Source organism: Dreissena polymorpha, chromosome 4 (genome assembly GCF_020536995.1).
Source record: "Dreissena polymorpha isolate Duluth1 chromosome 4, UMN_Dpol_1.0, whole genome shotgun sequence".
NCBI classification, from domain to species: Eukaryota; Metazoa; Mollusca; class Bivalvia; order Myida; family Dreissenidae; genus Dreissena; species Dreissena polymorpha.
In genome coordinates, this window is record NC_068358.1 from 123,112,042 (window position 1) to 123,170,557 (window position 58,516).

At 34.5% G+C, this 58,516-nt stretch overlaps 3 protein-coding genes across 5 annotated transcripts in view; 1 reads left to right on the plus strand and 2 right to left on the minus strand.

The window, feature by feature from the left end:
* Positions 1–1,119: 1,119 nt before the first annotated feature.
* Positions 1,120–18,019, minus strand: LOC127880235 (protein YIPF6-like). Of its 3 annotated transcripts, none has more exons than XM_052427545.1 (8): positions 17,879–18,019; positions 10,152–10,253; positions 9,569–9,647; positions 9,142–9,184; positions 7,528–7,653; positions 6,872–7,032; positions 6,037–6,090; positions 1,120–2,373 (listed from the first exon to the last, which is right to left on the minus strand). In XM_052427545.1, exons 1-7 carry the CDS (start codon positions 17,906–17,908, stop codon positions 6,053–6,055), a joined length of 579 nt encoding a protein of 192 aa, XP_052283505.1. In that variant the 5' UTR covers positions 17,909–18,019; the 3' UTR covers positions 1,120–2,373; positions 6,037–6,052. The 3 variants fall into 3 exon arrangements, with proteins under 3 accessions (XP_052283505.1, XP_052283503.1, XP_052283502.1); XM_052427543.1 differs by lacking the exon at positions 6,037–6,090 and adding an exon at positions 14,303–14,336 and having other exon boundaries at positions 17,879–17,939; XM_052427542.1 differs by lacking the exon at positions 6,037–6,090.
* Positions 18,005–27,367, plus strand: LOC127880232 (coiled-coil domain-containing protein 134-like). Its single transcript, XM_052427537.1, has 7 exons — positions 18,005–18,152; positions 20,173–20,400; positions 22,092–22,216; positions 23,655–23,739; positions 24,005–24,183; positions 24,994–25,074; positions 25,701–27,367. Exons 2-7 carry the CDS (start codon positions 20,211–20,213, stop codon positions 25,839–25,841), a joined length of 801 nt encoding a protein of 266 aa, XP_052283497.1. The 5' UTR covers positions 18,005–18,152; positions 20,173–20,210; the 3' UTR covers positions 25,842–27,367.
* A 28,860-nt stretch (positions 27,368–56,227) lies between these two features.
* The window catches only part of LOC127880219 (proton channel OtopLc-like), a 25,528-nt gene continuing 23,239 nt past the window's right edge, over positions 56,228–58,516 (minus strand). The window contains exon 9 of the mRNA XM_052427497.1: positions 56,228–58,516. This exon is cut by the window's right edge and continues 159 nt beyond it. Within this exon, the coding sequence (XP_052283457.1) occupies positions 57,948–58,516 (569 nt within the window). The 3' untranslated portion in view covers positions 56,228–57,947.

Genomic DNA, 58,516 nt, shown 5'->3' on the forward strand with positions numbered 1-58,516 from the left:
CGTCCACATAAAAGGTTTGGTGTTTGTGGAGCAAACATCCACAAAGTCTGAATCCATTTGATTGAAACTTAAATTATGTCATCAACAGGACGTGAAGATTTGCAAGACACTTCTGACACATAATATGTTTTTTCCAGTTATCACTTCATATCTAAGCATTAGAATTGTCTCTCTTATGATGGCCTTGCATGAGAATAGACAAGACATGGTTACTGTTGAGGTAACGGATTTAAATCAGAAAAGGATGATGTAATAAAATGGAAGCGGAGGCCCTGCCAGGCTATACAGTAGTGACCTTTTCACAAATTTTGGCATGTTTTGAAGTTTGTCATTAAATGCTTTAAATTTATAAATGTAAACCATGGCACTAAATATATCCAGTATGAATCAAGAATACAATTAAAGAAAAAAAAGTAATCCACAACTGGGTACCACTTACTGTTTGGGTAAAAGTCAAGGGCTGAACCACTCTGCCATCTGTGCCCATATACTATGAAGCATATTTTATACCCTTTATATATATACGCAATCCTTGTCACAGGACAAAATAGAAAAATAATAACAGAACTTCAAACTATTACATCGTTTCGGATTTGTAAGGCTTTATAATTTTCGGTTTTTAAATTGTCAAAAGATAATATGTGTATTTTAGAGCATGGTAAATTCTCAGTTTTACTGTTTCCTTGCAGATAGCACAACTACAACGAAACTTTGCAAATCTGAAACAATTTTGTCAATGTTCCAAAATCTGACAAGGTCCCTTAAATACCTTGTGTCTTCAATCTTGTGGTCAAAAATTCCCCACCCTAGGTAAACTTGTTAGTTTTTTATGTTTATGCAAAAAAAACTTTCATTTAATCTATTACTGTCTCAAACCTTAAGTCTGTGTTATACATAGTAAAACTCCCAGCTATAACACCCAACATCACTAAATGTACACATAGAAGGTTAGTTTTATATGTCTCAGTTGCATGGTCTTCAGGCCATCTGATAAAAAAACTGTTTACATTGAGCAATTTTCTGAAATTTGCAAATGAGAGGGCCTGATTGTTGTCATGACTTCAGAAGAGTTTTAAACACAACACATAACAAAATAGTTTTAGACAAATGCATGAACAATAATATTTCAGCTTTTATTTAATACATAAATAAAACATTTGAAGCAAACAATTAAGCATATTTTTTGTATTAGTCATTCTTGCAAAAAAGTAAGATTTCACTTGCAGAGAAGCATGATGATCTCAAATGGGGGTAGAGCTAAAATTGTGTTATCAAACAGTTACCTGATTTTACAATTAAAGTTGGCAGAGGAAAATTTTGTTATCAATCAATGCCATAATTACACTTTCTTGTGTCACGAAAATAAATGTGTTATTCATGTTATCATGAAAGTTGCTGAATAACATTATTGTACATCTCTGGTTCATCAATTCAAAATTATTAATCATAATGTTGGATACAGCTTCTTACAAATGAATCAGTAAACTAGTGTTAACCAAGTTTGTGTGAGATTAAAACATTCAATTTGAGTTTGGTAACAGTTCATTGTATGCATACAGGATTCCTATCATTATTTTGGTGCAGTTAATAAGGTATGCTAAATGCATCTAGTTTATGTCATAATGTGTTACTTACTCTTTAATGTGTTTTTCAAATTCTCTCACCACTGAGGAGTTTGTATTATCAATATCCAAATAAAGTAAAACAACTTACAAACGAGTTGGCAATGTTTATGGTTTCAAAATAACACCATGAAACACCAAATAAAGGATACTCTACAATCAATAACAGTCTTAAGTTTGCTTTTTGAAATGACTAGCCCGATGGGCTTGTAACCTAACAATGACAAGTCCAAACTTTAAGAAAAAAAAATAAAATTGGGAAACCATTCTAAAATAAGATTAAAGGAATAAAGAAATTTTGTCTTTTTTCTCCATTCCTGATATATGTCCGTCATTTTATCGCCCTAAGGGGACACCAATTGAGTTTTTTCTTCAAACTGGCGAGAGCGAATGTCTAAAACTGCAATTTAATCATGCATAGCATGATGTCTGCTCAACAAACGGTGAACTTAAAACGCATGTCATTCTTCATTAGTTGCAACAAAACACCACTTCAATATAATAAATAGAGTTAATAGAGGATCAACTGTTAAACTGTTGTATCTGTAAAACACTTCCAGTATCAGAAACAACAGTTTTTCTTGTAACCCTCGACTTGTAGAAATCAAAGTCTGATAAGCCCTTGTCCAAGGCTATGAGTGGGTATGTGAGATGATGAGCCAGCTGATGACAAAATAGAAGAGGAATATCGGGTACATGGCCAGCACCTTTCTGTTCGGGGGTTGGCTCTCTGCCAGGAACGCAGTGGATGCTGAAACAGGTAGGAGCAATGCTAGATTGAAATGAAAAATCTATGTTTTATGAAAACAGCAATACACTCAGACATTTTAATTAACACTATAACATGACTTAACATCTGCGAAATATTGAGATACTCTCCTTCAAGGATATGCAGATACACTTTAAGTTCAAACTGATCCTTGAATGTGGCATCCTAAAATATGCAACATAAAATGACCTGAATATTAGAAGCAGAGGAATGTCATTTACTTTAGTGAGATTTGTTATCCTCCAATAAACATATGGATGTAAGAAATGCTTGTTGACAATTAATATGACTAGAGGAATATTGTTTTCACTTTTGCTATGATTAACCAAAATGCACAGCTAAGAAATATGATGAAAAGAAACAAGTTGAATGCGTGTGCACAAAATGTCCTCCGGGATTAACAAATGCAGTCTGCATAACCAAAGATAAATGGTTAACTTTCTTTGAACAGAAAATATCCATACAATAAAACAGCAAAAAGTAGTTTCCTAAATTGCCCTCGAATTACAAAAAAAAATTTCTTATCACTAGAATGCTTTTAGCATAAGATTTTAGATTTTCATTGCTTAAATATTAAACACAAAAATTATGCTTAAAATATTTGTGGTCTGTGGGCCAAGATAAGCTTGTTCAGTCCATAGACTTAAAACTAACACATCAATAAAGCTTGTTTTCCCATTTTGATCCCTGCGTACATGCAGGATAGTTCAATTGAAATTTGGGAGTCTATTTAATATCTGAAAGTAATTACTTGCAACTGATACCTATTGTGTTCAACACTCAAATACAATAAACTTTATTTGCTACGAGAATATCTGCCTTCTGTCTCACGAGCAAAACTTCATACAACAATCTTGGCTGATACAACTTCTCAGAGTACCATACTAGTATCATATACAACTAGAGCTTTGTCACAGACTTGACGTATACCAGAGCTTTGTCACAGACTTGACGTATACCCCCACATCAGGGATCATATTTTCCCGCAACATCAATCGGTCTGGATTTAAATGGGGAAAGTGTCCGAAAATTTATATCCGAAATCATGACAAATTACGTTAACATATATACCATTGATTTTGCCATTCATGAAGGTGGTATAATAAATGTACAAGTTTAATTGCCTTTGCATATTTTTTTAAACGGAACATACGAGTTTTCTCAATTGGTTTTATGATTTTTTTTTCTCTTTTATTGTTGTTTCGTGTGCTGTTGTATCTGACTTTTTTCATCGTTGTCAATATTATTTATCTGTGTAAGTCTATACCGATGTTTTAAATCGTTGTCGACTCGATAATAGCTTACATACATGCACTGAACCTAACAAATGTCTGTGCGTAGGTTGGATAATGGCAACAAAAAAACCAAATAGTTGAGAAATAATTGGTGTACGTTTTAGTTTGTTGTCAAATAACCCACGGCCGATAGTTAAGATGCGTAGGGATTAAATCACGAGTGCGAAGCACGAGTAATTTGAAACCACGCATCTAAACTTCCGGTCGTGAGTTATTCAACAACAAACAATCAAGTACACGAATTATTTTGATTCTAACACGATTTTTACTAAAGATTTATACAATGTATATTAATTTTCGTGTGTACTATTTTATGTGATTTTCCGCCCATAAAAATAACTTTCGGCTGTTCTGTCAATCAGATCCGCAACTTTCATTTAGTTATTGCCAGTCAGTTCGCTGGTGGAAAATGTATCGGCATGTTTTGTTTAGTTACAGCGCGTGTTTTCAGTGTATAAGGTCCGCCCACAATAGTATGAATTATTGCAGAATATCCGATTTTCTTCTTTGTTTATATGAAAGTTTACTGTATCATGCATGAAATGCACACTTTCCACGAGGATTATGAACATTGAAGTTTTCATCTCCGAAGTAACTGTCAACGATTTTATCGTGACGAGTACACATTAGGGACCGATAAGTGTGCTAGGTATAAGCCAGTGAAATTATCGATTGATATTGACACGGGGTTATTCACGCATGACTAATACACAACCGCGTGAAATTTCGCTGCTTGGTGTCATACTCTGATACTAGTCGGCTGACACGCGATAATCGAAATACTAGTAATTAGGGTATGTTAGCATGTGCACTGTGTAATCGATTTCATGACATGGGAATTTTAGCACACAGAATCGGACCGACTGTTTGGGATTTTCGATCGGTCTTTCATGACCCCAATCGGTCTAGGACCGACAAAACCGAAAAAAATATGATCCCTGCCCCACATGCTGCATTGACAAAGAATATTTTGCATGCTGTCTTCACAAAACAAGAGAAGCAAATTTGTGGCGAATTTTAAGAATTATTATGCCATTATCATTTATGGCCATTTTGAACTCTTGAATTCTTTTGCATGACACGCCGTCCAATTTAAAATCTCACAATGAATGACATAGTTATGGATCAGACAAGCTTATTTATGGCCATTTTTGACTTGTGAACTCCAAGATTGACCTTGACCTTGGAGATATTGACGTAATTCTTTCGCATTACACAGCGTCTAATGATTGTGAAAAAATGTAAAGAGTAATTTTAAAATCTCACAATGAATGACATAGTTATGGCCCAGACAAAATCATTTATGGCCATTTTTGACCTTTGAACTCAAAGTGTGACCTTAACCTTGGAGATATCGACGTAATTCTTTTGCATTACACAGCGTCTAATGATGGTGAACAAATGAGCCAAATGATTTTAAAATCTCACAATGAACGACTCAGTTATGGCCCGGACAAACTCATTATGGCCATTTTTGACCTTTGAACTCAAAGTGTGACCTTGACTTTGGAGATATCAACATACTTTTTTCGCATGACACACCATCCAATGATATGTTATGGCCCGTACAAGCTCATGACTTTTGAACTCCCAGTGTGACCTTGACCTTGGAGATATCGACATACTTCTTTCGCATGACACACTGTCCTATGATTTTCGGGACAGGCAGACCGACCGGCAAAGTGACTCTTATATAGCCCCCATTACCAATGGTAATGGGGATATAATTATTATCAATTTATATTATGGGCTATTTATAACTCTCTTTGTAAGGAACACAAGCCTTCAATTAGGGGACTCAAAAGCTTTTCGAAAATCAAATAATGCAATAACTTTAACATGATGAATATAATAGGGGAATACAATATCTCAAGGTAATTTCATTTTTTTGGAAAATTGTGAATGAAAAGAAATCTGCAGAGAGAATGGAATGTAGCATCTATAAACAAGAATATCAGTGAAACTGATGGATGCTCCCCGATGATGCGCTTTTTCAATCTATGTGTTAATAACCACCTAAAAAGATCTTTTATAAGCCTCAGTGACCTTGACCCCAGTGACCTCAAACCTCATCAAAAGGTAGAGGCCCATGCAAGTTACCTACATGCCAAATATGAAAGAGATCGGTAAAGTATTGAAGGTGCTATGAGAAACTGTTACAAAAGCGTGACGGAAAATCTATTATTAGCCTCGGTGACCTTGAGCCCAGTGACCTCAAACCTCATCAAAAGGTAGAAGTCCACGCAAGGTTCCTACATGGCAAATATGTAAGAGATCGGTAAAGTATTGAAGGCCCTATGAGAAATTGTAAGAAAAGCGTGACGGAAAATCTTTTATTAGCCTTGGTGACCTTGAGCCCAGTGACTTCAAACCTCATCAAAAGGTAGCGGTCTATGGAAGGTACCTACATGCCAAATATGAAAGAGATCGGTAAAGTAACAAAAGCATGACGGAAAATCTATTATAGCTTAATAACTTTAACATGATGAAAATATATGGGGAATACAATATCTCAAGGTAAGTTCATTTTTTTGGAAAATTGTGAATGAAAAGAAATCTGCAGAGAGAATGGAATGTAGCATCTATAAACCAAAATATCAGTGAAACTGATGGATGCTTCCCGATGATGCGCTTTTTCAATCTATGTGTTTATAACCACCTAAAAAAAATCTTTTATAAGCCTCGGTGACCTTGACCCCAGTGACCTCAAACCTCATCAAATGGAGGTCCATGCAAGTTACCTACATGCCAAATATGAAAGAGATCGGTAAAGTATTGAAGGTGCTATGAGAAACTGTAACAAAAGTGTGACGGAAAAATATTTTATAAGCCTCAGTGACCTTGAGCCCAGTGACCTCAAACCTCATCAAAAGGTAGAGGTCCATGCAAGGTACCTACATGCCAAATATGAAAGAGATCGGTAAAGTATTGAAGGTGCTATGAGAAACTGTAACAAAAGTGTGACGGAAAAATCTATTATTAGCCTCGGTGAACATGACCCCAGTGACCTCAAACCTCATCAAAGGTAGAGGTCCATGCAAGGTACATACATGGCCAATATGTAAGAGATCGGTAAAGTATTGAAACTGCTATGAGAAACTGTAACAAAAGTGTGACGAAAGAAAATTTTCGGGGAGCATAAAAATCTCTGCTATAGCCCAGAAGGTTCCCAGCCCCCCACTCACCAAATGTTGACCAGCCGAAACCAACAACAACAGCAACAAATCTGATGATGAAGAGCACGGTGGTCTGCACCTTGGCGATGAGTATACAGCGGCAGATTATCAGAGCGATGGAGAGAGGACAGACACAGTAGCCCAGCACACACACACTCTGGAAAAATGAGCTGAAATTAACATCAGAAGAGAGGTTCAATACATGGCCAACACAAACATTTACCTGGACTGGTTGTTCAACAACAATATAAACCTCTACCAACTCAGCTCAGTCTAAAGATAAGTAATATAAACTCTTGTATTTAACATGGAGTTATTGTATAGTGAGACATTTTGCTCGCTTTTAAATCAAAACTTGCGATTCAATGTGTCCACAGTGCATTCATGCAAAAAGCAGCTTCAAACTAAACATTTTGTATTCCCATTAACAAAGGATAACTTAACCCTATTACATGTACATTAACAGTGATAAAAAGGTCACTGTTGAATAATGGTTATGTTGTTGGCAAAGCCATCTGAATGTCCAAGGTCCAATCCCTACCTTGGGAGTGTTCTTTAAATCTTCTCAAAACACACAAAGTTCAGGTTCTACCCTGGAAATATACACAAGAGTTTCAATCAATTGAGCTTACATCAATATGCTTTAAACTTAAATGGCCACTCACATGTTTCCTCCAAGAAGTTTTGTGTTAAGCGTCACAACCACGGCTCCTACCCAGTATATGACAAACACCTCCGCAAACTGGGGCCCTCCGTCGTGCATCCTGTCAAGGGTGTCTCCTTGCAACATCCTGACATTGTGAAGTCAATAGTAAGCATTATTTCTATGATTAAAAACAACTGTTCACATATTTTCAAGTATACTTTTTATAGAACTTACATAACATACACTTGAACATCAAAAGGCCAAACTTAGTTAGAACCTTCTTTGTAACTTATTAATCAAATTGCAAGTACATGTATCTCAATGACTAACTGAAGAATAATTTAATTTCTATGCACACTATATATTGCATGGTTAGAACACACTTCCCTAAAGTATCGTAAACTTACATTATGTTTTACACTAATTGACATTGCTGTAAAAAACTTTGCCATAATGTGTTTAATACATAGGCATATTTTGCCTTTTCCATGATCAGACATCTTGACATGACCACATACTTCCATAGAAAATTTGTAACACACAGATGTTGTTATGAACAAGGTTGCAAGGTGATATATCACAAACACAATTTGCCATGAACATGCCCGCTAAAGTATTTCAATTAAAGTATTGCCATAAACATGAAGTCCAAACTTGCATAATAAATATATAAACTGCCCTGAACAAATGTGCACTACCATGATCATGCTTAGATTGTCTTGTGCCAATACTAAGAGATAAAGCTACATGGTCATGAACAAGTGTGCACTACCATAATCATGCTTACATTGTCACATGCTAATACTAAGAGATAAAGATACATGGTCATGAACAAATGTGTCTTACCATGAACATGCTTACATTGTTGTGTGCCAATTTTAAGGGATAAACATACATACCATAAATGAATGTGCCTTACCATGAACATGTGTCAATGCTAAAGGATAAACTTACCAGTACATTGACCTGACCAAATGTGCACTACCATGATCATGCTTACATTGTAAAGCACAAATGCTAAGGGATAAACTTAAATTGCCATGAACACATGTGCCTTACCATGAACATGCATACATAGTCATGTGCAAATGCTAAGGGATAAACTTAAATTGCCATAAACAAATGTGCCTTACCATGATCATGTTTACATTGACATGTGCCGATACTAAGAGATTAACTAGCATTGCCATGAACAAATGCTTCTTACTATGAACATGCTTACATTGTCATGTGCCAATACTTAGAGATAAGCTTACATTGCCATGAACACATGTGCCTTACAGTAAACATGCTTACATTGTCACATGTCAATTCTAAGGGATAAACTTACATTGCCATGAACAAATGCTCCTTACCATGATCATGCTTACATTGTCATGTGCCAATATTAAGAGATAAACTTACATTGCCATGAACAAATGTGCCTTACAGTAAACATGCTTACATTGTCACTTGCCAATGCTAAGGGATAAACTTGCATTGCCATGAACAAATGTGCCTTACCATGAACATGCTTACAAGTTACATTGTCATGTGCCAATACTAAGAGATAAACTTACATTGCCATGAACAAATGTGCCTTACAGTAAACATGCTTACATTGTCATGTGCCAATGCTAAGGGATAAACTTACATTGCCATGAACACACATAGTATCAGTGGTCCCCAGAGATCCCCTGAAACATAAATAACATTAAAAGTCTTTCTCCATGTTACAAATACTAAATATCATTTATGCATTACATATTTAACAAAAACAAAAGCTTTGAGAAAATGCATTATATTTATATCAAAATTAATCAAAATATCAGCTTTGAAAAAAGACAGCAACATATTACTCTGAAGCACATATCATTGGAACAACATAGAAGTATGGTTTCAACTTTGAATATATAGTAAAGTAAAATGTGACATGAACAATTGCACAGTTTAAAGTGAACTTTGATTTAGAGAGGATCCAGTATAGAGGATTTCCCATGCACTTTTTAAATGTTTGTGTAAACAACTTGACCCCTGTAGCACAATAAAAGGAAAATAAGTTGAGCACAAATAATACTCACATTCCCTCAAAAGTGCTGTGCTAGCTTTGGGATACAGAACATGCCAAAATTTAACTCCAACTGCTTTCAAGTCACGCATCTTAAAAGAAACATTTCCAACATTTAACTTCTATGTCAACTTCCATGCCTTTTTAAAAGTGATTTGATCAAAACTGAAACAACAAATATCAATTTCATAGTTTACATTCCCTTTTTCCACTTCATGTGAAATTAGCAACTTCTGTGCAGCTATCATTAAATTTGTATTTCTTTTTTTTACTCAATGCTCAAAAAATGCATTCACTGGTAGGGTGTATAAACATTACTTTGATATGAAAGGAAATAGTCAAATATCTGAAATGCATTTTAAAACTTAAAAATTAGACATTCAGTTCTAAAAAATATTGATGTGATTTCACAGTTTGTGAGAAATTTGAAATTCTTTCCTGCTAAGATAAGATTGATATATAAATTATCAGTTTGAGGTGAGAATTAAGTTATTATGTTAAAATTGAAATTAACAACATGTGCTGATGGTTATCAAACCTCTTAAAACCATCAACCAGAAAAACAGTTATTTATTATCATTTCATTAATTATTTACGATAGTGTCTTTGACTGGCTCATCCAGAGTCGAGAACTCATCCTTGTTAGATGGTACACCTGGCACAGTGATCTCCCCTTCTAAAGAAATATCATTCAGCTCCTGAAAAAAATGCCAAGAACTCATCAATGTTTGAAATGTCATTGGACAGATTGTTAATCCTTGCACTAAAAATTAAGCAGTTCAACCATGCAAGCCTAAATTCTTTACTTGGGATCAAGGAAATGTGATCAGTCTGACTTTATGAAATGATAATACAAAACGGCAAGATTCAAAATTACCCTTACTCTTTTTAATATTAATGCCCTTATGAAATGATAATACAAAACGGCAAGATTCAAAATTACTCTTACTCTTTTTAATATTATTGCCCTTATTAAAGTCTGTTTTAAGTACAATTGATTCTAAACATTAAAAAACGTGTTAACTGCCAAGTGTGATCACATAAAAGGAATAATTTAGATGCTCTTTAAAAACTATCAATCATTATATTCTTCAGATCCTTTCCTGATCAGATATCTGATATTTCATGCATGGTAATTTTGGTAACTACATCAGTTATTAGTTTATCACTGACTTAAGATTTTTTTTATTTAAAGGTCTTGAGACCTGTCCCCCAACACAAATGATGCCACAACAACATATTCAAATTGATCAGTTTTAAATGGAATAAAAAGCAGAGCTAAATAAAAGTATGCTGATGCCCATTTGGATATAATCACTGGCTAACAGTAGGGCGGGATAACAAAAACATATTTGTCCATATTAATTAATTCCAAACATATTCAATGCTGCATATCTTGCCAATACTGTCCTCTTAATGCAATCATAATCTGACTAGAATTTTGTTAAATATTGTGAACACTACCCATGACTTGTGTCAACTGTCACTCGTGGATGACAAACAAAGGGCAGAGTACATAAGTTGTGCCATTCTGTTAGGTGTAATCAATCGATGCCTTTCCTCACAATCTTAGCTAACCAATAACAGCCAGTTTCTTCAGTCCATAAATAATGTCAAAATTGTTTTCAGGATCAATAATATTTTGCCTTTTTGGTTGTGTACACTTTTTTTTCTAAGTTCTTTTCTAGCAACCTGATTGCCTATTGTCATAAATTTAGACCATTCAGGAAACAGTTCATAAATTGCATCAGTCGCTGCTAAGCAAAATTGATGCGAAATTTTTTATGTATCAAACAATTTTGAGCAACTTGAGGAAAAATGATGTTTTCATTTAGTTGCAATCACAATCAAAAACCTTATTGCAGCCATTTTGTATCTTTACCCATTTAACTAAAAATAAACAGTCTACTATATGTCTTAAAAAGGTGAACTTAAACATGCATAAACAATAGCTCACATACAATTTTTTAACGTTATTTTACACGTTTTAAGTGCAGCAAATCCAACTTTTACAAACCAGTTGGGCCTATGATTTTCATATGAACTGAATTTGGAATGCATGCAGCATCTGGTGATTGCCTTGTTTAGCAGATCCTACACTCCTCCAGTGAACCTTAAAAGACTGCTCAAATTACTCCTGCCTTATTTTACTTTTGAAACCATGAAAAGAACATCTGGGAGTAAAAGTGCACATAGTGTGGTATGACTTCTAGACCCTTTTTATTAGGTTTCACATGTTTCACCTGGAATGTGTCCAACCACTTTTATAAAATTTAATGTATCTTACAGTACTACTAAGTTACCGAACTCGGCTAAGCTGATAGTAATAATTGGAGTTATAGCTGCCATTTCCACCATTCATTTATTTTTACTGAATGGCCTTATATGTTTGAGTAAAATTGAGTTGTAAATACAAGGATAACATAAAAAGTTTAAATTGCAACAAAGTGGGAGTTTAACTAGCAGAACCTAATTCAAACAAAGGCTGTTTGTAAAACATGCATGCCCCCCATTTGGGCTGTCCGTTGTAGTGGCAGCCATCGTGTGAATACGTTTTTTGTCACTGTGACCTTGACCTTTGACCTAGTGACCTGAAAATCAATAGGGGTCATCTGCGAGTCACGATCAATGTACCTATGAAGTGTCATGATCCTAGGCAAAAGCGTTTTTGAGTTATCATCCGAAAATCATTTTACTATTTCAGGTCACCATGACCTTGACCTTTGACCTTGTGACCTCAAAATCAATAGGGGTCATCTGCAAGTCATGATCAATCTACCTGTGAAGTTTCATGATCCTAGGCATATGCGTTCTAAGTTATTATCCGAAAACCATTTTACTATTTCGGGTCACCGTGACCTTGACCTTTGACCTAGTGACCTCAAAATCAATAGGGGTCATCTGCGAGTCATGATCAATCTACCCATGAAGTTTCATGATCCTAGGCGTATGCATTCTTGAGTTATCATCCGGAAACCATTTTACTATTTCGGGTCACCTTGACATTTGACCTAGTGACCTCAAAATCAATAGGGGTCATCTGCGAGTCATGATCAATGTACCTATGAAGTTTCATGATCCTAGGCCCAAGCGTTCTTGAGTTATCGTCTGACAACCACGTGGTGGACGGACCGACCGACAGACAGACCGACCGACAGACCGACATGAGCAAAGCAATATACCCCCTCTTCTTCGAAGGGGGGCATAAAAAGTGAAAAATGCATGCTCCAACCACTGAACTTATCTGACGGTCTAGTAACACTAGCGTGATGCTACAATCTGAGATAATCAGCATACAAAGTGCACATGGGAGTTTGAAAAGGAAAATGTGTGTAGATGGTTTTGGAACATATGCTTAATGCTTTCACCCTTAGAGACTGAATAACTGTCCTTCCCGCACTTTTTAAATTTACTAACCTCAGACAAAAAATCCTTTGAGATTAGCAGCGCAGAAGATAAGTTGGAAAAGAAGCATTGGAAGGTGGCTTGGGCAAACCCATGAAGCAATACAGAATTATGTTATATGCTTTGTCTTTTATTTTGCCTTTTATACTTAGCTTTAAAACTTAATTATATGCATGTATGCTATTGAGGATATGTACACTCACTCACATTATATCTAAGATGAGTCTGGGTATATATACTATGTATTCACTCATGTATGTGCTTTGTGATGTAGCTGCTGATCATTTCCTCGCAGATCTGATCTGAGGGAATAGCAGTTTTCTTAAATCCATTTTGTATCTGTCGCACCTTTGTGCCCATATTTCTCACTCAGTTTTACCCATTTGCTTTTGAGGCAGCTTTTAGACATTTATAAGTCAAGATCAGCAGGTACAACATATATTTTTTAATCATACAATGTATTTATGTTATTTGTTTTAAACCCACCTTTGATCTTTCATTTCAGTATATGATACTACGATGTTTTATAGTTATTTATTTATTTATTCTCATTGACTCTCGCATATGCTTGTTTAATTGTTACATGTTATGTTGTTATGATATGTCGGTAAATAGCTATAGACCAGTTGACGAGTGACATCACGCGCACCTGCAAATATTAGACTCCCACTGGTTGGCAAAAGATGGTTGACAAAATCATCGTTTTTATTGATAATCACGCACAATATCAAATATAATTTTGCTAATTATGTCTGAATAAAACATAAGCGTGCAAGGAAATGCATTTTTGGCACGATTATATTGTTGTTATTATTTGTTTTTACTATAAACGAACTCGGGAGTGGAACACAATTTACGAGCTCGGTATGGGGTTGCCATAAAAATCTCTACTTGGCACATCTTCGCGACCATTTTTTAGATAAAAAATTCTAAGATATTGAAATTATTTCAGAATAAATCAAAATGAATGAACAAACACAAATAAGGATGTAAACAAACAGCAAATAGATCGACTTTATGTATGCAACATATAGTAACTGATTTGAACATTTATGTCTGTAAAAACCTACCTTGTTACACATTAAATAAATTCTCTTGATAAATGTAATTGTTTTTATTTAATTATTCACACCAATTTTGACACTCTTTGTTTTAGCGTTTTTAACCCGGTGTTTTATTGCACCTTTGTTCATCATAAACCGATTATCTCGTTATGATCGGATACTGTCCAAACAATTACAAAGAACACATGGTATCATAAATCCAGGGACCTATTCTTGGGTCCCTGCATAAACCACATGTGGCATACAAGTGTCTGGTCATTAAACACAATTTATAATACCTCCATGTCATCTCTTGGCATATTGAGCGATCATCTAAGCAAAATTGTAAAGCCAAAATACGAAACAGTTGCTTAAATAAAATATTTTAACATATTTAAAACAAGGGCTGTTTGTAAAACATGCATGCCCCCCTATATGGGCTATAAGTTGTAGTAGCAGCCATTGTGTGAATACGTTTTTTGTCACTGTGAACAGTGGTGGTGGTGGTGGTGGTGGTGTAGTAGTAGTAGTAGTAGTAGTAGTAGTAGTAGTAGTAGTAGTAGTAATAGTAGTAGTAGTAGTAGTAGTAGTAGTAGTAGTAGTAGTAGTAGTAGTAGTAGTAGTAGTAGTAGTAGTAGTAGTAGTAGTAGTAGTAGTAGTAGTAGTAGTAGTAGTAGTAGTAGTAGTAGTAGTAGTAGTAGTAGTAGTAGTAGTAGTAGTTGTAGTAGTAGTAGTAGTAGTAGTAAAATAGTAGTAGTAGTGGCAGTAGTAGTAGAAGTAGTAATGGTGGTGGTGGTGGTGGTTGTGGTGGTGGTGGTGGTGGTGGTGGTGGTGGTGGTGGTGGTGGTGTAGAAGTAGTAGTAGTAGTAGTAGTAGTAGTAGTAGTAGTAGTAGTAGTAGTAGAAGTAGAAGTAGTAGTAGTAGTAGTAGTAGTAGTAGTAGTAGTAGTAGAAGTAGTAGCAGTAGCAGCAGCAGTAGCAGCATTACAATACCAATACTTAAGAATGATCAAATGGGAAAAGGTAACCTAGCACTCGCAGTAAATATGGGGCTCATTTACAGGTCAGATTTGGAATCTCTGCTGTAAAATGAGATTTTGAATGAATTAAAGGGAGGCAAATCTGTAATAAAAAGAACATGCATAAACCGTAGTTGTTTCCCTTGTTTGAACCATGCTAAATCCTTATAAATTTATAATGCCTATTTCCAGTAACTGTGACCTTCAACTGTGACCTTGACCTTTGACCTAGTGACCTCAAAATCAATAGGGATCATCTGCGAGTCATGATCAATGTACCTATGAAGTTTCATGATCCTAGCCCCAAGCGTTCTTGAGTTATCATCCGAAAACCACCTGGTGGACGGACTGACCGACCTACCGACCGACCGACCGACCGACATGAGCAAAGCAATATACCCCCTCTTCTTCGAAGGGGGGCATAAAAATGAAGACATTTGTCTGAAATGGATTAACAGGAACTAGTGTATATATATATATTAGCCCGTTTAAACATAATAATACAGTGTTTAATAACTATAAATTAAAAATATTGTGCAATTTCACTGCTACACAATTAACGTATTTAACGATCGCGTTCCGGCAAATGTAAACTCGGCTATTACGTGTTAAGATTGTACGTTACTGTAGTGTACAAAACAACATCAGGAAAACAAGCAAACAACAAAAGGGTAAAGAATACTTGCGTAAAAGAAATTAATATATAGATTTATTTATCATAAAATGCTAGATTGTTATCACTCCTTTTCACCAGTAAAGAGAGTGCACGCAAAGACAGTTCAATTTGCATAATATGCAGTTCTTGTTTTTCATATGTATGCTAAACTTTAATGATATTGTCATTCCATGGAAACGAAACAATAATTCATTCAATGGAAAATAAAATAACTACAATGGAATTGTAATGTTTTCCGCTTTAGTGGTTTCTTTTTATACATGTATAATTGATTAAATGCCCCTCTTACACTTTCGTTCTCTTATGAAAAATAACAATATCTACACCACTTATAATTATAATCAAATAAATTTATGTGTTATTATCTTTGAATATAATTTATCAAAATCTTACTATGACAAAGAATACGAAAGAATATTTTTTGTTTTGTTTTGTGGGATTGCCAGTTTTTAGTCTTCCAACCACGTTTACTCTAATGTTAATAACTAATTCGTATTTTTATACAGAGGAAATTATATTTATGAAAATACATTTATTGGTACTAAATATTATATGTTTGCACTATTATTTAAGAGTTTTAATGTTTATTTCGGATTTTTGTATCGTTTTATTGACTAAATAAAAGACATATATACATGTTTTACGTTACTGTAACGTGTAACAAGTGTTTTTGCCAACCAGTCAGTGCGCATGTGATGAAAATCCAGAATGTAAACAATAACATTCAACTGGTCAATACATAGCTAATGCAGTGCCCCAGATAAGCAGCGTATCTGCATCTTTCACCCTATTAAAATGTTTGAAAACACAAAGAAATACAATATCATGCGTATTGAAAACGCAACCAATTTGACTTTAATGCAAATTCGTCAAATTAAATGCGTACAATACAATAGCTTTGATCGAAAATGCTTGCTCATTTTCGGTATTTTCTCTTTATGATGCGAAAAAGATCTCTAAGAGAGGTTGAAAGACGTCCGCGCAAGTCGTGCCAAAATATCAGTCGATAAGTTTGACATTTACAAAGATGTCAGTTAACAACAGTTTTTTCTTTTATTTCAAAGTTTTTATTTATATATGGACTGTTTAAAGGATTAAATACTCTATGAAACATCAGTTTATTTAAGTTAATTATATAAGTTTACAGTTTTATTGAATCAATACAAGGGTGCAGCTTCAACTGAAGTAAAGCAGCGATGATTTTAAGGTTTGCATTTTTATAACTTATTTCACCCTATTTCAAGAATGAAATCACCCTTTTTTTCAAAATCAATGGGTGAAAACCCTATTTTCCAAATAATTATCTGGGGCACTGGCTAATGTTTATATTGCCATATATGCACCGACTTAAAATAAAAATTGAATTGAATTAGACTGTTGGTTCACAACCACTGACGCTTGAAATAAATACGATGCTGTCCGGTAATCTTGAGCAGTTAAGGCTAGAAATTCTTGAGAAATTGAAACGTTTGTGGGATAGATTGCACTTTACCGGTACGCAGTTGTTTACCACTATCGACAAAGCGGTGGTTTGGGGCGGTTGCCCCGATACTTAGGAAATATATAGGATAAAAAGGATTACTAGCTGTTGCGTTAGGTGTAAGGTGTCGCTTAGCAACGATAAAATTATACGCTTTTCAGATCTTTTTTTTTTGCGTACCGGTATAGTGCAATTGCCCCCGTTTGTGGCCTAGCTAAGGCGGCACAGCAAGCAGTGGCACGATGATTATTTATAGTCCTTTGATAATTTTTGCTATGACGGCTCTAGAACATCCTTTTTTAAAGCTGAGAGTTCAATTATTCCAACCCTCGGCAGTCGCACAATTAACGGAAAGGGTATTTAATACTATTACAATCTACACGATTTGGCAGATTTCTTCACTCATACGGAGGAGCCTTAATACACGTTTAGTTCTCATTACCCAATCTGTATTTATAATTTTATTTTTCGATGTTTTTTATGCATTGTATCATCCTCTGGGTAAAGGTGTTACTGTTAGAGTTGGGTTCTGTTCTCTAAGTTTAGTGGATTTTAACCGTTTACATGATTTATTTCCTAGAATATTTTTTCAGTCTAACTTATACTGAAAACAAACAAAACAAAAACAGTTACCAAAACGAAGTATAGATTTAAAATAAAGCCACATAATTGAACAGACTCAACATATTATCTTAACTTACTCCTTGTTCGTGAAACTCCACGTCAGACATGTTGTAAACAAGACGATCGCTGACAGCAAACGCTTTTCTTATCGCTGGAAATGAGCGTCTGATTGTTTGTTTACAAGATCAACACGTGTCGAAAATAATTATAATAATTAACACAACTTTATGTGATTTGCATTTATTGTTTAGAAGCGGCGTTGAATACATTAAAAGATCCGATACATGTAGTACAAAATAGATCTTCTATATGAACAAAATCCGTACGAAGGCAATACAGCCGCATAAAACGGTAGATGCGTTAGTTTGTAACACATTACGGAAATAGCTTATTTCGGATAGCTTATTTCGGATATTTGTTCGAGGGGAACATACAGGCGCCGCTTTATGATTGCATCCAATGTCTACTTTTGCTCTTTTTTTTTGGTCCGTGTGTGAAATTATGTTCTCTGATAATTATATCTAAGTACTCGACTGTAACCTGTCGTGTTGACCATCAAGCAGACAAATCGCTAGTATACACTACATATTTTTGCGATATTTCCGTGCACACTAGAAGTGTTTTGACATGTTTGCGGTACACTTATGGTTCAATTCTAAAACATTAGTTATTAAGTCCAATTTCTGTACCAGTCTTCACAACAGACACAGTCAGAACCGTTTTTCTAACAGGTGCATAGTATCATAGTATGCACAGCATTTTAGTATTTCATGTACATGTATTAAAATAATCTACATGACGTAAAAACATGTGGTCTGTATGGTCTGCAAATCTGGGCCGTACAGTCTTCAAAGTCTTCAAACCTGGGCTGTATGGTCTGCAAATCTGGGTTGTATGGTCTGCAAATCTGGGTCTATTAGTCTGGCCCATATGGTCCGTATACCAGAACAGCAGATGTTCGTGAAAGACTAAAAAAAAGTGTAACAAAAATAAATTTTGTGTTCATATTTTGCCAGCGATAATAAGAATGTTAACATATGGGATCCGAACAAATATTAAATTAGGCATTTTTAAAGCATTCACTGACGCTTAATTGGTCATTGTCGGATGGGTACTACTTACATGTACTCTGGGTTTGGTAAGTAAAGTAGAACTTTCTCAGGAAGTTTTACGCTAAATCAGTTAATGTCGGCTAATTTTTTTTAATTAATTATGTTACATTTATGTCAATTTTCTGTTAAGTGGCCACTTTGTTATCAAAACTCGTACTCAAAAAGCACTTTGATGAAGTTTTTTTTTTTAAAGATAAGTTTGTTTAAGATAAATAAAATAGTTTTATGGGATTCGGTAGCGCGTTTTACTGCATTGGATTTTGGACAGGAATACAACTCGGGGAGGCAGTCTAATATCGACCAGGTACGTTTAAGTATATTTACCGTACTGGGGTACATGTAAGTAGTACCCGAGCCGCCAATGACCAATCAAACTTTACTGACATACACAGGTACAAATTTTAACTTCAATTTGTGCGCATAAAATTTTTGAATTTGAATTATTTAGGTAAAATACTATAATAATAAGTTATTTTGAGACAGGTGCTGGAATCATGAAAATAACACCTTACAGAGATTTTAACTGTTAAATAGAGAAACAAACAGCACTCACAATACTGATTTTTTACTCACATTTTGCAAAAGTGCAAGTGCCAATTTTATAGTAGTGGTCTCAGAGCATTGGTCGACAGTATTCAGATATATTTTATTTATGGTAATATTGTTCCGGCAAATTAATCAATATATATATAAAGTTTCACTAAATCAGGTTCATACTTATCATTTATTAGACCACTATTCATCTGCTTCTATATATATTAGGCAGGTATACACTGGTATATCGCTGAGCAATCTTGTTTGTAGCATGGTTCCAAAACAATTTCAAGTCAAAAGCTTATAAAGCTGTAAATTCAACCATTGACTTTTGAAAAATAGGGGATTTCAGTTCAGAAATAGGGTGAAATAAGTGATAAAAATCCACACCTCGTAATAATTCCTGCTTTATCTCTGTCATAGTGTCACACTCATATTGATTTAATAAAACTGTTTACTGTCTTCATTAAAATATAAATGGCAATTACACAGGACCTATATTATAGGCGATACTATATCTGTTTTTATAGCCCTCTGCAATAAATGAGCTCAAAACTTATAACGCGGATCCGTTTATAACGCTGTTGCGTGGCTTGGACCCCGTCATCCGCGTTATATTGGAGTTACAGTGTATGAATGGAAGAAAATCCCTTTTTCCCCAAAATTATCTTGGGCTCTGAATTATCAGTGTCTGTGACTTATTTCTAGTTTTATTTGTTTTTCAGGTCACTGAAAATACGTGTTGAGCAGATTCGTGTTACCAATGGCATTTCGCTTAAATATTTTCCTTTCAATTAGTGTGGCAATTATTGTTGAACATTTTGTTGTGCACTGTGTTGACAAAATACAAGTTGAAGATGATAATGGTCCAGACATTCAAGAATCTAGCAGAAAAACAGAGGATGACCGCATTGAAGGAAAGATTCAAGGCAGCATTTCTGATTTCCAGAGATGTAAGTTTGACGTTGTAAGTGTATGCATTGTTTCAATTTCTGCTATGTTTTATGTCCCCAGTTTACTTTTGTATGCCCCCGGTAGGGTGGCATAAAGCAGTTGAACTGTCAGTTTGTGCGTTGGTCAGTCGGTGCGTCCGTCCGCAAACTTTAACATTGGCCATAACTTTTGCAATATTGAAGATAATTTCTATTTGATATCATTTGGCAGTAACAGATCATTTTCACAAGGAAAGTAATATTGTTTAAAGGGATTTAATAAAAAGAAATATTTTAATTCAAAGTGGCGCAGTAGGGGGCATTTTGTTTCTGACCAGCACGTCTCTTGTTTTTTGCTTGTGTTTGGCATAACTCAAAACTCAAAAGTAAAGATAGAGAACTGACACTTATTAAACATATTAATTAGCACGTGAACTTGTGTATATTTTGGTAAGGATGATTTTGTCATGACTGGAGGTATGGCCTATTTTTTAGCAAAATTTTTCATTTATTAATGTTTGTCGCACACAACTCAAAAAGTATGGCCGCTAGTGGTCTGAAACTTAAAAATGATCTGAACTAGCATTATAACTTGTGCACCCTTATGGCTTGGTTATTATGCCCCCCTTCGAAGAAGAGGGGGTATATTGTTTTGCACATGTCGGTCTGTCCACCAGATGGTTTCCGGATGATAACTCAAGAACGCTTAGGTCTAGGATCGTGAAACTTCATAATACATTGATCATGACTGGCAGATGACCCCTATTGATTTTCAGGTCACTAGGTCAAAGGTCAAGGTCACAGTGACTCGAAATAGTAAAATGGTTTTCGTATGATAACTCAAGAATGCTAACGCCTAGGAAACTTCGTAGGTACATTTATCATGACTGGCAGATGACCCCTATAGATTTTCAGGTCACGAAGTCAAAGGTCAAGGTCACAGTGACAAAAAAGGTATTCACACAATGGCTGCCGTTACAACCGACAGCCCATATGGGGGGCATGCATGTCTTACAAACAGCCCTTGTTATATTTTCTACTCAACCAGAGTTATGATTAAAAAAAATTATTTCTCCTATTTACAAGGTTGTTTCACATATTTCAAAAACAAAGGCTTTAAGTAATATAAAGTTATTATTAAATTTGTATGCCCCCTAAGGAGGGCATATAGTGATCGCATTGACAATAATCTGTCTATCTGTCCGTCCATCCGTGTGTCGGTCACACTTTGCGTCATAACTTCTATGTCGCTTCAGATGCATGTGTATATGGACAAGGCCTTTCCATATGCACGCAAATTTTGACCCCTTTGACCTTGACCTTGAACTTAGGGTCCGCGTATAGGTGTCGAAAAATGCGTTTAGGTTTTGAAAAATGCTTATAACTTCTATCCAAGCGTTTATCGGGGGCATATGTCATCCTATGGAGACAGCTCTTGTTTAAACTTTTTTTTTAATAAACAGTTACGATATTTAGCAATAAAAGCATTGTTAAAAAATTATCATCCATCTGTTACTTAATTTTTGTTGCCACCACCCAGTTACTTAGGAAATAAAACATGAATTATAAATGTATCTACTATTTCTAACACATATACTAATAATAATCCTGTTGAGGTATCTGTCGTATCTATTCTACTCTTTCTCTATTCTATTCATTGAAAAGCAAATCTGCTACAGCATCATATGAATACAATGTGTGTTATTTTTCAGACTTGAGGTTATTTGAACATAACCGTGCCATACAAGTTGATGCAGTTAAATCAATTCTCCAGTCAAAAATAAAGGTAGAAGCGAAGTATAAAGTTGTCGAGGCTATGTTAACAAAGGTGATACAGGTGAGGCTGTTTTGCTTGTATTTATGTTTATTTAAAGAACATATATAAATTATAACAAAATGTTAATTCTCATGAATATATTAAGATATTTTGATATACCTCATTCAAGAAGTTTTTTTATTTCATTGATTTTATAATAATGTAAAGAGTTGTAATTACATTTTTAGCAACTAATGCTCTATCATTATTTGTCACATACATTAAAAAACTGCATATCAACACCTTCAACCTGATTATGATCACTTAGCAAATAAACATGATTGAAAAAATCAATGGGTTGCAAAGAACTTCATACAATAACATTTTACACAGAAGTGCATTTTGGTCTCCATCTTTTTTCCCTTCTCTACTAAACACGTTTATTAAAAAAAAATCTTAAATCATTGTATTAAAAAGTACTGGCTTAAGTGTCTCATGATTATTTTGTACCAGAATTCCCAACATTCTCTTTTACATATACAATGTATATTTGCTATTTTGAATGATACATTTTGATATGCTGTCTCCATAATTATGAATATGGTAATCACTTTGTCCTTTAAATGGCTGTTATGAAACCTGTAGAAATTGTAACTTTTCCATGTATTGAAAAATTGAGCAAAATTGTTAACATATGTTGGAGTTTGTACTGCAAGAAAATGACACCTGTCTACCTCTAAGATCAAGGCAGTCCTTTGCAGTAAATGGTCAAAATGCAGCGCCATATTGTTCAAATAGGGCTTGTACCCACTTGACCATACATTGAAATTATTATTTTTTTAAGTGATAAAGTGAGCAATATTTTTCAATGTCAAAATGGAGTCTCTGCTCAGTAACTCAATAATTGATATACATATTTAACATACAGATCTATATGTATACGATATATGAAAACCTTAGGATGGCATTTTTGGGTGGATGTTGAATGACTTTATAGCCACTATATACATAAATTTGTATGCATTAAAAAAAATATAAAAAATTATGCAAATGTTATCATTCACAAGATTCATTGTGCACCATGCAAAAACCCCTATGGCTGCCATCAAGGTTAATGTCATATGTAGAGGTCAAAGGTCAAGCTTAATCTTTTTTGTTGATGAAATAAGATTTGTCCACTCTATAATGTCACCAGTATCAGCAAGCATTAAGAATTTTCAAATAACATGACTCAAATGTTCACCTGTATAAGATGTTTGTCATCCAAAAAACAGCATGGGGGTGTTGAAGGTCTTACTTGGAGATCACAAGTCAAAGTACAGTAATAGTCATTAATGCTCAATATATATGGGTCATTGCAGTTCTTTGAGGGTATTAATCATGTTCAGTGACAACTCTTGTTTCAATGGCACATTACTGATAGTATGTATGTGATTTAGTGAAAATTGCATTTATCCTTTTACTTGATCTGCTGGTAAACAAAATGTTTGTATATATTCATCTTACAACTTTCTCACAGATAATTGGTGAAGCGAAAAACAATTTGACAGGTTGGGGGTTTGTTCCTGGTGACGACTGGCCAACAGATGAAAATGTGAAAGAGTGTAAGATATGCATTTGATAATTTGATATTTTAATGAACACCATGTTGTGATACTGTCCCTTTTGCGATGCTTTAACTATGATTTGAAACTCAAATGTAAACCTACTCATTGACTTAATTATAGTGTACATTAGTATTTTCCCATTACTGTACTAATTATATATTGCAGTTGATTGTAGCTTCAAACCATTATAAGCAAGTGTCAATGATTGTTTTGCCATGAATTTACTTACCACTCTGTCATCATCATGGGTTTGTCACTGCAGCTGTTTCCAAAGTGCTTGAGAACACAGCCCTGTTTGCGGACATCTTACTGCACCTGCCCGACATGACCCACCAACTGTACGACACCAACAAGCAGTGGGAGTTCCTGATTGGCTGGGCCACATGGTTTGCCATGGAGTCTCGCGCGTTCACCGGACCCCATGAGAAACTGCTCAATCTGGTAACAGCTACTGACCTTAGGGGTTTAAAAATATCAGGGATAGATTTAATGTTTTTACCAGCATCTTTAGTGGAATGGCGAAGGAACATCGTAGTTGTATAAACTGAGCTGTATTTTAATAGTGATTCTTCAGCCATTTTCTTTAGTATAAATGAAGAAAAATGTAAAATTGATGGGGTAAATACTTAATAGAATACAATGATTTAATTAAAGATAAGTTTTCATTACAAATAAAATTTTCCAAGGCTTTTGGTTCTCTTTGTCTAACCCTGGTTAATTAAATGTATCTATATTCAATAGTACCAAACCTAGTATTCTCTATGTAAAAAGACATACAGTTGGCTCCATGCGATTTCCATATTACTCATCTGATTATATGAATAGATTTGAAACAGTGTTCACGTTTGTATTAGCGTTATAAATGTTAGACGTTTTCAGACATTACAACATAACTGGGCTCATTAAATATTATTTGTTAAATGTATTTGGTAGTATGATGTATGGGAGTGTAAGTATGGTAGTATGTTTCAAGGTAATGTATTGTAGGGAAATGTCTTGTATGGTATGTTAATGTTAGTCCGTTGGCCATATACGACAAAGGGAATATTTTAATTAAATTTGGTGTATTATACTTTGAGGATATTTAAAAAAGATCTTTTTTGTAACAATTAAAAATAAATTCTTAGATCATTTATTTATTATTTTATTCAGCACAGTAATGGTCAGATTTTACACAACACTATTTGAATTAACATACTTAGTAGTAAGACACACTGAGTTATGAGACATGTATTTGTTTATTACTTGCAGATGGCTCAAGAAATTGGTTTGATACCAAAGGAAGACAATTATTTCAATCCATACAAAGCAGTGGAAATGGAAAGATATCAGGTAATTCTTGTTTCAGTTATTCATTATTTATTGTTATGGCACAGCTTTGCATTACAGTCATTGCAGTGTTGTTAATCCCCTTCCAGTGTTTGACTGGAAAAGTTCATACTTTAAGAAAATGAAGAGGCTTATGCAAACCAAAGATAAAAAACATTAGATGAATGACATTATTTTTTAAAAATGCATGCTCAATACTACTTTGACATTGGATTTGATGACTAAATGCGACGTATACAGATACAGGTCCCTATGTGGGCAATGTTTTCATCTGAACATTAAGATCCCTTGTTGTCACTGTAAGATGGAACATTTTGTAAAAAGTTGTCAATGCACAGAAGAATTTAGAGTTATTGGTGTGTACCTTTATCATACAACATCCACAATTCATCTTCTTTTGTTTGACAATATGCAATTCGCAATGTTTATCAAAACTAAACGTTGATATTATATTTAATCTTTTAATATAAAACATAAATATTTATTTAAATTTAGGTATTTTGGAAATGAATTTTCCAACTCATTGAACATGAAAACCTGTATTTGCACCACACTATCTGCTATTAAATGTTGTGTATCAGGTCATGTTTATGTGTTTGTAAAATCCTTCATTTTGGTGTTTGTGGCAGGATGAGAGCACAATTGATGTAGCCATGGAAGAGAAATTGAAACACCTCAAGAAGACAAAGAAACTGAAAGAAAAGTCCAAAGAGGTGAAAGAAAAACGCAAAGGTCCAAGATTGTCAGGCACTTCTCACACTGAGTTGTGACAGTGTGAAAAACTATATTTTGTGTAGTTCTGAGAGAATCAAAATACTTGCAATTTAAGCTATAACGAACAGAATGCATGAGGAATTCCATATTTAGTGCCTGCTTACCAACTAAATGTGTGAGTAGGTAAACTGACCGCCATCATATGGCTATGAGAGTGTTGAAGACGATAAAATATCAAGAACATCCAAAACGCTCATTTTGATTTCATTGATGCATTTCAGATTAATTTAGATTAAACCATTTATAAAACTGAAACTTAACATAAACATAAACATAACAAACAATAATAGATGGGCAAAACAGTTTCTTAATTCTCAGTGATCCACACATTTCTAAAAAACATTCCCATAAATGTTTCTGACATAGCGCTGCAGGGGTTTTAGTTATGTCTGTGACATGGGTGTAGTTTTTAGCGTGCACATGGGGAGCTTTTGTGAAAACCTTTTGTCTGTTGTGGCTCATCAACATTTATCTTGATAACACTTTAGAGGCCACATTTATTGTCCAATTCATCAACTTGGTCAAAACATTAGTTCTAATGATATCTTGGATGAGTTCAAAAATGATTCGAGTCTGTTGAAAAACGTGGCCGCCAGGGGGGGGGGGGGGCAGGGCATTTTTCTTATACAGCTATAGTAAAACCTTGTTAACACTTTAAAAGTCACATTTTTAGTCCAATCTTCATGAAATTTAGTCAGAACATGTGTCCCAATTATATTATTGACTAGTTCAAAAATGGTATCCGTTGATTGAAAAACATGGCCACTAGGGGGTGGGTCAGTTTTCCAAATATGGCTATATTAAAACCTTTTTAATACTAGAAGTCACATTTATTGTCCAATCTTCATGAAACTTTGTCAGAACTTTTGTTTTTAATAATTATTGGATGAGTTAGTAAGTGGTTCCGGTTCGTTGAAAAACATGGCTGCCTGGGGGGGGGGGCAATTTTTCTTATATGGCTATAATAAAACCTTGTTAACACTATATAAGTCACATTCTTAGTGAAATGATAGTCAGAATACTCGTTCTCATGACTTCATGGTCTAGTTAGAAAATTGGTCTGGTTTGATGAAAAACATGGCCGATCGGGGGCTGGGCAGTTTTCCTTTTATGAATATAGGGAAAACATGTTGACACTATATTAGCCACATTTATTGGACAATCTTCATGAAATTTGGTGAGAAGATTTTTCCCAATTAAGTCTTGGCATAGATTGAAACGGGGTCATGTAAGTTCAAAAACAAGGTCACTAGGTCAAATTAAATAAAACATGTTCATACTCTTGAAGTCACTGTTTGGTCCAATCGTCATGGATCTATTTGCACTTTTTCAAAATACAAATGTAGTCTAGTTCCTTTGGGTCTCAGGTGAGTGCACTAGATCCCATGGCCCTCTTGGTATATGACCTTTCTAAGCCTATGAGCAATTGCACTTGTACAGTTCTCTTTTGTTATGTTTTGTACAAAGATGCTATTGATAAAAATGTATATAACTATATGATTAAATTACAATATTCATTTTATATTGACTGCATGTTTTATGTCCTCCTTTGAATTGTGCTGCATATATAGCATTACATTTTGTTATATCAGAAAGATATCAATGCAGCGGTATGATAAAAGTAAATCTGGGATACATCTTGGTTGCTGTTATACTGAATATGGTATCATTGAAATCACCAGAATTCTCAGAATATTTCAATAAAAACAATTTACTGGATCATGTCTGGTCATGAAAAAGACACAAGAGTGAATAGTTAAGTCCATTTTTATGCCCCCGGTAGGGTGGCATATAGCAGTTGAACTGTCAGTCCGTCTGTCTGTCTGTCTGTCTGTCTGTCTGTCTGTCTGTCTGTCTGTCTGTCTGTCTGTCTGTCTGTCTGTCTGTCCGAAAACTTTAACATTGGCCATAACTTTTGCAATATTGAAGATAGCAATTTGATATTTTGCATGCATGTGCATCTCATAAAGCTGCACATTTTGAGTTGTGAAAGGTCAAGGTCATCCTTCAAGGTCAAAATTCAAGAAGTACAATCCAAAGGAAGTAATAAGCTTTAAAAGGGAGATAATTTATAAACCTGCCATATGATATAGGACCTGTAAATAAACTCTGATACACACACACACGGGCATTGTGTTTCTGAAAAACACATTTCTTGTTTTTAGCTCAAAAAAATACATTATGTTCAAATGGAAAGAACACATTGGTCCATTTTAACCAAGAAATTACAATACTTGAGAATCAATGATAAGATCTCATGTTTTCATGATATATTGTTATGTTTGCCAGAAGCCTGATATTGAATGGGTTTACAGCAGATTTACAGCATTTTTTAGAACAATTTAGATCTACTAATTATATTGTGTATTCTCAATGGTAAATGACTTTACAAGTATTACAAGAGAGATATTGTCACAACATAACAATTGTTATAATCAAAGCGCTGAAGGCACTGAAGTTGTTCCCTATTGCATAAGACACAACTCATTTTCAAAATTAATCGCAAGTTTGAAATCAACACAACCCATTCAAATTTATAAAGAGTGTGTCTTAACACACGGGTGGAGGTGTGTGTGCATGTTTTATCATCCTATTTATTTTATAGAAATAACCTAGACAAGATAACAACAACATGGCCCTTTTTGACGTTCAGTAAGCATAGTAAGTATGATAAAAATGGTAATGAGAACTGAACATAAAGACAATTTGCAATTACCATCATATTAAATGAATATTGTTTTAAATATCAAATACCTATCTTACTAATAATATAATTTCATTATGGAAATTTCCTGTGAACAACTTTTGACAACATATACAAATTCAAAATATACAATAACATAGTTGATGAAAATAAATAAAAAATAAATCTGCATGCAATACTTAGTACTCGGCAATTAGGTAGCCATAAAGACAGCCCTGTTAACCCATACTTTGTTGTTGATGCTTTACTTGTAACCCTAACAGTTCACACAATGTCAACAACTCTGACCTAAACATGGGTATATAGCAGTAATGCGCTTTTTCAGCACAGCTGTTTTACCCTGCTTTTCACCTTAAATGACTTTTACATAACTAGCAGATACGCATGAATATATTCAAATATTTCAAAGGTTGATTTGAGATAAAACCTTTGGCTACATAACTGTGTCTGTGCTCAGCGCAAAGGATATATCACTATTCAGTGTAAGGAAATTGGGAGACACAAATTGTGTCCCAGTTACAATTACGCTTTAAAATCCATCTCGCATAATTTCAGGGTCAGTACGCGTTCACTAAATCGTCCGGGGGAATATATAATCCACACTATCAATAAACTCAGTTTTGCTTTCAAGGTGAGAAAACAAACAAATAGTAATTTGTCCTGATTAGAGAAAAATCTTTAATTTATTTAACCACAAATGTTTGCCGTACTCGGTCAGAACGTCTGGAAATGGTTCCTGAATGCCTTGGTAGGCTGCCCTAATTTACAAGTTTGCTATTTTGAATACAATTTTGTATCGAAAAGCATTGTGCTTAAATGTGCCATTTGCAATTAGCGATAAGCTTTTAATGACCCTCTTCATGCGAAAATGGGTCTTATTCCATATGCGCCCATCATATGTATTGCCCACTCATGTGTGCCTGCGCATCTCTTAGTCTGGTCAGGAGAAACATAATGAGACCATAACACATTAGATAATTGTATAGCGAACAGCATCGCCCCTGACCACACTGTGCAAATGCACAGGTTGGGCTTAAGATACGCTTGTAGAATCGCATAAGAACCATTTTCGCATTACGCGGCATTGAAAGTGTGATTTAAAGATTTCGAAAGAAAACTTCGTGTATATCAAATATTAACATGCAATATATTTCGATGGTGAAGAAATACACCCATAATAAGGCATGTGAGGACACATATGATGTGCGCTCCCGTAGTAAAAAAAAAATTCTACTTACACTAATAAGTGGTATTCCTGAAGTATAATTTTACCAGTTTTTTCGAAGAAAAAAACTGGTTATTAGATTGGCAAATGTCGGCGGGTGTGCGGGCGGGCTGGCTGGTTGGCGGGCGGAACAAGCTTGTCCGGGTTTTAACTCTGTCGTTCATTGTCAGATTTTAAAATCATTTGGCATATTTGTTCACCATCATTAGACGGTGTGTCGCGCGAAAGAATTACGTCGATATCTCCAAGGTCAAGGTCACAATTTGAGTTTGAAGGTAAAAAATGGCCATAAATGAGCTTGTCCTGGCCATAACTTTGTCGTTCATTGTCAGATTTAAAAATCATTTGGCACAATTGTTCATAATTATTGGACGGTGTGTCGCACGAAAGAATTACGTCAATATCTCCAAGGTCAAGGTTGCCACAACTAAAAATAGATTGATTTTGAAACAAATATGTAACTATGAACAATCAGTAACAATGCACATTTTGATTTTGAGTTGTCCCTCTTTATTAGACTTTTTTTATGCCCCCCTTCGAAGAAGAGGGGGTAAATTTGTTTTGCACATGTCGGTCAGTCTGTCCGTTGGTCCATCCGCCAGATGGTGTCCGGATGATGACTCAAGAACGCTTAGGCCTAGGATCATGAAACTTCATAGGTACATTGATCATGACTGGCAGATGACCCCTATTGATTTTCAGGTCACTAGGTTAAAGGACAAGGTCACAGTGACTCAAAACAGTAAAAGGGTTTCCGAATAATAACTCAAGAATGCTTACACCTAGGATCATGAAACTTTATAGGAACATTGATCATGACTGGCAGATGACCCCTATAGATTTTCAGGTCACTAGGCCAAAGGTCAAGGTCACAGTGACTCAAAACAGTAAAATGGTTTCCGGATAATAACTCGAGAATGCTTACGTCTAGGATCATGAAACTTCATAGGAACTTTGATCATGATTGGCAGATGACCCCTATTGATTTTCAGGTCACTAGGTCAAAGGTCAAGGTCACAGTGACTCGAAACAGTAAAATGGTTTCCGGATGATAACTTAAGAATAATTAGGCCTATGATCATGAAACTTCATAGGTACATTGATCATGACTGGCAAATGACCCCTATTGATTTTCAGGTCACTAGGTCAAAGGTCAAGGTCACAGTGACAAAAAAAGTATTCACACAATGGATTCCACTACAACTGACAGCCCATATGGGGGGCATGCATGTTTTACAAACTGCCTTTGTTTTCTAATTAAAATCAATGTCAATTTTACACAAGGGGGTTAACAATACACAGTTTGACTTGTCTCCCTTTATCAGACTTTTTTTCAACTGAAAACCTGGTTTTGTGACAGTTTTGTCCCTTGTTATCTACTTACACTCATGTGTGGTTTGACAATGATAATTTGATAACACACATTTTATGCGGTGAATATGTGACTAACAAGTTAACCAACACAATAGTTAAACTTTTTGTTTTCAATTTAATTATTTAGAAACGTAAACTGCAAACTTTATTTCAAAGTCGACTACCTTTTATAAAGATATTACTTGTTATTTTTAGTTGTTTTTTTTATAATCGGTTTTAGCGATTATAAAGCATTTTTGTTGTTCTCTATAAAATACCTGTAGTAATTGGTGAACTCATGTTCAACGTTTTATTAATTGGGAACTGTGGATGTAAACAAACTTTTCCTTCTACTATTGCGTTGTAAGCACCCGTGAATATAAAAGATCGCCACTATCTGTTGAGAACAAAAGACTGTTTCCCAAAAACAGCAATAGAAGCACGCACTATGCACGAGATTACACAACATCCCACTATACGTGTTTATCAGCATCTTAATAGCCTCAGATGCGTTCGTAGCATAGTTAAAGCAGATCGACTTGCAACGCGTAGTACTAACCTTAGTTGTTCGCAAGCGAACAACTAAATTTGTTTTTCATGTAAAAAGATTTGAACAAGTCTTAATTTATTTCTTTAATTTACTGTCGACCTCTAATTGTGAACTTGGCTTTCAATTTAGGACTTTGGTTATATAGTGCAACACTCAGTATGCTTCTAACGTGCTGTAAAAGAAATTCTTCAAAATCCTCTAATTACTCGTTTGTATGTTTCGACCTCGATTAGCGACGTTGACCTTAGACCAAGCAACCTGGATCTTGAAAGTGACAGTTCGTCTGATCATGCAAATCGCTTTTGCAATGTTATTGGAATATCCACCCATGCTGGACTAAGTAATGATCCTGACAGAGTGTCGCAAACAAATTTACTAAATTATTATTATTATGATGATTTCTTATTGACAAGAGGGCCACGATGACCTGAAGTGAACACCCGAGTGTAAGGTACACAGACTGTCGAAGATTGGAACTAGATTTTAATCCGACTATCTAGATTCAAACATAGATTTTATTTTCATTAAGATTGACTCGTGAGTGGTAACACATTTTTATTTGTAAGATTTTACTCGGCCAACTAGTTTTGTATACAAATGAAACAAAATAAACTCGGCTTATGTAATGTCCATTGCAATATATGACAAATTTTCATCGAGATTGAGTCATCAGTGTAATTTGTTTTTTCTACGATTTGATCTGTTGACCTAGTCTTTGGATGTACAGGACCCAGATTCAAAGTCGGCATTGATATTGACTCCGACGTTGACCACGTTTCATGAAGATTGAGTCTTTAATGTGGTTTCTGAATTAGAAAGAAGATTGATATAGTATTTGACCTGGTGACCTAGTTTTGCGCGCATTTCCTCGGAATCGAACTTGGCCTAGATATTCACACAGTCAATATTATAAACAAGTTTCACCAAGATTGACCAAGATTAATTCATGCATGTTTCTTTTAGAGTGGTAACAAGGTTTTCCTGCGATTTCATCTAATGACCTAGTTTTTTACGCACGTTGAGTCATCCATGTGGCCTCTAGAATGATAGTCGTTTTTCTAAGATTTGTCCTGGTAGCCTTGTTTAAGGAAGTACAGTATGGCGTACAGTTTGGGTCGAAAGTCAACAAGACCAACTAAGTAAAAAGAGTTCGTGAGGAGACAGACAAAAATTGATATACTACAAAAGGCAAAATTATTCAAAGGGTCTGGAATTTATGTAAATGAAGACCTTACGAAATTAAATGCAGAGGTGTTGGCATCCGTGCGACTAAAGCAGCCTGACACCGTTGAAAAGTCGTGGTCGTTCGAAGGGAAAATATTTGCGTTGTTTAAAGGAAATCAAAATGCAACGCAAATTAAACACTCAGAGTTCAAAAACTGGTTGGAAAAGCCTTGGCCAAAAAAAAAACTGTACTCCGACTGTGTTGAAAACCCCGATGGTCAAAGATCCAGGGTACCATCAAACCGTAAATAATTTGTAGAAACTGTGCATCTTGTTTATTTTTATTTTTTTCTCTATCACATGCGTGTATCAACCGATTAAACAATGTGTATATATGTCCATGTAAGAAGTATGCTCCCATGATATCTTTCAGAAATTATTACTAATTAATTGCGTGTAAATTAACAGATGTATTTAGCAAATAATATATCATATACAATAATTTACAATAAAAAATCATAATATACAATAATATACAATAACGTTAAATATTGTAAAATAAACATTAAACAAATGGAGTATACTCCTACGATGTCTTTCAGAAATTAGTACCAATCTATCGGGTAAAACTTAGCATGTAATTTAAATAATATACAATAATGTTTAAATATAATATCGATACATAACATACTGTGTCTTTCATTCCAAGTATAGCTACCTATCATGCTACGCACGTGCTTAAGAGCTTTCCTCTGCTAACACAGTTACGCCCCTTTCTAACAAAAAAATCATGAATACATGCAAATAAAGTTTCACTTAAAGGCCTTAATATTTAACGTTTATGACATCTTTGTTGGCAAAATACTATTCACTTACAGAGATTTGTTTTATCTTGATGTTGACTTATGTTTTGATCTTCGTATACCAGGCTCTGAGTTGTTGTTTTTTAATTCGGATCAGTGGGAATATTACCTGTCTATTTTACTTTTCTCTTGTCAAAGTAGTCAAAACAAAACTTTACCTCAGTCATTTAAATAAGAATTATAGTATAGAAATAATATTATAGTTAAAGATGCTGAACCAACATGAACTGATTATCCATATTACTTCTGATATTCCTCGTAACTAATTAAAAATAAAAAGTGAGTTTTTATGTTAAGAATGTTCAAATAATTCCCAAAATATGTTCATAGTTGTAGATTATATTGTCACAGAAAATTAAACAAAATAATGTATAAAATAAACTTGATATGTGTTTTTATAAATTGCCTGTTTTTTTTTACATATCATACTGAGTGTTCTTGACAACACTTTGATATCCTAATATTGTCATTTATGCATATGATATTGTTTTTTGTGTGCTTACTCTCTGTATGTATATATGCTTGTGTTCAAGTTGTTTGTATATAATAAACCTGATGTGTGTTTTTATAAATTTCCTGTTTTGACATATCATGCCGAGTGTTCTTGACAACACTTTGATATCCTAGTAATGTCCTGTATGCATGTGCCTGTTGTTTTATGTGTGCTAACTCTCTTTTGTGTATATGCTTGTGTTCATGTGTTTTTCATGTCCCCCACTATAGTAGTGGGGGGACATATTGTTTTTGCCCAGTCTGTTGGTTGGTCTGTTGGTTGGTTGGTTGATCTGTTGGTTGGTTTGCGCCAACTTTAACATTTTGCAATAACTTTTGCTATATTGAAGATAGCAACTTCGTATTTGGCATGCATGTGTATCTTATGAAGCTGCACTTTTTGAGTGGTGAAAGGTCAAGGCTAAGGTCATCCTTCATGGTCAGAGGTCAAATATATGTGGCCCAAAACGCTTATTTTATGAATACTTATACAATATTGAAGAGAGCAACTTGATATTTGGCATGCATGTGTATCTCATGGAGCTGCACATTTCGAGTGGTGAAAGGTCAAGGCCAAGGTCATCCTTCAAGGTCAGAAGTCAAATTTATGTGGCCCAAATTGCTTATTTTATGAAAACTTCTGCAATATTGAAGCTAGCAATTTTATATTTGAAATGCGTGTGTATCTCAAGGAGCTGCACATTTTGAGTGGTGAAGGGTCAAGGTCAAGGCCATCCTTTAAGGTCAAACGTCATATAGGGAGACATTGCGTTTCACAAACACATCTTGTTTTTTTCTGAAATTGAATATGCAAACGAATTTGACATTATGATCTTAATTGATATCCTTACAAAATCCTTTATGCACATGATGTATTTTTTGTGCAAACTTTATGTTTATTTATATGCATGCGTTTGTGTGTCTGTTTGCTGAAACTGAGTATACAAACAAATTTAATGATCTTATTTTCATTGATTTCCTTACAGAAACCTTTATGCACAATTGTGTTTTGTTTATTTCAAACTCTCTGTTTATGTATACACACTTGCTCATGTAATTATTTGCTCTAAATGAATATGCAAACAAAGTTGATGATCAGATTTTCATCAAAGCAGTTACTGTTTGAAGTCAGGATTATATCATTTGTTACTCATGTAATTAGAAAATAAGTTTCCCATAATGAAAGTGCTATTTTAAGGTCTTTATGTGTATGTGTGTGTGTAAAATAACAATATTTATTAATATAAAACTGTTTATTGTAAATCCTTATTTCAATACCAAGTCATTCAGTGTCCCCTTTGAAAAATAATGTATGCACTTAGATACCTTCACACACAAAAAGATTTCATTTAAGGGTTTACTGTGATAAATACTAAAGTTTGAAGGTATTGGAAGTGGTAAAGCTAAGATCATCTCTTATATTTTCATTTAACACTATTCAACTTCTGTCATCATTTTTCTATACAATTGCTTCATTTTCGTTTTTCACATGAAGCTTTTTTAAAGTGTTCTATGAAAGTGAGATGCTATATTAAATTTCACTGTATGATTCAACATTATTGGCCAGAGTATTCAATCCTTTTTCTAAAGTATACTAGCTACACATTTAGTAAAGAAACGTCTTTTCTTGTGAAATTATTGATTTCCCCTGAAAGTTTATATTAATAAAATTTACATCAAACACCAGAAATAATAAATGGCTTATAAAATTCATATAGGAAATAAAAGTAGCATGGTTGTCACACTTAGGCTTTGTCAGGAGAATGTATATCATTATGTTTCTCACAAAAACTAATTCAGGCATTTATAAAAATAAATTTATGCAAAATAATCAATAGTATCTACATTGTTTACTTGCAATTTAACGCTTTCAGTATAAGACCTTAATCCACATGTAAACAACCATCTCTATAGAAAGCAAAAACCTATTTTATTATAAAATTTATGCTTATGATTATGTTTATCCTATGTTTGCCTGATTTTAATTGTTTCTCTAAAAACTATTTACCAGCTTCTTGATAAAAACTGCTGTTGAATATGACTATAATCCTTGATGTCGTATATGTCATTGTCCAATGCATATAACCAACTTGTGTTTAACCAGATTCATTTATCATATTATAAAAATATATTGTTACAACATATGAGTATTACTATGTAATTGTTGTGTGCTTATGATTATGTTTATCCTATGTTTGCCTGATTTTAATTGTTTCTCTAAAAACTATTTACCAGCTTCTTGATAAAAACTGCTGTTGAATATGACTATAATCCTTGATGTCGTATATGTCATTGTCCAATGCATATAACCAACTTTTGTTTAACCAGATTCATTTATCATATTATAAAAATATATTGTTACAACATATGAGTATTACTATGTAATTGTTGTGTGCACATGACATGTAAAACGACCTCGCTTATAAACTCTTAAATATTATTCAAGTACCCTTTAAAAAATAAAATAATTCAAATGTTAACTGATTAACTTTTAACATCTACTTCTAAATATTTTAAGAAATTATACAATAGCTAAGCAATAAAACATTAATATTCGGATATGAAATGTCCTATGTTAACTTTACACTGAATCGCATATGTTCTGTTTTTATTCTTTATTATTAATTATATCTATTTCATTTTTGTGTATTTACAGTGTACGGAAGTGCGCTTTTTGTGTCTCTATTTGAGACTAGTTGTTTATTGTTTTTTTCTCTCTCACTTTTGTCATTATTTTTCATACTTCTTCATTTCTATGGAACATTTATCTTCATGTTTCCATATTTTTTGTTTTCTTTTTCTGCTTGTATGTATGTACATCTTATGTCTTATAATGGAAAGCAACTGGACATATTTAAAAATAGAAACTAACTGGACAATCACACACAAACCAATCACACACAAACTATCATTTAGATCACCCTCCACCTCTTTAAATGATTAAAATATGTACTTTGAATGTAAAAGGGCTTAATAACACAAATAAACGAATAAAAATATTGAAATGGTTAGACGAAAAAAAATATAGTGTATGCCTACTACAAGAATGTCACTTGACACATACTCTAGCACAAACCTTAAAAGATGAATGGGACGGAGACATCTATCTCAGTGGACAACATAATAATAAACAAGGCATTGCCGTTCTAATTAAAAACAATATAGGGATCACAGTCGAATCTTTTAACGAAATAATAATTGGCAGACTAGCAAGTATAGATATCAAAATACATGAAACACAATTAACATTAATCAACATCTATGGTCCTAACATAGATGATTCCACATTTTACGAAACATTACAATCCTTTATAATTAATAACCAAGATAAAAACATTATAATCGGTGGTGATTTCAATACTGTCCTGAACCCATTAATAGATAAAAAGAAAGGAAACCTTTATACCCATCCTAAAAATAGAATCATTTTAAATAACATAATAGAAAACTACAATATGATAGACATCTGGCGCACAGTATATCCAAATGAAAGCAAATTCACCTGGCACTCAAACACAAAACCAACAATATTTTGTAGATTAGACTATTTTTTAATTTCTGAGTCTATTTGCAACATTATTGACACATGTAACATAAAACCAGGATTTATGACTGACCACTCTCTAGTTGAACTTAAACTGCACAATATACAACCTGAAAGAGGCCCAGGATACTTTAAAATTAACAACAGCATCTTATTAGATACACAATATCAAACACAAATAAAACAGGAAATATTGAATACAGTTCAAAATAATAAAGATGCAAACCCAAACACCTTATGGGAAGTAATTAAAGGAAATATACGTAATACAACAATTAGATACACATCATTTAAACAAAAAGAAACACATAAACTTGAAACTGAAACCATCAAAACCATTGAAACACTTGAAAAACAATTGCATCAAACAAACACAAATGATACCACCGACATTGAAAATGAAATAACTTTAAAAAAACAAATATTAGATGGAATCTATCATACACAACTCAATGGAATACTACTAAGAGCGCGTGCACAGCATGTTGAACACAATGAAAAAAACACAAAATACTTCGCAAACATTGAAAAGCGTAGAAGTGAACAAAAAACTGTACACAAATTAGTAGTCAATGGCAAAGATATAACAAACAGAACTGAAATACTAGAAGAACAGCGTTTATTTTTCGAAACCCTCTATAAACGAAAAAATGTTGAAAATAACACCCTTTTTAAAAATACACAACACGCTTTAAATCAAGAAGAAAAACTATTGTGTGACGGATTACTAAATGAATATGAATGTGGATTAGCACTAAGAGAAATGCAAAATAACAAAAGTCCAGGTTCTGATGGTATCACCATTGAGTTTTATAAAATATTTTGGAATGATATCAAAACACATTTAATTAATTCACTAAACTATTCATATAATAATGAAAACTTAACTACGCTTCAAAAACAAGGTATAATATCACTCATTCCAAAACCTGGAAAAAACTTAGAATCCTTATCGAACTGGCGCCCAATTAGTTTACTAAACAATGATTATAAAATTGCAACTAAAAGTATAGCAAACAGAGTTAAAAAAATATTACCATCAATCATTTCAAAATCTCAATCTGGTTTCATAAAAGGACGTTACATTGGTGAAAACGTTCGTCTTATCCAAGAATGCATAAACTATTTCAACAATTCAAATAATCCTGGTCTAATATTCTTTGCAGACTTTGAAAAGGCATTCGATTCGCTTGATCACTCATTTATGTTCTCTTGCTTAGAAAATATGAACTTTGGTGAAAGTCTCATTCAATGGGTCAAACTATTCTATACCGATATTAACAGTATAATCATTAACAATGGCTTCTTTTCAAACAGTTTTAACATCGAACGAGGGGTTCGACAAGGATGTCCACTCTCATCATCGCTATTTATTATTTGCATCGAGTATCTATCACATCACATTCAATCAAATAAAAACATAAAAGGCATATCACTAGAACCTGACGAAGAAATCAAACAGTCCCTATTTGCTGACGATGCAACTTATTTTTTAAACGACAATTACGATTCTTTCCATAACCTAATAGAGTCGCTAACCCTTTACGGAATGACATCAGGTCTTAAACTAAACAAAAGTAAATGTACTGTGCTACGAGTAGGTAAATTAAAACAAAGTAATGTCCAATATAAAAAAGAATGAAATTTAATTGGACATCCGATGAAGCCACAACGTTAGGAATTACTTTCACAAATAATGAAAAGGATACAGTTCTTAAAAATATACTTCCTAAATTACAGAATTTTAAAAACTGCTTAAAATCATGGCATCACCGTAAACTTACACTAATCGGAAAAAACACAGTATTAAAAACGTTTGCACTTCCTAAATTAATTTATGTATTAGCAGTTCTCCCAAATCCACCAAATGAGGTTATTAACGATATAAAATCAGCAATATTTAATTTCATATGGGACGGTAAGCCTGACAAAATAAAACGAACTCAGTTAATTCAATCCGTAGAAAATGGAGGTATCCAATTAACGAACATTGACTCATTCTTGAAGGCAATCAAATGCAGCTGGGTCAAAAGATACCTAGATAATACCAATACGAGTAAATGGAAATTATTCTACCAGAAAATCCTAAAAAAATATGGTGACTCCTTACTCTTTGAATGTAACATCAGCAATACTATCTTACATGAAATTGCAAACGAAAACATATTTCTGTCTGATGTTCTATCAGCATGGAGTGATGTCACTCATAACCTAGAAACCAAAACCAGCAGTAAAACTATTTTATGGAACAATAAAGACATAACTTCAAACAATAAGACGTTTTTCTATAAATATTGGTTTGAACGAAGCATTAAATATGTCGACCAATTATATGACTTCAGAATTAAGGATTTTTACTCATTTGATGATATATGCTACATATACGGAATACCTTCAAATAATTTCCTGAAGTATTACACACTAATCAAAAGCATACCCATACATATTAAATCTGAAATCAATACAAATAATACACCATGTACCCAAACACAATTCGTAGAAAACATACTTGGAAGAAAAAACAAAAATAAAATATTTTACACACTACAAATTAAAAACCCTACAGAAAACTCCAAAACCCAAAATAAATGGCAAGTCCTTTTCGGAGAACATGAACTTAATTGGAAACACATATTTACCATGCCATATAAAGCAACTGTTGAAAGCACACTGAGAAATTTTCAATATAAATACATCCATAGAATTATAGCTACAAATAAATATCTCTTTAAATGCAAATTATCTAATTCAAATCTGTGTGACTTCTGCAGTGAAAACATCGAAACTATAGAACATCTTTTTTGGGAGTGCAAACACATCCAGCCTATTTGGAATCAATTAGCAATTTTTCTTGAACAACAGCAACTAAACGTTAAACTATCTTTCTTAAATGTAAGTTTCGGAATTACCTCATTGAAATCAATAGACTGTAATAATATTGTTAATTTTATTCTTATAATGATGAAATATTTTATCTTTATTATGAAGTACAAAAAACAAGTACCAAATTTTAATTGTTTTGTCCATAGTCTTAAACTAAAAATCCAGATTGAGAAAGAAATAGCCCTCAGTAATGACAGATTACAAATCTTTGAACAAAAATGGAATCGGATTAAATTCTTATAATGTTTGTCCACTTATATACATTTCACTCTTATGTTAGTTTATCTTTCTGAAATATATATATATATATATATAGATATTTCAATCTTATAAGATCATTGTGAATGTACAACAAAACACACAAGTCCAGTATGCTTTCTTCCGACTCTATACAACTCATCATTTTTCATAACTATTCTTCTGTTGTTCTTTCCTTTTCTCTTTGAAAAAAATATATACATATTAGCATATCTTGTATAACATGTCTGAATTTATTGCTTTGTACAATCACTATACTATGTTGTATGATCATATACATGTACACATTGTATGTATAATATTGAATAAAAAAAAAAAAACTAAGTAAAAAGAAAAATGTACTTTGATGTACAATATGTACGTCGAAGTATTTTTTTATACTTAGACGTACAAAATTGTACTTCGATGTACAGTTTTTACCGACCCTCGAGTGTTAGCCAATCAGAAGACGCCTTACATCTGTTGCTTTTAGAGATATTTGACATTGAACACTATTATTAATTTATACCAAATTATGCGACTACCGACCGCTAACTCATAGAAATTGTTTGTATTTATTGACCTGGCGTGGCGGAATTAACATCTGACTTATGGCAAATAATGGTTATCACAAAATACGACCAAACGTGGGAGGTTATTATACATTTTTAATCCCGTAATCGTTTGGTAACTGTTTGGTTACCGTCGGGACCTTCCTACACAGTAGTGTGCTGGACCGTGATACTCCGCCCCGCATAGTCAAATACTCACAATATGCTTGATAATTTTAATTTTAAAACAGGTAACCTTGAATCCTCTTCAAATTGGTAAATTATCTATTTCATTGAATTAGATGCTTGAAACTTCTTTTTTTTCAATTTTGATATTTTTAGTCATTTTGTCCTCAAATAAAAAAGAGATTTTAAACATTGTTTATGAATAAATCTTAAGTAAAAGCTGCTCAAGAGACGAGTGTTTTGATTGGCTGTTCAGAAAAAAATTACGTCGAAGCACAAACACGTACATCGAAGTACAAATTGTACTTCGACGTACAAATATATACTTCGAAGCGTATTTCATATTTTGACTTTGATTTCTCTTTTTACCTAGTAGGCCTTGTTGACTTTTGACACAAATGGTACGCCATAGTACATCACCCAGATTCGAACTCTTAAGATATTTTCAAGAAATTCTGATCAAGATTCTTCACGGCATGAATATGGCATCTAGATGGGAAACAAGTTGATCTAAGATTTGAACTTGCGACCTTGTTTTTGACGTAACTGTACGCAGATTTTCATATATGTTGCATTTGAAGTGATAACGTTTTTAGTTGTTCGCTTGCGAACAACTTAGGTTAATATTGCGCGTTTCAAGCCAGTTTTCGTAACTACGATAAACCTGTTAACTGCAACATCCGCGCCGAGAAAGAGTTGTATAATTTACGCAAGAGTTTTGACTTCTTCAACTTTATTCATTCACAAATGGAAACATACTGTGAATATTGTGTTTAATGGACTATTTTTTAACGGAGCGTATATAGAAAAGAATCAATAAACAATGTTAGAAATAAACGTATCGCAGAAGAGAATGTTTATGCATGATTAAAATAGTCCACTATCTACTGCGTCTCAATCACGAAGGTATTTTTGCTCAGCACAGGTCATTCATAATTCATAGTCTGAGGCTTCGAGAGTCCAATACACTATCACGCATCTGTTGCGTAACCTAGTATTTGCTACTACAGCGGGGTTGAATTTGATATGTCTGGGGAAACGTTCTTTTGTTCTCAACAGGTTGCGGCAATTTCACATGTATTCTCAATTGCACAGATGAAAACAACGCAATAGGATAATGTTAAGCTTGTTTATATTCACTGTTCTCAGTTTATAACACGTTGAATATGAGTTGCGACAATGCTGACCTTGAAATAAAAAAATTGAAATTTTCGTTTCTTAATAATTAAATTGAAAACAAAAGTTAAACTATTTTGTGTGTGTTTTCACTTGTTAGTCGCATATTCGCCGCATGAAATGTGTGTTATTATAGTCAAACCACACATTAGTGTTAGTAGATACAAACTAAACTACGGGAGTTCACATCATATGTGTCCTCACATGGCTTATTATGAGTGTATTTCTACACCATCGAAATATATCGTATGTTAATATCTAACAAGCAGTTTTCTTTCGAAACATTCAAATCACACATTCATAGCCGCGTCATGCGAACATGGGTCTTATGGCGTTTCGGCCAGCGAAGCTCACGCCCAGCCTCTGCATTTGCGTAGTCTGGTCAGAAGCGATGCTGTCCGCTATAAAATCACTTAATGTTTTATGGTCTTATTATGTATCTCCTGACCAGACTGATAGATGAGCAGGCTGGATGGGCTAAAGCTATGCTGGGCGCATATGGCATAAGACCCATTTTTGCATTACGCGGGTCTTTTTAAATCTCATTGCGAGTTGTAAATGGCATATTTTAGCAAAATGCATTTCGATATAAAATTGAATTCAAAAAAGCAAATACAGCAAACTGGCAAATAAGGGTAGCCTATTCATGCGTTCAGAAACGCTTTCCAGACGTGCTGACCGAGTACGCCAACATTTGTGGTTAGATAATTAAACGATTTTCTCTTGACGTGACATTATACTATTTCTGTAGTGTTTTTTTTTCTCACGTTGAAAGCAAAACTGTGTTTATCGATAGTCAATAATGTTTTCCCTCACGATTCAGTGACCGAGTACAGACCCTGAAATTCTGCTGTATGGAGTTTAACGCGTAATTGTAACTGGGCCACAATTTGTGTCTATGTGTCGTTTGAACACGCAGAGAGTAGTCCGGAATTCCGTACATTGGACAGTGTTACATCCTTTACGCTGATCACAGACACAGTGTTGCAGACAAATTTCAGGTGATTTCTCTCGAATCAACCTTTAAAATATTCGAATGTATTCATTCGTGTCTGCTGGCGTTATGTAGATTTCATTTAAGGTGAAAAGCTGGGTAAAACAGCTATGCCGAAAAAGCGCGCGAGTGTTCTATACCGATGTTAAGGTAAGAGACTGGTTGACACCGTGTGAGCCACTAGGGTAGCAAGTAATGCATCAACATCAGAGTAAGGGTAAACAGCGCTGTATTTAAGATTACCTATTTCGTGAGTAGAAGCGAGTGCTCGCAGATTTCTTTTTTATTTTTTTCATCAATTATCTTATTGTATATTTTGATTTGTATATGGTGTCAAAAATGGTTTGTAAAGGGAATTTCCGTCATGAAATTATATTCTTAGTGTGATAGGCCTTCGATATTCCAACGCTATTTATTTAATATAATTGCGATTGCAAATTTTATTTTATATTGAACTTGTATTTATTGATGACCACTTGCATGCATTTTGTTTGCATAAATATATTCAACATACATGTGTACTCATGGACAGTAATGTCTAATGTATCTTGAATAAACCATATTATGAACTGGTCCTCATTATACCATTGCCATCATATTTTTAGAACGTCAACAAAGAGACGTGTTTTTATTTTGCCTAAGTTATCTCTATAACATAAATATGGGGATAAACAGTGCACACACATCTCGTTTTATATAAGCATTGGAAGTTTATTCGGACAACCGCTATGCTGTATACGCGGAACGGTATATCTTTTGCTCGATCAAATTTATAAGCGGGCATCGAACGGTTGACCTCGGAAACAAGGAGATTTCAGATCGGCGGGAACCGAAAAATGTCTGGATGGCGTTCCTGTGATTTGATTTTAACCCAGAGAATCTTTCTTATGCAGGAGTGTACATTATTGCAAAGTGAATTCGCTGAAAGAGGAATCGAGTTTATGCCGCCGCATTTAAATTCTGATTTCTGTACAGGTGGCCGTCCGATGTCTGCACAGGCTTTGCCCGATACCTAGATGATAACTGAACATTTCTCAGTGCCGTTCCTGCCACTAGATGCCAACACGATCTTATTCGAAATCGGACGATGTTTTTACCGTATAAAATCTTCACCCGATTTACCCTTTCCCACTCAAAGGCAAATTAAAAATGCCTATGTGAGTAACTCGCAGTCTGTTCAGATTTTATGCTGGTTGCTGCTCATCTGTATCTAAGGGTTGGAAATGAAGCCTTTAAATTTGAATTTAGGAAGAAAAGTCTTTTATTTAATTTCACTTTCTATGGGACTACACATGCGTCAAAATACATTCCTAAATGGTAAAGGGTTAAATATGTACCACCACTTCGTCTGTTGAGTTGTTCTAATGGCGTGTTGCACCTTTCTGAGATGTGATCAGGTGATATGGTAAGGTGTGAAACTTGATTGTTTAGACTATTGGTTGTCGGGATATTGAATTGGATGGATGTGTAGTTCACCCAATAAGGTAAATATGAAGTTGTGTTACGCATGCTGTATCGGTGTGTGCTTTGCAATTGAGACGTCGCTTGTGAGAAAGATACGTTTTTAGGATGTGTTTTAAGTTAATTGAAAATAATACATAATGAAGATGTAAAACTAGTTGAAACAAAATAGTTTTAGGTGACTTATTTACCACTCGAAGTATTAAAAGAACATGACGATATTAATGAAAAGAAGCATGACCTAATTTCATTTGTATGTGTTTTGTATTCCCCATGAAAAAGATAGGTATTAAACAATTCACATGTGCTCCTAAATGTGTATGTGAACTTTAACGGATCGATTTGCGATGCAACTAATTTGAAATAAATATAGCAAATTGTCAGTTGGAACAAATTTAAACTTTAATCAATAGATTTTGACAAAAATATTAGTGACAAATTCTTTGTCTGTATCCAATATACGTCATGGGTGGTATCTCTAACATATTTGTGTTCAACAGCTGTCCGTTCATTGGGATCTAAATGGGCTCCGTCACACCATGGCCAACCGCTGAAGGTCACCTATACCAGACTGAAGTATGGACCGTTATCTCTGCCATTGCTGTTAATACAAAGATAAGTGATATCATTTTTAAAGGTCAAAGATGACGTTATACAGGTATGCTTAAAGAGATCATTGTGATGTGCGATTGTTGTTGACTTCCTTTGGTAAGCATTACTGCTGTTGGTTTGCAGGCAGACAACACTGTCCATTCGACTTGATTTATAGAGCTAGGACGTTATAACATTGTTGGCGCTCAAACTCGGGCAAGGCTCCTCAGTTTACAGCGAGGGACACACTTTTTTGCCCGCAAGCGTAAACACACTGACGTGGGTCGATGGTGCGAAAGCGAGTCCAAGTCAGCGTTAACAGTGTTAACAAGCCTGAGCTCTGAAAATCAAGTCTAATCGATAGCGTTTTCGTTCTGTTTTCCAAAAGCAATACTGTTTACCAAAGGCAGTTTGTACTGTCTGGCATCATTGTATTTCTTGTTTCATTGCAGCAGTATAACGTTAATTCTGATCTGTTGTTGCAAATGCACGTATCCTAATTTTTCTATATACGCTAATAGGTGTTTATTTTATTTATCTGTTTTCTTCTTTTATTGGTTACTTATGTATGGTTTTATTTAGCTGTGCACTTGACGTAATCTTGTCATTGCCAGAATCATGTAAATAATGTAAACACGTAAAGACCACAAATAATGTTGGGGGCACTTTAAATCCTACCTTTTTTCAGGTGAGTGGATTCGATATAAAGCTGTGATATGTGTATATGTCATTTATACATCCTTTAATGGACATATTGGCAGCAAATGCAGTATCATGTTTTCAAATGATCTTTTAGTTGGCATTTGTCTTAAGTAATTGATTAAATCATGTATCTCGTTATATATTTATGAGAAAAAATATTTACTTTCATAATAGTTAAACTTCGTTCACCCTGACACTCTGTGGGATTGGAAAATATATTGTTGGTATTGTTCATGTATTAAATAGAGAGAATGCAGCGTTCATGTGTACGCGTTTCTAGTTTTTGCATTTATATGAGGTGTAAATACATTAATCTGCTTTTCAATGTTTGTAATCGGTGGGGGTAAGATATGGAGAAGGAGAAAAAAGCGCTAATAATGGATTTTCAATAAAGGAGCGTTTAATTTATTTTTATGTCAGTTTCCAGTTCGTGTCAGATGGGACCCTAACACGAACCGGTTCCACTGCTGGAGATGTATGGCGCAACGTTTACGGATGCCATGAAGATTTCTCATTTAAGCCGTTCCATGGACGCTGAACATCGTTCCATATTAAAGAAATTGCAGCGACTGAATAATATGTTTTACATTTATGTGTAAGAAACCCCGTTAAATACAAACACACATGAATTATTTGTCCATGTATGATAACTTTTTTATAAGAAAATACAGTTTAAATTAACAAGGAAAATAATGATTTGCAAGATGATGATGATTGCGATGGTGGTTGAGGAGATGGTGATGGCGCTGTTGATTGTGGTTATTGTGGTGGTGGTGGGGATGGCTGTGATGATTGTGTTGGTGATGGTGATGATTGCGGTATGAAGGTGATGAATGTGATGGTATTGGTAATGATGGTGTTGATGGTGGTGGAGATGGTGGTGATGGTGATAGTGGTTACGGTGGTGGTGGTGATTGTGGTGGTGTTGATGGTGGAGGTGGTGATGGTGGTGGTGATGGTGATGGTTGTGGTGTGATAGTGGTGATGGTTATGATGGTGTTTGTGATGACGATGATGGTGGTAGTGATTGTGATGGAGATGGTGATGCTGGTGTTAAAGGTGATCGCGGTGGTGATGGTGGTAATGGTGGTGGTGATTGTGATGGTGATGATTATGGGGAAGATGGTGGTGGTTATGGTGGTGGTAATGATGATGATGGTGATGGTTATGGTGGTAGTAGTGATGGTTAAAGTGATTGTGGTCGTGATAATGATGGTAATGTGGTGATGGTGGTGAAGGAGGGCGATGATGGTGGTGGTGATGTTGATGGAAGTGGTGAGGGGTCATAGCTGTTGTGATGGTGGTAATGTCGGTGGTGGTGGTGCTTGTGTAATGGTGGCGATGTCGGTGGTAATTGAAATGGTAATGGTGGTGAGGATGGAGGTTATTTGTCATGTTGTTGCTGATTGTTGGGGTGGCTCTGGTGGTGGTGGTGATGGAATTGGTGGTGGTGATGGTGGTGTTGATGGAGATATAGGTGGTGATTAAAGTTTTTAGGGGGATGGAGGTTGTGATGGTGGTGATGCTGATTGGAATGGTGGTGGTGATGGTGGTGGTGTGAGCGATGACGACGATGATGGTAATGGAAATGATAGTTGTTATGGTGGTGTTGGTGGTATTTGTGATGGTGATGGTTGTGATACGCTTGTGATGGTCATTGAAGTGGTGGTATTGGGGATGGTGGTGATGGTAATGCTGGTGATGGTGGTGAAAATTGTGATGGTGTTGGTACTGGTGGTGCTTGTGATTTTAGTGGTGGTGGCGATGATGATGGTGGTCGGTCAATAAAGTCAGCGTTTACAGCAGATTGTTTAACAAATAATTACAGTTTTACCATTTGCGTAATATAAAACGGTAATTAATACAGTACATTAAATACAATGTCGGGCTTCATCCTAACAACTTTTAACTGTAGTTACTTATGAACAGTTAAAAGCAAATGGTGAGCAATTGAATCATTATGGCGAGTAAGTTGTGAAAACAACAACCTTTAAAGAATCTACGCGGTAGCAATTTAATTTCAGAACATGTATATTACGATTTTGTTAATATTTTCTGATCAAAGTCTCTTCGTACGCATCTAAAAAACGTGTTTTTATAAGAGTGCGACATTGTCACGGTGCCTATACCACGTGACTTTTTAAGATCTGTGTGGGGAGTTAAATGTCAACAAAAGCACGACAAAGGTAAGATTTTTAAGGATAACTTTTTAATATGTCATCATTTTCAATGGGATAAAGTGGAGAGCCCGCTCATTCATGAGAGTTTTCTATAGGTATCATGATTTTTTTTTTTAATGAATATTTTTTAGTAAAGTGCAACCGCGCGTTTGAACGGTTAGAAAAAGGTAGGATCAGTGTGGGGACATTATTTTATTATGACACAGAAACATCACCTCTCGTGAAATAAAGCAATAAACTTTATGGGCGGAGCTTACACTATATCATTTTGCATTCTTTTTTCAGGTTTCTTTCATATATTTATGAAAACAAAATCAAGAAAAATATTCTAACAGTAATATGATCTGTGTGGTATACGTGTTAAGAAGGATCTGTGTGGTATCCGTGTTTCTACAATTTACGGATAAATTGAGATAATAACGACAAAATATATATTTTTGTATTAATTTCAATTATTTCTATACAACAATTACTACTACTACTACTACTACTATAACTACTACTACTTCTGCTACTACTACTACTAATACTGCTACTACTACTACTACTACTACTACTACTACTACTACTACTACTACTACTACTACTACTACTACTACTATTACTACTACTACAACTATTACTACTACTGGTAGTAGTAGTAGTAGTAGATCTATTATTATTATTTAAAAATTCATTCATTTCAGTAATCACGTATTTGGCACTAGTGAGCGGACAAGGGTTAAGGGAAGAAAAAATAGAGGAAACAGTTTCACGAGACAGGAATGCTATACAGAAGGGGACACTAGGAGTAAGGTGGGAGCGGGCGAGACGAAACGATAGCAAACTGTTGCCAACAATAAGAATGCGGATAGACGAACACAATGGAAATTTTAATTCTGACACAAATTCTGCAATAGAAATTGTGTCAAATATTACACAGGTTGACAAAAAGCAAAGGCATGTTCTTTCCTGAGCAATACGTATGTTTTAAAATCAAATTTGGAATACAAACTGATAAAACAGAATCCACCAGACGTATTGGTTTGTCATTTTGTTGTTATTTAAAGTTTAAGGTAAACGGTATGTTTATTAAAAACAAAATACTGGTCATAGTAGAAACATATATATATATGTGTGTTTGTGTGTTTTATTTCATATATGGAATTCATATTGTTGCATTAGTTTATTACATAGTATAGATATTGACAATCATTCGCCATGTGTTGGTGATAATGTCATGTTATAAATTATGTCGTTGTATTCAGTGTAACAAGTGTATGCTTATCTTTAGCGTTAATTATTTTGAAGAGAATATAAATAGTAAATGAATAAATATTATATTATATGATTATATATGTACGATTCTCCTCTTGTGTTGTGGATGGATGCAGCTCTGAAGAATGTCAAGACGTATTTGGAATTAAGGAGTATTGTATTGTATACACAACCACATTGCATACATTGTTTACTGTCAATTACCACGGCCTAGAGTAATTATAAGCAGGCAGTTAATTATGTAATGCAATCGTGAAAATCCATAGTATTAGAAACCCTGGCTGCTTATGATTATCGAACTAGCTCGTGACAGCGGTATTTAAAATTGAAACCAACGAAAAAACATCGCAAAACTTTAATCAAGTTATAATTAAAAAAGAATCACAGATTCGATAATACAAATCACAGATGCGATATATTAATGAATAACGTAAATCCAAATTATTGCACAATTAGTTAAGAATGATTTCAAACACACAAACGAACTAAACGAAAATTAAAAATTAATCAAATTCGGATAACTTTAGAATCATTTTGAAAAGTAAAAGTAAAACAACGAATAAAATAACGTAAAACGATAATGAAGTTACACAGACAAACTGTAAACCATTATGATTTTTAATCAGTATTCACGGATTTATGTGAAGTCCTCACGTATCGAGAAAGGTTTGTTTTGCGTTTGTACGTTTTGAAACAGTCCTCACTACTGTAACACTTGTCATGCATGTGGGTATTGACGTGCTCTCTGAGGTCTTTCTCACTCCTAACTGCCAACCCACACTGGTAACATTTCACCAATCCCTCTTTTTTGCACTTTTCTCTCTAGCCACGAGTAGGTACTTGTCCGCAAAGCTCCAGTCGCACTGTACACACACGTGACATTGGGGTCCTTTTGTTCGTTGAAGCCTTCTAAGATTGTAGGCTTCCTGAGAAAAAAACAACATATTTTATTCACGTGACATTTCAATGCGTAAACACGCTCTTTTAAAAATGTTAGTATCTGAGGACACGCGTTCGTTAGTTTTAAATTTGACGATTATTGAGTTATTTCAAAATATATGATAACCTGAGAGATATTGTATATTTGTGTTGTTTCAAGAAAACCCGTTCATCTGTTTGTTAGCATAACTGTATAAAAATGTAATTATTTTTAAGGCATTTAATCTTACCTGAAATGCTTTCCCACAGCAGTTATAGTTTCCAGAGTTAGCGTGTCCCCTAATGTGGCGCAATAGTCCAGCTCTGGTCTTCGACATTTTTCCGCATTCGGAGCATTGAGCCATACCTTATATAAAATATAATATCAAAAATAATATACGATACATTACTTCACCTGACAGTAGTGTTTGGCGCCAAAATAAACATGGAATTTGATACAATAACATAAAGTGTACACTTATTTAAGGTAAGCATGGACTTGTCATCGATTTAAGATGCTCCAGCGTAATATTTTAATATTATAATGGGGATTGTACAGCACGCCTGTAAATCATAATTATGTATTAGTTCAACAAGCGGTGCAAGCGTAGTGTATAGCCATTATGTGTTTTACATGCTAGCGCATTTAAAAAACCCGTTTCAAATACATTGTTAACAAGCATTTTTTTAACAACTAAATAGAACTAAAAAACTAAAAAAAACAGTATACCACACAGATCCGTTGAAAAACGTATACCACACAAGTCATATTACTGTAAGAATAGTTTTCTTGAATTTTGTTTCGTAAATAAATAACAGAAACCTGAAAATGGATGCAATATGATATAGTGTAAGCTCCGCCCATAAAATTTATTTCTTAATTTCACCAGAGGTGATGTTTTTGTGTAAAAAAAAATAATGTCCCCACACTGATCCTACCCTTTTCTAACCGTACAAACGCGCGGTTGCACTTTACTGAAAAAATACTTATTTGTTTTATAAAATCATGATACCTATAGAAAACTCTCATGAATGAGCGGGCTCACCACTTTATCCCATTAAAAATGGTGACATATTAAAAAAGTTATCCTTAAAAATCTTACCTTTGTCGCGCTTTTGTTGATATTTTACTCCCCACACAGATCTTAAAAAGTCACGTGGTATAGGCACCGTGATTGTTACTATCGTCTGTCCAGTTCCACACATGAAAAGCGTGCGTTTTGCGACAACAAGGTGCTATAACTAAATATAGACATGCAATTCAGTACATGTAGTATTTTATGATGAAAAATGTAAATCGGAATAAATACACACGATGAGAAAGAGTTGACCCATTTAAACTATTGAAAACAATATGTTAATTTACGACTTAAACATTGCAGTAGATGATACGTTCATTAAAATATTTTTGACGGGTGGGAGAGTAGAGGAGTTACTCGTTAATGTCAGTACATGATACAGTAGACTCTGCCACTACCGGACTCTCCGAATACCGGAAATCTCCAGATTCCGAACGGTCGGGCCAGTCCCATATTTTCCCCTTCTATTTCTTTGTTGAAAAATGTTGAATAAAAATTGAGTAAACCGGATGTTCCAAATTATCAAAACGCCCGATGCGTTTAAATTACAATACCTAGTCAGAATGGCGCGTGCGGTGTCACACATTCCGCTCGCGCAATTATCGAGAATCGGATTAAACATACCATAAAGGTATCAAGTCGTTACCGCGCTATTGAAGTCCAATTAAATAATGTAAAACAAACTGTGCATGTCTATTATAGACCAAAAAGTGAATGACGCGATCGTCTTATTACGCTTATCGTGTAAGTACCTGTTATCGAACAGCACCTATTATCGGACGTTTTATTTTGGTTCTGTATGCACATGCGCAAAAGTGCGCATGACGACACATTGATAAACAAATGGTCGCACATGAAGTCCATGACCTACTTGCCTACTTAGCTTGAAACAAATGCGCCGAAAACAGGTTAAAGGAATGCATTTATTGTTATTTACACCGGTTTATGTGTTTTTAGCTATTGCTTTTTGAATGCATTTATCAAAATGTGCATTTACACACCAAAAAGCACATTTCCGTTTGCAATTTTGATTGCAGAAGATACAGATTTTTTCGCCGAGTCCGGGTCACGTGATATTCATAAGACTTGGTATATACTGGAGTAGTATTTATGAAGTGTCGGGTAATAGGTCATGTTTACATCGGCCGCCATTTTGTTTTGTCTGCTAGAGGTGACAATAACCAGGGAATCATTGTTATGAATTCTTGAAGGTAGTTTGCTGGAAAACTTTACAGATAAATCATTCAATGATTGAACTGTTAGTCATTTGTTAAAACAAAATGTTTTTGTTATTGTAAGTGTTTCAATTTTAAGGTAATTTAACGTTATTTCTTAGGTGTTCGATAACTGGTTTGTCCACCATATAATAAACAATTTAATTACACAATTAATGCAGGCCGTTGAGACGATCACTTTCTTGTAATCTTCTTCAGAAATGTGCACTGAAGCAGAGAGTGATCTCGGACTTTTTCAAGAAATCGTGAACTTCGCGCGTGTGTAGGTTTTGCCAAGACTTGCTGAGATGATGAAAATCTTGAAAATATGACGCTGTTTTATTGCGTGTGTGTGCGTGTATGTTTTGTGAAATGTGTTATGTCTTGAATAATAAATCGCGTTTCGTTATTCGTCAAAATTGTCTATGACGTTTGGCGCTTCCTATTTGTTACTAATACAACTTAATTAATTCAGAGCTATTTAAAGCGAACTCGAACAAGACTCACTCGCCTATATGAAAAATATCACGTACGCATGTACATGTACGTACATGTATAAAGCACCATGCTCACTTTGGGATGACTCAAAACAAGTCGGTAAGGAATGTTTATTGCTTTTAATCGAATAAAACACGTTTTTTTTAATAATACTTTAAACATGAACATAACATGAGTACAGTAATCACATGGTACATGTACATGTATATGGTTTGTTCATATTTCGGCAATATAGTCATTCTACAAAAGCCAAATAGAACACCATCCAAAGAATTGTTTTTACAGCTTAATTGGCTCTCGTTTAATAATGGATGTAAATACCACACGGCAATCTTGATATATAAATGTGTCAACAATCAGACTCCAGAATATTTAAATAATATTATAACTTTTTCTAAAAATCAAAAATATAACTTAAGATCTGCTACCCATAGCGATATTGTTAATACCAAAGCAAATACAGGTTATAAGAAACGAGCTTTTTCATACCATAGCATGGATATTTGGAACAGTATACCGATTGGAATAAGAATGGCATGCTCTATCTCTGCTTTTAAAAGGCAATATAAAGCAAATTTATTTTCAAAATAATAATACGTCATATGTTGTTGTTTTTTATCTAATCAATGATATTTCACGTGTGTCTGTCTAAAAGGCAAAATGTGTGTTATGTATTGGTGTAAGAAAATATTGTTTACATGTTTTACTTGTTATAGACCTATTTGTGTATGTTAGTTTAAGAAGGCCACATTGTAAAAAAGTATTGATTCATCTGCATAATATGTATAATGCGTCATTGTCTTTATGTGTAACCTTCTGTTAATAAAGCTTTTATTATTATTATTATTATTATTATTATTATAATCAATAATATTTCATGTGTGTCTATCTATGTGTGTTATGTATGGGTGTAAGAAAATATTGTTTGAATATTTTTACTCATAGACCTATTTGTGTATGTTAGTTTAAGAAGGTTACATTGTAAAAAAGTATTGATTCATTTGCATAATATGTATAATGTGTCATTGTATTTATGTGTAACCTTCTGTAAATAAAGCTTTTATTATTATTATAAGTATTATGTCTACTCTTGGTAAACCGGAACTCTCTGAAAACCGGACGATCAGGCCAGTCCCCAGACCGTCCGGTTTACAGAGGGTCTACTGTAATGAAAAAACACTGAAATGGAAATAAATTAAATGAAGCAATTAATTTCAGACGAAAAATATTAAATATTTTTTAATGTGGTTTGATTTAGAATTTAATACAATGCTCGTTGATACAAATTCATTTATAATTGTACATTTATAATTAGAATTATGTTGTGGTTCAATCTTTGTTAGACTCACTGACTTTTCTTTAGCGCTAACTTAGATATACGTTGATTTTTTTCATCTTAGTAATCATAAATGGAGTTTGTGTGAATCCTGTATAAAATTATGAGAGATTTTTAATAAATGGCATTTTCCTCCTTTATGTTTTTTTTTTCAAAATCTCACCACTGTAGACAATTAAAGGTAAATTACATGGGTGTTTGTAATTTTTGTAGCCGGTCGATTGGCCTACGTTAAAAAGTCGAATTTAATGTCCTGTGGCTGTAGGTAATGTTAAATACATTCAACGAGCGAACAACTGAAGTGCCTTCAGCGCTTTGATTTTAAACATTTGACTTGGTGACCTTGTTTCTGGTTTCTGGATGTACGCGACCAAGATTCGATTTTAGCCGAGATAGTGTAGAAATTAACATTCTTACAAAGGGTTATCAATACTGACTCACTAATTTCGTGATTAGAGTTGTAACAAGGTTTTTCTAAGATTTGATCTGGTGACCGAGTTGCTGAACGCATGTGACCTAGATTCGAACTCGGCCTGATTATTATCGAGATAAATATGATGAGCAAGTTTTATCGACATGGAATCATCCGTGTGGCCTATAGAGGTGCAACAATGTTTTTCTTAGATTAGAACTGGTTTTATGGAAAACGCGTCCCGGGTTCGAGTTCTACATACATATTATCAAGATAAGCATTCTGATCAAGTTTCATCAAGATTGGTTGAAGAATATGGCGTATAGAGGGGTAACCTGCTAAGCACGATGGAGGTTCAAAAACAACTTTCATCCTTTACCTAGAAATGTAACCTTCATCTTTAACAGACAGCCCTGGTTCTTGAACGCGAAACTCCGTCAACTCATGCTGATCTCTTTTGCCAAGTTTATTTTTTTAATCCATCCGTGGTTGACAGTTATTCTGCTGACAAAGTGTCAAATACAAATTTGATCTTTTATCTTGAATTATGACATTGGCCTGGACCAGGGGATCTGATTCTTGCACGCTTCATCATGCTGGTCACTTACATCAAGTTATATGACACTCAATCATACTGGACAACGTTATGCTCCAAACATTATTTCCTGCAACCCGCCCGCATGATTGTTTCCATTATAAGGACGTTTTTAAAAGGGGCGTGTACAAATCGCTTTATTTTACCGAGTCCAGCTATTTCTGGTCATTTCCAGTACAGACGCCATTGGAATATGGTATAAAATTAAGATCTCATATTGGTCACGACATTTATTATTATTATAATACAAATTGACAAATATAAATATGAGACAGTTTACACTCGGGTTTCTAAAATATTAAGATAAATGATCTGTATATACAGTGTAGTGTTTTGTAAATATGAAACAATGATTATTGATATAAAAATACAAGAAAATGAATATAAATACATGATGACAAATATTATATGACCAACTGAACTAATTACAAATGAAGGTTATGTAAAATATGTATAGAACATGTAATAATGCAAGAGTATTTCTAAAAAAAAAACAGATACTGAATATTGTTACATATATTAAATTTCATCAATCTTTTTTGGTGTTTAATATCTGAAATATTATTTCTTATATTTAAACAAGATGTGTTTGTGAAACACAATGTCCCCCTATATGACGATGACCTTGACCTTTCACAACTCAAAATCTGCAGCTCCTTGAGATACACACGCATTTCAAATATAAAATTGCTAGCTTCAATATTGCAGAAGTGACATTACATGAGCAATTTTGACCCATATATTTGACCTTGAAGGATGACCTTGACCTTGACCTTTCACCACTCAAAATGTGCAGCTCCATGAGATACACATGCATGCCAAATATCAAGTTGCTATCTTCAATATTGCAAAAGTATTCATAAAATGAGCGACTTTGGCCACATATATTCGACCTCTGACCTTGAAGGATGACCTTGACCTTGACCTTTCACCACTCAAAATGTGCAGCTTCATGAGATACACATGCATGCCAAATAGGAAGTTGCTATCTTCAATATAGCAAAAGTTATTGCAAAATGTTAAAGTTGGCGCAAACCGACCAACCAACAGACCAACCAACAGACAGGGCAAAAACAATATGTCCCCCACTACTATAGTGGGGGACATAAAAATAAAACAAACTAGAAAACAATAAGACATATTGTGCACCAATTTTGTTCAGGCTTAAGTGTTCCTGACGATCGTTAGTGGTTTTGTTTAAAATATAAAAAAGTACAATAAGTAATCATGTCATCTCAAAATATTATTTGTTTTATCGTTGTTCTACATGGTTGAAGAAATTCGGCGACGGTACAATAATGCTAATCTCTAAAATCTGTATACATACATTGGTCATGGATGCACTTATTACACATATCATAAAGATATAATATACATGTACATATACAAAACAGAACATACATCAATTTTAAAATGATAATTATTACGCACATATGCTAGACTCTTTTTATACTTTACTTTAAATATAACCATGCACCTGAAATTGAGAACTAATTCAAGAGAACGTTACATCATTCTATAACAACTAACTAACTACACCACATTCACTTTAGATAAAATATATAGGACTACATGTAAAAATGTACGTAATAGTTTGGGGTGTTACCTTAGTACAGTATTTTCAAAACGCATGTATACATACATCTTTATACAATATTACATTGTCGTTAAGTCATAAATTCACTTTCGTTTGTAAAATACACAGAAATAAAGAATGGCATATTTAATTTTGAGTAGTGAATGATATTTGGAAGTAATAGGTTTTTTATATAAATATTTTCACATGTGAAAAAGGAGACAGAGTCAATGCCCTATGGATTGTAGATTCCCTTCCTGAGACAGTCCAAGTCCATAATGCGAAAGTTCGGAGACAAAATTAAAATAAAGGAAATAGTGGACCTTAATCATTCATGCTGCCTTTAGCCGACGTCCGACATTCATACCCGTAGAGCTTTCAGGCGAGTTACGTAAGCTTCTCTTTCTGGTATGCGTTTGTACCAGATCTTCGACAGGCAGATCGCCGAGTGGAACCGGAAGAAGATCATAAGCGGCACGCACAGGTGCGTGATGATGTTCCAGGCGAGGATCCCATAGAAGCGCTCGTGCATGAGGATCACCTGCGTCTTCTTGATCTCGAACATGCTGACGACCCACATGGCGAGATTGCAGACGAGCAGGAACGTGACGACGGAGCGCCCGGGCTTGTCGGCCATCTGACCGTCGTTCTCTGCGCAGCGGCAAAGGCCGTCCAGGATGAAGACAATCTGCAGCGTAATCTGGACGAGCCCCAGTACGATTGTGATCACCGACAGGATGCCGATGGCGCCTCCTAGCTCTCCGCTGGAGAGAACAGAGATGAGGATGAAGAACAGGTAGATGTAGGAGCCGGAAAGAGCGACGATAAGCAGCACCGAGTCCACTGACAGGAAATTTGAGGGGAGAAATTTCAAGGTGGCCAGCCGCGCGTACCCCCAGATGATTCCCGCACCAGTCACGACCATCAGGG

Excerpts from the sequence above, each read along its gene's own strand:
- LOC127880235 (XM_052427542.1), bottom strand. The coding sequence starts at position 17,908 with ATGTCTGACGTGGAGTTTCACGAACAAGGA. Across the intron at positions 10,254-17,878 it reads TGGAGTTTCACGAACAAGGA|GAGCTGAATGATATTTCTTT; the intron begins GTAAGTTAAGAT and ends CATTTTTTTCAG. Across the intron at positions 9,648-10,151 it reads AGCCAGTCAAAGACACTATC|ATGCGTGACTTGAAAGCAGT; the intron begins GTAAATAATTAA and ends GTTTCTTTTAAG.
- LOC127880232 (XM_052427537.1), top strand. The coding sequence starts at position 20,211 with ATGGCATTTCGCTTAAATATTTTCCTTTCAATTAGTGTGGCAATTATT. Across the intron at positions 23,740-24,004 it reads AGATGAAAATGTGAAAGAGT|CTGTTTCCAAAGTGCTTGAG; the intron begins GTAAGATATGCA and ends TTGTCACTGCAG. Across the intron at positions 24,184-24,993 it reads ATGAGAAACTGCTCAATCTG|ATGGCTCAAGAAATTGGTTT; the intron begins GTAACAGCTACT and ends TATTACTTGCAG.